This window comes from Netta rufina, assembly GCF_964035555.1.
Source record: "Netta rufina genome assembly, chromosome: 5".
NCBI lineage: Eukaryota > Metazoa > Chordata > Aves > Anseriformes > Anatidae > Netta > Netta rufina.
In genome coordinates this window covers 60,618,589-60,680,849 of record NC_140128.1, presented here as the reverse complement: position 1 = coordinate 60,680,849, position 62,261 = coordinate 60,618,589, and the positions used below count along the sequence as shown (strand labels likewise).

Here is a 62,261-nt window from a genome sequence, read left to right as displayed (position 1 = left end):
CCTCCTCTCCATTTATATGCTCTTTTTCAACAGTGTTAATTACTTTGGCCAATTGGCAATGAGTAAACACTGAAAGAACAAAGCATCTACTTGTTCACGCTAGCCTAGAAATCTGCCACACTTTGTCCTATTTGTACAAGCCCTGCTGACTTTCAGGTCATAGCACAGCTTGTGAGCAAGCCCGTGTTTGTCCTTCATTACATTTGCCTTTTCCTTCATCACCACCTACCTCTACCCTCGTTCTCTCATCCTCTTCCTTTAGAAAAGACCCATTCCCCTGGGCAGCCTTGTCTCTGACTTACTGCCTAGAGGCTCCCACTGTCATTTGGTCCTGTTACCCCTCGTCCCCATGACTGGAGTTCTCTGAGCTTTATTTTACTGTCGCTATTTCCCACAAAGAGTTTTGTGGATCCCAGTCTGGGAAGCAGCAGGGGTAGCTGCTGTAGCACTGTATGGCTGTCAGTGGGAATACCACAGAGGCACCTTGGGTTGTTCCTAAGCTCTGTTCCCATCGTGCCACCCCCAAGTTATTCAGGCGCAGAAAACATTTTTAACTCTCAGTCTGACGCCCACTGATGTCAATGCTAAAAATTCCTTGGGCACGAATAAGACACTGTATGGACCCAGCGTGGGCTACTTGGCTAGGTGCATCTCCGGGATTATCTAGGATTTTTGCCCTAAGATGCTCCAACCCACCAATTTTTGCAGAAATGGAAAGATGATTCATGCAGGGGAGGAGGATCTGAGAGGAATAAATAAATAAATAAGCTTTGTTGTCCTAAAAATGTGAATTCTCTAACTTGTGAACAAACAGGAAGGAAAGCAACTGGCACTCTGCCCCCACACCTAGGCCCAGAGGATCAAGAGTTCATGGCCTACTGCTGCCTTTCCAGGAGATAGGACACAGCAGCGTGTCCCCCAGAGGCTTTCAGGAGAAACCAGCATCCTTGGAGCTTAAATACTGGTCCCTAAGGAGCTGCAGCATGTGTGGGATGCCTGGAGGGATTTGCAAACAAGTTGGTGGGGCCATGGAAAAGCTGGAAAACAGAGGAGCTGCGCTCCTCTGGGGCAGGGGTGGCCTGCTGTCCCCTAGACCTTGCCTTGCCACCCCCAGAGGGGCTCCTGTGGCTCTCCCAAAGGTTTTCTCTCCAAGCTGCACCTGTCAGCATAGATGGCTCATCCCATATGAATCGAGCCATATGATGATATGATGATGGGCTGAACCCACATGGAGTTTTTTTCAGGGACTCAGATCCCGCAAAGCAACTAAAAACCCATATTTTAGGGCAAAGGCCTGCTCCTTTCCCTTTCCTGCCTTCATGGAGCATCTTAGACACCTGGCTGAGCTCTAGATAATTTTTAGTAGAGACATGTAACAGCAGAGAACTAAACCCAGCCTATTTTCTCCCCATTGAGATCAGCTGGCCGCGATGCTTTTGATTTTCTCTAGAAACCTATCTCTTCAGGATCTTTTTTTTTTTTTTTTTTTGAAGTCAAAGTCTGTTTCCCGTTTGGTAGGTGACCTGTTTAATGTTTTCCCTGTGTCTGGGAACTCCTTAGTGTAATTAGCGACCTTTGAACTCCACAACTAATCCCGAGCTATTTTGTATTCCTTACTCATCTTTAAGGCTGGACCTTTCTTTTCTTTTGAGTCCGCTGCCACAATTAAAGAAGAAACAGCTGCATTTCAAAGGGATTCCAATTCCAGAAGCTTAATCGTGATTGACATGTTCTTATTCTAAGCTATAAGAAACTCTAAGAGTCCTTTCTTGGGTTAAAACTTCAATCATTTTCTAAAAAATTATCTCAATATGGATTTTATTCATTTTCTTTGATAACCATTCTTTGCAATTTTTTTAACTTGAAAGATGCTTTGAGTTTGCTGTGAATATGAACTGCGCCCACTGAAAGAATGAATGGTGTCAGCCACATTCTAGATGCAGAAGTGGCTAAATTCCATTTATTGTCAAAATCTGATTATGAAATCTGACGTCCACCATGTAGCTTGTCATCCTTCCATATGCCCAAAAGGTAGGAGAGGTGGAAAAGCTTGCAAATGAACCCCAGGGAGGGCTGGAGAGAAAGCACCTTCCAGAAACAAATATTTTTAAGTGTTTCCCCCAATTTTTATAGTGCAGATTAAAAAGCCATTGCTTTACAGCCATGGAAGAGCCCTTTGTCTCCCTTCCACTGCAAATGATATTTCCACAAAAAGTTCCAATAAAATAGAGGTAATTCATTTCGTTTATAAACATTGATGCAATTGTACAACAAAACTGAACAAGGCTGTGGCAGCTGAATCTCTTCTGAGGATTGATCTTAGAAAATCATGGAAGACTTTGGTCCACTTATTTAGTTATACCCATCTCACTTACGTTTGAATTCATTGTGACCTCAGAAAGGCAGGCTTGAATAAAAGAAGGCCTGAAAACTGTTTGTGTGTGTTTGTGCAGATACGTAGATGCAATGGGCACACAGATACGTGGGCTTCACTTATAGCCCCGTGCATAAACCTATACCAAATTATCAGGGAAAGCCCCGAGGAGGGCAGCAGGCAAGACACGTTGTTTCTAAGACAAAGGTCAAATAAAAAAAGGATGTTAATAAACAGCCCTCTGGTTTAAGGGACTTTTTTTAAGGATTACATCTTAAATTCCAACAAATCAGATTTAGGAGTTACTGAAAGTGAAATTGATCCATCCCTCATCCAAACTTTGCAATACTTTCCTGTTCTGACATCATTTAGATAGTTAGCTGCATTATCAGATTAAAAACCATTGTACAGGGCCGCTGAAAGGCAAAGGAGCCAAAAAGCTAAACACTGGATGAATTCCGAACCTTTTAACCTGGCTGAAGTACGCGGGTCCCTGTTATGCAAATACCTTCAATCCTCTGCTAAGTTCAGTGGAAATAATTTTCTTGAATGACAGGTTTATTCAGCAAGGATTCAGTTGGCGATTAATCCCCCTTTGATCTAAGGTATTTCACTTAACGACCAGTTACCTCGTTCTGACAAAGTGCAACTGAGATTAGCGAGATCACTAGAACACGACCAGGGTGTGCGCTTATTCTCCCCAACCTTTCAAAGCAAAGGGCCAAGAATGCAATCTATTTTCAGTATTTGAAGATGTGAAGTCCTGTCTCCCGAGTTAGAAAGTCAATTGAATGCCGAATGGGGTTTGTTTCTTACATAACGGGACAAGCGGCTCCTCTCACTCTTCGGCAATAAGGCTCCAGGACATTGTTTTCAGAAAGGCGATATTCCAGCTAGCCAAAATTTTTTGCTACTTGACCTGTCCAGGGCCTTGATTCGCAACCAGTTTTTTCCTTGCTCTTACAAAGCTGCCGTTTTATTTCAGATTAGTGCGTGGCGCATGTAAATGATCTTTCCTTTTTGAAAATCCGATAAGGCACAACATTTCCCTGTTTAATCTGGTCAAATATTGTTCCTTAGGATTCACCTTGTGTTTTGCTAAAAATCCTTTTTCTCCTTCTCCAGCTGCAACCCTATGAATACAAAGAAAATATATGACAACAGATTACAAAAGTCATACACTACAATCAAATATTTCAAGCCATCTGACATCTGAAGCTAGATTTGTTCTTATTTTTTCTTTTCCATTCACCAATATGCTGTCTTTTGCTGAATTGTTGCATTATTTTGTACATGCATAAGCTAAAAAATATTGCACAGAGCCAGACTTGGATCAAAGTCTTGAGCCTCTGTCTGGGTCAGCCAGGATCGGGCACAAAGTTATATTTTCTTATGGCAAGCGGAAGAACAGAACAATATAATTTGTGGGATTTTTTTATTATTATTATTTTTATTTTTGTTAAAGCAACTGCCAGGATTTTCACTCTGAGCTGCCTTATTTGAAGAAAATTGTTTGTATGTAAATGCTGATTATGTGCTTAAGAGGGGAAGAAAAAATATTTATTTCCACTTTTTATACTTTACACATCCTGAGATATTAGATAGTTTCTTAAATTAATTTCCTGTCAGCAAGATCTGTTAAAATCAGCCTCCTAAAGCTAAACTATGTACATATATTACTGCAGAACTGAGGCTGTATTTGGGGTTTCTGTGTTCTGCAGGCAACCTGTAAACCATTCTCTAGATACATCGTGTGTATGTTTATTCCATTATATTAAATAGGCTGAGCTTTTAAAAAGACACTCTGCACTAGGTTCCCTCTACCTGGATTTTTTCCTCTCTTAATTTTCCTCCAATTTCTAAGCATTTCCAAGTGAGACTCCTTGCTCACAACAGCCTCAAAATCTCCCCCAAGGCTCATCGGCAGCCCCCATTGCACTTGATCAGGTCAATAATACACAAACTAAGAAGGATTTACACTCTAGACAGTAACAGCTTCTTAAGAGCCATTACAGTGTAGTGGGTTTAGGAAAGAAATCCCTTTTAAGAAATGCCAAAATCTGGAGTAACATGATAGTTTGTAAGACTGCCAAGGGAACATTTAGGGCGTTTCTGGTAAATATAATGTTGCATCTCCTCTTAATTCAGTGAAAATAAAAAGGGAGGGTTTTAAAAGGTTGTATATATTTACCAAAATGACTATATGTACTCCACAAAAAGCCAGAGAGGGAGAGAAAATGAGCTTTGAAAATAAGCCAAAATGTTGCCTGCCCAATGTTATAGCATAGCAAACACAACACAGTGACCACAAACAAACAAACCAAAAACCCACAAGCCCCATGCTGATCCCTGTACTGCCCCAATGAGGATTGATAATTGATGACTCGATTTAGCTAACGACTGGGTTAAATTATTTAGGAAGATTGGGTTGGGTATATACAAGATATAGAAAATGCCTTGACTGCATCACTCGTGGTTAAGCAAAAAGAAAAATGTGGAGAGGATGAGCTTTCTTTGCAGTTGTTGTGTGTGTCTGTGTTCTTGTAAATACAATATTTATGTACATAAGTATGTAATATACACATATAAGTATATAGCAAAAATAAGATGAGAAATATCTAAGACAAAATATCTGAAAGGCATTGATCAGTTTCATTTGTTTTTTTCCCCAAGTCAAGCATAACAAATTTTCATCATATGGTATAGGATGTATGATACAGAATCTGTGCCAATTACATTAAAATCTATTTCCTAATTTATCACAATAATCTATTGCTTAATTTCCTAATAAATATAACTCCTTCACAAAACAGAAATTATCTTCACCATCCCTACTGTGCAGCTATGCTCTCTTAAGGGTATTTCTAGAGGACAAAGGCCTTAAACTCCCTTCCACTGCACAGACTACTGCTTTATGAGCCATGTGCACAATAGGTCAACCTCCTAATTTCAATAAAGGGTACAAAACACGAGAAAAAAAAGGAAGAACTTTCGTTACTTGAGAAACGCTGCAGTTTTGATGGGCAAGGCTCCTATTCTTCAAAGGCCTTTTCTGCCCCCCGGTGGTGATGCCAAACCACTGCTACAGCTGAAAAAAAAAAAAAAAAAAAAAAAAAAAAAAAAGTCTTGCAAGAAGGGATTGGTTCTTAGCTGTTATTTATTCGTGTTGCTTGTGCCTGTTGTGCTGGTTAGCCAGTGGGTCACTGGTTTGCAGGCACTTTTTTGCATGAGCATTGCAAAATCCATCTCTCTATTGCCTTGGGTCCAGCCTTCCCTTTTTATTTTATATTTTCATGTATTGCTCCTCTAGCTAGATGTTCCGTGGAGTCTGGCTATAAGGTAGAATACTTTGGGGGATGGAGAAGGGTTGGGAATGACTTTTTGACTGAAGCTTGGTCATTGCAAAGAATGCTGCAGCAGCTCCAGTCCCCTCTGAGCCCAGAGCAGAGGTGTCCTCACCTGGGGACACAGCAGCTCTCTGCCATGGTCCAGGTGAGCAGAGGTGCATTGTGCTGATAAGTCTCTGATGACTATGACAAGGTGTGCAAAAGGCTCTTTTGAAATGGACTCAGGGTTATATTCTCAAATCGCCATGAAATCATTTTACCACTTGCAGGGTTTTTCCAAGGTTTCTCCCAGATTTTGGGCGCTACACCAGCAAGACTCAGGATGTGCCTTTCACCACTAAACCCCATTAAAAATGCAACAGCATCCACAAACTATGATTTTGTTTCTATTTATCTATTTTCTATGGAAGCATGTCTGTAATTAACCCTGAGCTTAACTGGAAGTCGGCAGGCTTTGCAGCAGCAGCAGGCACAAGGTCAGAATCCAGTTGGTATCCCTGTATTTCCTGATGTTGGTGGGTGAGCTGAGACTGCAGACCGAACAACTAGAAAAATAACACCTCATTTTGCTAAAACAGGCACATTGGCCCTCAAATCCGAGAGAGACAAGCCACATGAAGCGACATGAACCCATTTGTACAGAATCACCTCTCAAATCACCATGGTTTCAATCCTTCCCCCAACTCAGTGCTTGTGCTCCTCAATCTCTCTCGTGTTCACCTGAAGGACAGGCTGGAGGATGACTGCTGCATCCCAGTGTCCCAGCTTAAGGGAGTTTCATTGTCAGACCAATCTGAGAAGCGAATCGGGGGCTATCATCGGGGGAATAAGTCATCCCCAAACATTTCTTCACCTTCTCACCAGGTGCACGTATCTGTTTCTGCAGCCGAAGGGAGCTGGTTTTCTACATGAAACTGTAGATCAGCAGGCAAGCTCCTGGTGGCACTTCTTAATTCAATTAACTTACTCATTGGAACTACCGGGGAAACTAAATATGAGGAGAACAAGAGGAGAGGCTGGGCCAAATTAATAGAGCGAGATCCTTTTACAGGCTTGCCCGCAATCCTGATCAGCAGCCCTGAAAAGCAAATTGGAACAAGCAAATTGCTGTTGAAAAATTCTTTCAGCACTCTGCCGTTGCCACTCAGCCGGTCATTGCTGGGAGTCAGAGGTTGAAAAATCCCAGTTCGGTGCTGACAATAGGGGCATTATTATGACAAACATTTACATTTTATTTATTGAAGTGCTGGAGATTGATTAGCCTCATCTTCAACTGCTCTGGCTAGAGTGCCCCGTTCGGACTAGCGGAAACAAGCAGTTTATTGTGGGGGAAAAAAATAATCATTTCCCACTCCCAGCCTAATGAAAGGAAATTCGTTTTTTGAAGATTACACTCAGGAGAAAGCTTTCTTCCCCCAGGACTCATTCTTTTTAGGAAAAGTGCAGCGCGGGGGATTTTTCCTGATTCCAAATCAAGTTCCCTTGAAAATAATGTCATTTTATGTATATGGCTGACTTTGACGTGTGCTGTATGCAACAGTCCCGCTGATTTCCTACATGGAGTCCAGGGTACACAGCAAACAATCAGTTCAAAGTGTCCAATCAAAGCTTTATACAGATGCAAACTAGTGTGTGGGTATTGTTTAAGTGGTTGTGTAATTGAATATAGTGATCAAATATGCATGGGATATTCGTTAGCTTGTAAAAAGAATAATTGCATGTTCATAGCTGCAATTTCCACTGAACCTTTTGACTTTAAATAAGCAGTGGAGAGGGAGAGGGAGGGGAAGCTGAGCTAGGGGAGCAAAGACACGTAGTAAATTTTATGCACATCATCAAGCATCCTGCTTCAGATCTACGTCCCAGATTTTACTTTATAGATAATAAAGCACAAATGTGTCTGCAGATTAAAATGTTGGGGGGAAAAAAATAGGGAAACTTGCCCAGTTAAAGCCCAACTGAATGGTTTCAACTGGAAGAATAATTACAGCGATTAAGCGCAGTAGTTTCTCTCCCTGGTGGCAGTGCTGGCTCTGGTGCAGCGGTGCCCACGCCAGGGCTCACGTTTCTGGGTAGGGCTCTGGCTTCAGATGTCCAAACGGGGGGCACCACCACTCAACTAGCCTGGGCACTGCTGCTTGAGAGGTACAAGACCCTTTGCCACCCTCTTTTTTGGTTTTCGTTTGACGGGGCTCACAGCAGAAGGCTGTAATGGTTTTCGCAGTAAGAGCTTGAAAGCTGTCTCTGTCCTTGTCAATTATTTGGGAAAGCTAAGCCCCAAATCCTCTTCTGCTCTTCTGCAGCTCATGCCTGCTGGCCCACAGACAGGAGCCAAGGGAGCGCTTATTCACAGAAAGAGACAGTTTTCCATTGTGCTGTGGTTATTGTCACTTCTCCTTGACATCTGGGGGCAGAAGGAAAGTCCAGCGAGGGCAGCACCCATTCCCTGCTCCTTGCGTCAGGTGCCTACAAGGTGGTGTTGCTTCATCTTCCTTCTGAAGGCCCCAAACGGGCACACAGCACCCTTTCTGTGGCTGCCCTCCAGTGTTCCCTAATTCTCTCTTGTGTCTGGGCAATGCCCTTGCCCCAAGGCAAGGACCATCTTTGTTTTCTTGTCTTGCACAGTGCTAGCGGCAGGTTCCACACAAGCACAACCAAAACAACTCGTTCAAGCTGAAAATCCACAGGTGTTCTTGCCAGTGTGCACCTCAATTCTATCCTACACGGAAACTTGGAGCACCATCATACAACAACGAAGGGTGCAAAGGAAAGGCACCCATTGCATTTCTTTTGCAAAAGCATGACCAGATGTGGAAGGGATTGTTTCATCCTTTTTATCTGGGAATAGCAATAAATCTGTATTTGTCCCTGGAGAATGGGTGCCGGATACCTTAATGCACCCTCGTAATGTGAGTGGTTGGACTACTGGCACCTGGTCCAGAGAGCAAGATCGCTGTATTAAATTCTTTGCACACTTGTAATTCCAGTGCCTTTATTTAAAGACTTCAATATTTTCTATCATTTTTGTTTCAACTTATTTTTAGCCTTTCTTTCACCCTCAAATGTATTGAAGCTGACATAATTATCGCCCTGACTTCCCCAAAGGCATGTATTTACCTACTTGTTAAAAGGCTTTTTCCATGCTGCCACGCTGTTGCTGTGACAAGATGACTTTGAAGGCACAGTAGGTAAAATAATATTGTATATTGCACAGCAACCCCAACAACGAAATGTTAATTTAACCAATAAAGTAACCACATCGTAATTATAATAATCATTATTCCTTATCTCTTAACAGGGCTAAAAGTGGAGTTTGCATGTGCCATGTAGCGCTTGTCAGCTCTGAAATTACTACACAAATCACTCAGAGCAGGGAAGGTTTTAGCCCTACCATTTCTAACTCATTGAAACTGAAGAAAGGGTTCTCCTGAGGAGACCAACGTGGTCTCATGGCCATCATCTTCCTCCTCCAGCTCCCTCCAGCTCCAGCTTCCCGTCCTGGTATCATTTTCCTTGTCAACGAATAGGATCTTCTTGGGTAGAAGGGTGGATATTGGAGATTTTCCCGCTTTAGCACTTCTCCAACTGCTGTTCATTCTCCACAGTAATGGAGTTCAAGCAAAAGAGCCATCTCTAAAGCAACCAGCTTCAAAGCATTAGCCCTGAGGAGCAGATGAAGGGCAACACCACTGCCTACAGAGCAAGAGGAGCTCTCAGTGTGGCCAAGCCTGGTTTTAAAGGCTGGACCTACACTTCCCTGAGTGCTGGGCTGTGCTGGGCACGGCCATCCACATCATCCAGATGGGGCCAAATGTGGGCAACACGTGGCTCCCATGTCTTTTACATGTTTGCATCTTCTTTCCATCAAAACTGAGGCTCGAAAGCAGCCGTGCCCATGCAGGTCTCACTCTGGCAGCAGGGAATCCAGGAGCCGTGCCACGACATGCTCTCTGATCAGGTAATTTGAAATCAGCCATGGGATTTGGCTATCGTTCGTTTGCGCTCCTAAACCTCTCTGCTGGCTTTGGATGTCCTGTCCAAAGGCTCATTCCCAGCGTCTCACACATGCATGGATGCCAAGCTATAGAAAATATAGGGAGTCTGTAGGAAAGATGGACATTTAGGAAGGCAGGGAGCATACAGGAAGGGGGAGAGATGGAGAGACTCGTGTCTGTAGGCATGGCAAAGAGATATGATAATGCTGCAAAAACTGTGCTTGCCCTTTGGCTTAGCAGCAAGTTAGAAAAACTGTGGTTCAGTGTCGCTTGAGGGAGGATGATCTAAAGCTGTGCAAGGAAATTAGCATGTCCTAATCCATGGCTGCTCCCCAAACCAGCGAGGCAGGAGCCATCTCAGGGTGGTTATCTCAGCCTCAGCACGGGGGAGTCTGGCACTGCTGGTCCCACCGCGCTGAGGTCCCACCACCAGGGTGGCTGCTGTCCCCCCAGGGACCCGTAGGTGCTCCCAGGAAGGTCCTTGCTTCACCTGTGTCCTCGGCAGAGGGGTTTATGGGGACTGTTATGTTATGGGATGAGCGGCAGGGAGATACGGCAGCACCACAAGCCCGTGTGAGGCCCCAAAAGAGATTTTTCCCTTCTCACATTTTATGGGGTGTGGAAATAAAGCCAGCCCGCATTACAGGACAAATCCCCCTGCCAGATGCCAATCTGGCTCCCAGCTGTGATCCTCAAGCCAACATTAACTTGTCACAGAGGCAACAACAGAAATGAAAAACGGAGCCGGGTTCACCTTCGCTGTGAAGAGAGGGCCTGAGTCCACACGAGTGTGGGTTTTGAGTTTTGCTGCAGGATTTCTGAAGTGAAAACTGATCTGTGACTTCACAACCCTCCTTAGGAGTCACCACTAAAAGTATCTGTTATAAACCAGGGCTCAGGCTGTCCTTTAGCACTAACAGCCTGTGTGAATCCAGCAAGCTGTCTCCTATATTTCCTGTGGCTACTTCCAATGGTATTTCTTCTTTCTTCTCCTCTGGGGATATCGCAGGGGCTGGACACCAGGAGATTGTCCACATCCCCTGCTCCAGCTAATGAGGCAACGTACCAGTAACTCCATCCTCTGTGTTAAAAGCGAGGGGGTTAAGCCATCTCCACACGCCTTCTCATCACCCCAGCGCTCCCAAGAGCATTTAACACCAGATCCCCAACACGCACGGCATTTCGCAGGTCCCAGTGGTGAGAAACGTTCATTGTCACCAGCAAATGCCACGTTGCACATTCTGGGAGCTAATGGTGAGAAAATCGAAGTGTGCCTCTTTTTAATTTTCTCATCGGGTTGGAGGCACGTACATCGTAGGGGTTAATTGTCAGAAACTTTAATTGTTACCCTATGACTCCTGCTTCCCTTGTGTGTTAGTGGCACGCAGTCGGGGCTAATAGTGAGAAAATTTGACTGTAGCTCTACCACACTCTCTTCATTAGGCTAATGGAACATTTTCCACTCATTTTCTCCCTAGGGTAGCTGTAGGAGTGCTACCTTATAATTGTTGCTCTTACTGTAATTGGCAGTAGTAGGAGTATGTATAATCTCATTGTCTTTCCCGTGCGGCGGTAGATTTATTTATGCCCTATTGACAATTCCCACCCAGCAGCTGCAGCGCAGTGAGTGTTGCATTAGCCTTTCCCCCCAGCAAAGCGAGGACTACGCCAAGGCTGTTATTATCCGGAAAGAACATGAACCAAAGATGTCCCACGGGACCAAAGATCAACTTCAGTAACTGCAGACAAAGGTGCTGCTGGCCCCAAAGAGGCATAGGTGCCATTGCTGGGATGGGCATGGTTTCTGGCATGCCTCTCCTCACCAGGGATGCACAAATGCTTATATCCACCTCCAGGGTTGTGCCAGAAGGTTAGCACCAAAGAAGGACCATGGCTGGGTGAGACGAGCGAGCAGAGTGTGTAAGTGAGGGGTATGTTGTAGCCCCGTGCAGCAAAACACAGAAAGAAGGGCTTTGTTTTCAGTTCCTGCTTTGGGATTTTGGTCCAAGCCCTGGACCACAACGTTGCACTGTGTTACAGCAGCCTCTGTTTTATAGGACTGTGTTACAGGTACTACAGTGGAGCAAATAAATAGAGGTAAGTAGCGGTGTAAGTCAATACAGGAGCAGGGCATGAGGCTCATGCAGAGCTCTTTCAGCACCTGTTTTTCAGTGGGTGCAGCTCTTTTTTGCATCTCTCACCGTCAAGGCTAAGGCAATCAAAGCAATGTCCGGAAAATCCCTGTGTCGCCAAAATAAAATGGAAAAAAAAAAAAAAAAAAGAGAGAGAAGAAAGAAAGAAAGAAAGAAAGAAAGAAAGAAAGAAAGAAAGAAAGAAAGAAAGAAAGAAAGAAAGAAAGAAAGAAAGAAAGAAAGAAAGAAAGAAAGAAAGAAAGAAAGAAAGGAAGGAAGGAAGGAAGGAAGGAAGGAAGGAAGGAAGGAAGGAAGGAAGGAAGAAAGGAAGGAAGGAAGGAAGAAGGAAGGAAGGAAGGAAGGAAGGAAGGAAGGAAGGAAGGAAGGAAGGAAGGAAGGAAGGAAGGAAGGAAGGAAGGAAGGAAGGAAGGAAGGAAGGAAGGAAGGAAGGAAGGAAGGAAGAGAAAGAAAAGAAAAATGCTGACCCAGATTCATTAGCAAATGAACAATAAAAGAAAGGGGGAAATATGAAATAATTGCACCCTACTTCTGCATTTACCCTTATGGCAAGAGCCCTGCTCACCTTCACACTGCCCAGCTGGTCTATCTTTGTTCCTAGCTCTTCCCAGCCTGGGAAAAGCAGGTCTAGAGCTGGTCCAAGGCATCTCTTATCAGGCAGGATGCTCTCTCATGCAGGCATTTGCCAGCTACGCCCCAGAACTTGACCAGGTAATGAGCTCTGCCATTTGCCACACTGCATGTAGGAGCTATTCTGGGAGCCAAACCAGCTTTTCCCTGCCACTGAAATGCTCTGAGCTCAGAGGGGCTGTCTTGTGGATGGGAGCCACAACACCAGCCATGGCATTTTCAGCACAGTTCCTCTGCAGCAACAGCGGAGGAGGAAAAAGGAGAAATCAGAAAGGGGACAGACACTCAGCCACCCCAACCACGCACCGAGCTTGCCAAGCATGGGATTTTCAATGGCAGCCTCATAAATTTGGGGTGCCTTTGGAAGAAAGAGAGGCTGCCCCTCTGCAGGCAGAGCTGCAGGAGATGGCAGGGGGCTCAGCTCCAGCCTGGCATTAACACATTGGGAAACCAAAGCATGCAGGAGCTTTGCAGGAGCGAGAGCCTGGGCTGTCCCATGTGAAAGTGAGCCCTGGGGGCCCTGTGGAGTCGTACCCTGAAAATGAGGTTTGTAAAGAGCAACTGGCACATGGCTCTAGGAGGATCCTTTGCTTGCACAGGAGAGAAAAACTGCCCTTATCGACACAGGATCAGCCCCCACAAACACCAGCACATAGGTATTGATGGACAGAATGGATTTTCAGAGTCAGAAGAGTGTTTTTTCTTATCTTTCACTGCACACAGAAGAGTTTATTAAGGTGAAGTGGGTTAGACACAAGCTATAAGAGCACAGTCTATGTAAAAGACCTTGGGAGGTGTTCATTGTGCTCCCCGCTCCTGAGAGATTAATTCCTCTTTATACAAAACTCTTGACCAGAGCCAAATCTTCCCAACAGATGCAGCAGCAAACTCCCCACTAACTTCAACGAGATTCAGTGCCAAGATTTCAGCATCATGCACTGGTTTGTACAGGGACTATTGCAGTGGGTCCATACAAGGAAATACTCTGGAAAGTGTGGAGGAAGGAAAAGAAAGAAAACGAAAAGAAGGAACAAAAAAGAAAGAGAAATGAAGAAATGAAGAAATGAAGAAATGAAGAAATGAAGAAATGAAGAAATGAAGAAATGAAGAAATGAAGAAATGAAGAAATGAAGAAATGAAGAAATGAAGAAAGAAAGAAAGAAAGAAAGAAAGAAAGAAAGAAAGAAAGAAAGAAAGAAAGAAAGAAAGAAAGAAAGAAAGAAAGAAAGAAAGAAAGAAAGAAAGAAAGAAAGAAAGAAAGAAAGAAAGAAAGAAAGAAAGAAAGAAAGAAAAGTAAGAGAGAGAGACTCAAAGACTTTTACAGGCTCCTGAACCCAGGAAAACGTTTTGCAGCTCATGAGGAGCATTTGCATTGAACTGGGCTCCTTCCTTCCCAGTACACCCACGTCTGATCCCTGGTCCAGCTGACATCAATGAGGTCTTTTCCTGCTTCCTTCTCAACCGCTTCCTCTCCCTGACCCAGCTGGACACAGCACAGATGCCGACACAAGCCTGCAGGCTGAACACAACTCAGGACTTCACCTCCTAGACAGCAGATTGTTCTCATTTAGTTGTTAGCTAACCCTGACTTCTCACCGGTGGGCATCTGGAAGCAGCAGTACCACCTTCAGCTGGTGGCAGAGCCAGCAGAAGATGCCTGCCTCTGGACAGGGAGATAATCTCTGCTTCGTGTGCTCCCCAGCGATGTGCGCCATCCAGCGTTATCAGACCCAGCTGGTTAGCATGGCTGGCTCAATCAGCAGCTTATTTAGAAAAGTCAGTTTGCTAATTGAGAAAAGTTTAATGAATTTTTGTTGTATGGAAAAAAAAAAAAAAAAAAACACAAACCCTATGATTACTTTTTATTACCTATGTGCTCATTTGAAAAATTCATTACATTTATGTATTGTGTTTTCATGTAAATACATCTTCCAAAATGTATTAGCAAAGAATACAATATTATGGTTCATGGTTCATGTGGTATCTGAAAGGAATAATTGTATAACTAATCAGTGAAAACAAAGTAAATGTTCCTCTTGAGCTTGTACAATAAAAAACTGAATTAAAACTATTCAGGCTCAAAAATGCAAATACGCCATGTTTCCCATCAGCAAGAAAATAAAAAAATAATATTTAGAAACCTTATAGGAGATGCAGGTTGTCTGCAATTTTCTGGCAGTATCACTGCAAGGTGATGTGTTAGTGCTCAAAACACTTGTCCTTGACCAGATATCTCGGACTACACTGGGTGGGGTGGTTTTGGTGGGTGGCCTTTAATTGCAGTTTTGGCACTGCTGCATCTCAGCCCAGCTCCAAAAGCAGCTCCTGGGACAAGGGGGACTTGGTGGTTCTCCTCTCCATGTCATGGCAAGGATGGGGGACAGGTAGAAAGGAACAGCCAGGACAGGGAAAATTTTCCATTCCTCCTACTGCTGGAGATATGGTGCAGGATCCTTTCGTCTGATCATCGCCATCGATTGCTGTGAGCTGTGTATGGCTGGCAGCAGGAGCCAGGCAGAAAGGCAGCACAAGCAAAGGAAAAGCAGGTCAGGAAATTAGGGCTGTCAGCAGATGCAGGGTGAGAGACAGACGCTTTGATAAAAAACGTGAAGGTGTTTGGTGAGATGAGGTTAGCCGGTGTGTGTGTGTGTGCGTGTGTGTGCTGAGAGCTGTTCATTTCGCTGCTTGGAGAGGCAGCAGCAGATGAGGTGGAGGAGGATGGATGAGGCTGTTGAGGCAGCAGGAGGTAAATACTCTGTGTGCACATGTTGGGGCTGGTGTGCACGAAAAACCCAGAAGGGGGTTGGCTGCACACAGCAAGGTCACAGACCTGCCTGCTCCCCGTACATCATCCCATCCAAACCCACCGGCTGCAAAAAGCAGGGGCTACCTTTAAAATACAGGTAGGAAGCAAAGAGCAATTCCACCGGGTAGGAATATCCATGAATTAAAGTCATTTCCTCCAGGCCCTGGGCACTTCCAAAATGTAGGGGAAAAGGAAGCTTTGCTCAGACTACAGAAAACTCAACATGGCCCCCGATGCTGTGTCTCTGATGGGCCCCAGGCAATGCAGAGCACTGGAGCAACCCAGATGGGATCTGTGTGCCCTGGCAGCAAAGAGAAAACAAAACCACCAAAGCAGCATGAAGCAAAGAAAATCCACTTTCAGCACCACTTCAGGGCTTTCTGCTTTTCACAGCCAAGTGCCAACACCTTTCTTATTAATCAGGTGCCAGCAGGTCTGAGGGGCTTTGCCCAGGCTGCCTACAAAGAGACAGCCTCCTTCAAGCAAAACCACAATAAGCAGGGGTGGAGGAGGTTCAGCTGCTGAGGCTGCAGGGCACAAGGTGAAGAGCATCCTAGGCCACTCACCTGGGAAGGATGTGTGGGCAGATCTGCCTGTTCCCAAGACAAGTAAAGCTATCCAGGATGCCCCTTGCAAGGTGACACGAATCCCACCCCTCTTCGTTGAGCTCACAGAATCAGAGTGGTTGAGGTTGGAAGGGACCTGTGGAGGTATCTGGTGCAAACCCCAGCCCCAGCAGGGCCACCTGGAGCACGGTCCCTGAATCACATCCAGGCAGCTTTTGAAGATCTCCAAGGAGGGGACTTCACAACCTTTGGGCAGCCTGTGACAGGGCTCCGGCACCCACACCACACCAAAGTGCTGCCTGATGTTCAGATGGAACCTCCTGTGCTCCAGTTTGTGCCCAGTGCTTGTTATCTTGTCTCTGAACAGAGCCCGACTCCTCTTTATACCCTCCCATCAGGTATTTATGGATATTGATAGGATCCCCAAGCCTCCTCCTCTCCAGGCTGAGCAGCCCCAGCTCCCTCAGCCTCTCCTCACAGCAGAGCAGCTCCAGGCCCTTCGTTGGGCTCTCTCCAGCATGCCCAGGTCTCTCCTGTACTGGGGGGCCCAGAACTGGACCCAGGTGCAGCCTCACCAGTGTTGACCAGAGGGGAAGGATCGCCTCTCCTGACCTGGTGGTGATACTTTGCCAAATGCAGCCAAGAATACCATCAGCCTTCTTGGCAGGGAGGGCAATTTGCTGAGCTGGGACCCCAAAACCTCACCCCATGGTACAGCAGCTGAGGTGTCCCTTTTCCCAGAAGCAGGCGTGTTCCTTCAGACCAGTTAATAGCTGCAGTGCTAAATTATTAACCACCTCTGGGCACACACTGCTGCTCTGAGCTAGGAATGATAAAAGCTCTCACGCAGGTTTTTAAACCGTGTTGGGTGCTACCACAACAGCTCGGATCATTACGGATGCGCTGGCTGAAGTGTGTGAGCTGGTGCCAGCCTATGTCCTGAGCAAGCAGGACAAGCCCTGTGGTCACCCCTGCTCCTCTCTGCAGCTGTGTATGGAGACAGCCTCGTCCAAATGTGCACTAGCTGTCTTCAACCACAAGAGTGTGCCTGGATCACAGTTTTGGGAAAATGTTAGCATTTTGCTAAGGCTGTTAAAACTTCTCCTTTCATCCAAGGACCAACCATGATGTACATGTAGGCTTGGAGAGAAGAAGCAAGAGTTTGAAGCAGAGACTGTTGTTATGTGTCAAAATAGGGGCTTTCTGTCCCATGGATGTTTCTATTTCCAGATATATAACACTGGGCATCAGTAATGTTCCTTAAAGCTGTAAGCTCTGCCGATAAGTCCCTGCAGCTGCAAGGTGGAATTCTTCTCGCCAACCTTTCTAACCTGGTTACCCACGTATCCCAAGTTGGAAGGGACCTACAAGGATCATCAAGTCTAAGCCCTGGCTCCACCCAGGACCACCCAAAAACCGGACCATGTGGCTGAAAGCGGTGTCCAAACGCTTCTTGAACTCTGGCAGGCTTGGTGTCATGCTCACATCCCTGGAGAACCTGTCCCAGTGCCTGACCACCCTCTGGGTGCAGAACCTGTCCCTAACCCCCAGCCTGACCCTCCCCTGTCCCAGCTCCATGCTGTCCCCTCGGGTCCTGTCGCTGTCCCCAGAGAACAGAGCTCAGCGCCTGCCCCTCCGCTCCCCTCGTGAGGGAGCTGCAGGCCGCCATGAGGCCTCCCCTCAGCCTGCTCTGCTCGGGGCTGAACAAACCAAGGGACCTCAGCTGCTCCTCATACGTCTTGTCCTCCAGACCCTTCCCCATCTTCATAGGTCTCCTTTGGACACTCTGATAGCTTTACGTCCCTCTTACACTGTGCCACCCGAAACTGCACACAGTGCTGGAGATGAGGCTGCACCAGCAGAGAGCAGAGCGGGACAGTCACTTCCCTCTACTGGCCAGCAGCAAAGCCTATCTGGACTGCTTCAGCTGGTGGCTGCAGGATGAGAATGGATGGTGGGGTTAAAAAACATTTCAACCCACATAAAGGGAGCCAAGAGAGTCTAGTTCAGTTGTAGGTGTCTGCGCCTGTAGACACTGTGCATGGTCAGCAAATCTCACCTCCAGTTTCTGGATGTGGAATGTGTTTGTATAATATTTGGGGGTAAGATGTCCCCTGGGGGATTTTTTCAGGGAAAACCAAACTGATTTGGAAATTTCCTCCTGCAGTTTGATACTTTCTTTCCATGAAAGACTGGTCACATGTATCACTCACATAGCTGAGAATGACCGCTCTGAGCACGGCTTGATCTCAAATCATTTGAGCATCGAACCTGACCCTTTTCTGCAAGCACTCTGTTTTTTTCCAGGTGCTCTGAATCAGCCCATGCTGGTTGTTGCCAGAAGTAGGAGGTGGTGGAGCAGTGAGTCAGTGCTGCATGGCTTCACCTTCTGCACAGATGGGCAGCCTTCTGCAGGCAACACCAGCTGCAAGGCCCAACAAAAAGACAAGATTTTTTTGTCTACAGAGAGAAAATGTGCCTCAGAATAAAACTCTGTGCCCATATATCCACAGTGACACATGTACCAGACTGCTAAAAGTGATTGCTGACCTGTGTAGGGCTGAAAGTTTTCATAACACACAGCTCCATACGGTGGGCTCATGCTGGGGATCTGAGGTCTGAGCTGAACACTCGCACATCCATGGGTATTTGGATGGAGCTGTTCTGGGAGACACTGCGGGAATCAAGTCAAGCTGCCAAGCCTTGGGCTTGGTGCAAAGCTGAGCTCCCTCAAAGCAAAGGTGATGGGTAAGATGGGTTCAGGCTGGCAGTAGTTCCTTGTCATTTTCCATTTGCGAATGAAGACCAAACTCCGCCGGCAATTGCCATCTGTATCGGTCTACGTGGAGACAGCCATGTCTCTGCATGGGATCCAGGCAAAATAAGAATGACAAGATAAACATTTGGTTCAAAAAGTGCTCACAGGCTACCAGGAGCAAAATGACACATTGCTCATCTGAAGGCCAAGGCTCCTACTTGGCCACTGTTTAATTCTTCCAAAATGGGACCGATGGCCTGGACTATCTGTTCATTGGTCTTGATGTCATCTTTTCTTATGCATAGAGGTGGGAGGATTGAGCGGAGTATCTGTGCTATAGAAACCTTTGAGCAGAGATATTTTGGAAACTACCAGGCTATTTCATCAGCAGTGGCTTCCTGGCTCTACATCTACATGGTTTCTCAAGCATACTCATTTTGAACAGCTTTTATTGTATTAATTCAGCAGAGGTGTTTTGATTTTTTTTCTTTCCATTAACATTTATTTTTATATTATCTTTCTTCTCTTTGAACAATTAGTAATTTCTGAGAGGGTCTACATTCTTGCCCTATGTTAATGTCTTTTCTTTAGTAATTTACTCTGATAAAATTGCTAAAAAGCTTTCTGTAGTGACTGACCTTCCCAAGTCAGCACACTAACTATCCTAGTACAGAAATTAGATGATACATCTTACTGGGTTGCCTGCTAGAAATAAGATGTGCCAGTCCATGGTTTCCAGGGTATCCCTTACAACACCTAGCATTGCAACACACTGAATCAGACTAATTCAACCAACGCTTGTTTTTTTTTATCTCATCTCCAGCATTGGCCAAAGTAAACATCTAGGAAAACTACATGAAAAGGATAAGCATAAAGTGGGGTTTCCTCCGGTGCTATCTTCATCTCCAATTATTTGCCTATCAGGACCTTGGTGAGCCAAAGATGTCTGCAGATATTTAGTAATCCTCAGTGGATATTTCTCTCTGGCCTCTTGAGCCTAAGCTGTTATCCACAATTTCACTTTATCTGTAGCCTTTTGCTATTCCCCTTTATATACATAGATCTAGATCTATCTATCTACAAATATATATACCTTCTATATCCATTGAGTGACCAGAACACAGGTCAGATGGAAGGAGACATGGATGTATGCCATGACATATCAATATTTTTAAAAATTGTGTCACATTTACCACTGTTCATTCCTCTGTTAAGTGTCATTGTATTCATATTATCTTTATGTTACATTTCTGATGTGTTTTTATTTTTTCTTTCTTTTCTGATTTTAAAACTCAGATTTGGAAAGTTTCACATTTTTTCTACTCAGATTTGGAAAGTTTCACATTTTTTGTACCCTGAGTGTTTCAGAGAATGGTGGAAAACATCCAGTACTCATTTCCTCACTTTACTTTTTGGACAGATTTCAGTGCAGCTTTTTTTTTTTTTTTATTTCATGCAGAATTAGAAGATCATAAAACAGGTTAGTTTTTCATTAAAAAGAAAAATAAATTAGCTTAATTTAGGCTTCTTTTGTGTTCATTTTTCACAGACTTTGTAATCAATATGTTTACTACCAACTGAAGACATCATGAATATATGTGTATATTAGAGGATAGATGCAGAAATTACATTTTGAATTCACTGACATTCACATTCACCCCCACAACATGGTTTTTGAGAGTTTAATCAAGAAACAAAAACTTGTGAGCCCAAACAAAACATCTTGACTTTCTCATTTTAATTGCTAAATACTCACCCAGGCTGCATATGAATGAATTACAGACCAGAAATTATGTGCATACATTATTTGGCAAACAAGGCTGAGTAATGAACAAATGTGGGTGAATTGCTGTGTTGGGGAAGAGAAAGCAAGGCGTGATTCATTCAATCACTGACTCGTTATGGCTGATTCCCGAGGCTCAAATTAGGCGATAATCAAGGATCCGCAAGCACAGCGGCTGTGAGCCTGCTGACACAGGATCTGAGAGCGCCTGTGCAGCTGGGGCTGGTGCCTCCAGCATCCGAATCTCATTCACAGCACCAATGTGCCTGGCCACTCGGACACCCAACGTGAAGTCAGGGAATTACCATTCCTGATCTCACTTCAAAATATCCTCAGGTGTCTCTATCTCCATGCCAAATAGGAGTCAATGCTCGTCTAATCCAGACAGGCTGCTATCTTGTAGTGTGAGAAGGGTTATCATGTATGCACAGGTAAAATGTGTTGTGTGTTGTATCTGAGTCCAAGAGCTTACACTGGATATACAACATGCCCTGAAGCCTAATAAGGATGGCTCCTGCAAACTCTGCTTCCAGCCTATCCCACAGGCTAAGCTCCAGCAAGGTTTCAATTGCAGGAAGCTCTTTATTCCAGCCAGAAACATCCATTCTTTATTCCAGCCAGAAACACCCATGTCTGTCCATAATCCTTGTCTTTGCAGAGTGGCGTGGCAGGGAGAGTACAGGCTGTCTGCAGCTTCTAGAACATGAGCCTTGTCCTCCTGAAGCCTTGATCCAGTGAACCCAGCTGGGAGAACCAAATCCCTTGTTCTGAAGCAGTCACACCACCCTGCCACCATTCTGCTGCCTGCAAAGCTCTCTGCCACACTCTCCCAAAGGCTCTACAGGACGTTGACAATGGGCTTCCAAGTGGGTTGTGCTACAGGATATATTACCCCTTGTTCTGCTGTCTGCTGTGGGATGAGTTCCTCCTGCGAGGAGCACAAGATAATGTTATCATAACGCACATCTGCAGAGCAGAACGGCCATTATATGAAACTGGGAAGATGATACATGGACCAAATCAGACCCCAATTTGTATTCTCAGATATTATTACAGAAGATGTTTAAGAGTGATTTAGGAGTTCTCTCTCTCAAGAATAAGCCTGTCATCTAACCATTTTTTCAAATGCACATTCTTCTTTTTCCATGTAGAAATATCAGCCACTTGGATTATGAGCTTTGCGTGGGATTTCTGAAAAGCTTGTTGTTGATGAAGGACCATGACCAGCCTGTACACAGCTTACACACTGAGTGTGACCTCTCACCGACAGCTGCTCTCCATCCGGACTTGCTCTCAGCCCCACCTCCTGCCTGTTGGAACTGCACCACACATCAAGGACAGCTCCCCAGCTTCCTAACTGCCCTTCGGCCTCGCCATGCATGTGTTTCATAAGTCTGATGTTTTGGGATAAGCATTGCACTAGCTGTGCTGCATGGGTACTGTGTGCGTGCACGTAACAGAGCCTGCATCCAGCAAACATCCAGGAAGCCAGAGATCAGCAGAACATCCCCTGTCCTGAAGCCTTTTATTTAAACACTTCTCCGATCTGATTTTTGGCTACTTAGTCTTTTGCTGGATTACAGGACACAATGCACGCTGTAGTGGAGAGCAGCAGGTGGATGTTTTCTATGCAAACACAGGGCTAGATAGATAACTAACAGTAGCCAAAATGAGCTATGTTTCCTCTTTGTGTGCCCCCATCCTGATTGCAGGTATGTCCTTGAAATACCCATAGCCTTGGTTTAGTTCGCAAAGCTCACTTAGTGCTTAGGCAACATGGAATGTGTTTAAAATTCCTTAAGAATGTAGATACTACCATCCCCATTTTAAAGGAGGGGAGATGTAAAATGAGGAAAGAGAGTTAAAACAGCAGTCACGTAGTGGAGAAAGAGGTTTCCACTGTACAAGTCCATTGTTATGGCAATAGCTTTACAATTAAATATTTTCTGTTGTAAAGGCAGTAGCAGTTGGTCTTTTTTTGTTCTTTTTCCCACTGCATGGACTTTAAATCAAGTCTGTAATTGTAACAGTTTTGTTCAGAGTCATGAAAGGGTATCAGCGAAAGAACAGGCTAATAGTATTCAGAGTACCAAGGGCCCTGTTATTTTCCTTTCAGGGAAAATACACAGCCAAACAAGACTGAACATTCAGCTAACTCTGAATTTTGGTTGTGCTGAGCATCACAACAAGTCTATAGGTGAGGTCCCTGGGCAAGCTTTACTCCAGTCATTCTCCTCCAGCCACTCCTGATTTCCTGAGTGTCAGTAACAGGAGGTGACAGAGACACTGCCAAGGATCTCTTGGAGGATATTTCTGAAAGCATTAAAAAAATTCCCTTGTACTCTTCTGAGCTCTGCAGGCAGCACTCTTCTGCCTCAGAAAGGAATCTGGAAACTTGTATTTCCTCACTAAAAGCAAAATACCGCTGCGTATCCTTGCCCCTGCATGAGCCAACTAAGCCTCAGTATAGAATAGGCAGTAACAGTTGAATTCTTGCCCTGGGAAAATCAGAGCTGAGTTATTGTTCATCAGCATCAGGATTTGATTCAGCGTGAAAGGGAGAAAAATCAAGGCAAAACTGTGAGATCCCAGCCAGCAATATGCTTAAACCCACATCTAAGCTTAAGGTCATGAGTAGACCCAAATCACACACAAGTACTGGATGTACTGGTCTTAAGGGAATAAAAATGGGGTTATGCGTTCACAGTAATAAATTTTAAGAAGGATGATGCTTTAAGTTGCCTAATTCCCTGCAGCGTTTTGGAGTTTCTGTTTCTAGTTATCTTAAATATCTACACCATGACTAAGAGAGAGTGACAAGATCGGCGTTGCCACAGTGTGGTGTGGAGCACGTGGGAGTTTCACTTCTCAGGCCAGCTCTTTTCCCTCTCTGCTCCCCGAGGGAGTCCCACTGAAGGGGAAACTTGCCACTGTAGTGTCATATAAGAGAACCAAATCATAAGTTTCATATGTGATTTTCCACTGAAAATTTGTTGAATACTTTCTGTAATATAATCTTGATATAATTAGATTAGCATTCACAAAATACTTTTCTAGTTCTGTCCTCAATGCCCTGCCAGCGAAGTCAATAAATCGAGTGATGTGGTGTTTGCTTCCTGTCTGTCACATGCATCTGCGATGCAAAATCCACTTCTGACAATACCAAAAAAATCCACTTCTGACAATAGCAAAAATGCTGGAATTTGAATAAAAGCAGTGTAGGAGGAGACCTCAAGAACCTTTTCTAAATTATTCATCCAACACAAGGCAGGACCATTTATATGTTTTTTTGTTGTTGTTCTTAAAAGTTTTTCACGATAAACTTCTCAGGAGCTTATTGCAAGACTTCACTGTCTTCACAGTTAACGTATTTTTCAACTACTTAACCAGAATTCTCTTGGTCAGTACTTCCTGTCCTGCTACCACGTACGCAAACAAGAACCTGATTCTGGGCTGCAGGTCATGCGTTATGATGGTCATGGAGAGAGAAAGCACACCTTTTTATGCTCTTTTCCAAAGAAGTCCATCCAGCACAGCTGTTCTCCAGCTTTTATTTGTGTAGCTGTTTGCTCTTTCCGAAGCGTAGCATCTTTGTGCTCACCCTTATCAAATATTGTCCTTCCCTTTACAGACTCATTTCTGTTTTCTCAATATTTTGCAATTTTGGCCCTGTCTCTGCAATCCATCCCTGCATGCTTTTGCCTCCAAATGTAAGAAATGGCATTTCTAGCCCATTGAAAATATTGAATAAAGTACAAGCTCCCATACAATTTATCATACACTTTACTAATGAGCTACTGAGAACTATTCTTTGAAATCCCTTGCATGTGGCCAATATATAATTTCATATTTACCACATCTCCTTGGCTTTCTTATGAGAATGTTCCCTCAGAAGTCTAACTAATGTCAAGAGTTGTGAGTTGAACTGTTTCTCCTCTGTCTCAGAGCCTGTTACCCTGTCATGTAAGGAAATGAGATTCGTTTGACATGACTTGTTCTTGACAAATCCATATTGACTGTCACTAATCTCCTTGTTTTCTCTTAAATGCTTACAAATTGTTTGATTATTTGTTCCAGGGTGTTTTAGGAAATTGAAGAAAAGCTGATGTCTCTATAATTCCCTAACTCCTCCTTTCCAACCCTCCCCCTTTTAAGTAAGTTTCCATTTCAATATTCATCCTCCAGAGTTTCTAAAGGTACTGACTCCCCTAAATATTTCATAGTATAGGGAACCTATCAGCAAAAGAAAACAGCAGTTGGCAGAGGACCTTCTAAAAAGATTACTGTACTTTAATGACTAAATATGCCACATCATATTTTAAACTATTTTTGTTAGATTATTATATATGATATTTTGTTAGATTATTTTCAAAGGACTGTAGTGTTGGTCTGCCTCTGTTCCTGCTGAAGTAAGAACAAATTTCTCAATGGCTCCATTGAGAAATCCAGTGAGGAATCTAACGTGGAAGCTCACAGGTTTTGAAAACTTATTTTCCTAAGTTCAGAGATGTTAAGTATGCATTGACATGGAAAAAATTAGGAATATCTTGCCTATTGTACAAGTTTCAGCAGGCTCTCTTAAAAATTTACAGTCACATAATTTTTGAATATAGAGTATCTACATTTTCTTTTTGCTTGACAGGTGTAAAATGAACCCAGCTGAAGCAGTTAAAATGAACCTAAATCCGTTGACTGCTGTTATTGTAAGAAGGTGTGCCTGAATTTCCTGCCTGTGAGCTCCTTTCACCCAATGAAGCAGGATGGGTCAGAGCCTGTGGGTAAGCAGTCCATGCAATAAGACCAAAATAAAGACTTGCCCAAGTTAAAATGTCTCCTTGTGCAATACTGGGAGCACCAAACAATGATGGAACAAGCAACCAGCTGGATGAGAATACCAAAGATGCATACTTCTCAGAACACTTTCTCTTCTGTGCCAGCTGGGCCTACATACACCAGACGAGATCTCAGCTACTGGCTTTAGCTCTGCAGAATATATTGAGTTTTCTCGTACATCACATCTGCAGCTTCCTCCAAACCCTTCCTTCTGTGCCTTTTTGAAAAAGAGTCTGGAAAAGGAGAGCTGTCTCGGACTATTCCCAATGAAGCAAATCATTTTAAATCAATCAGTTCTCATCAGCTCCATGGGCAAGGTGCCAGGCATTGTGGAATCAATCCTCTTTTATGAAATAATCTCTAAATAAGCATCTCTACTCTTATATACATTTTCAGTGGGTTTCTAAGTACACATAGAGCCCCGGTGTAACAGAAAGGCAGGGAGATTCCCTCTGCTCTCTCCGTTATTTCTCCAAGTACAAGTAAAGACTGCTGTGTCCCCACAAGGCTGGGAAAAGTAAGCAGAGTCATGACAGGGTAGCAAAGACAGAAAATCATCCCAAAAAGGATCCAGAACTTCCTCATTAGAAGAAGCTTGAGTGAGGCTACCAAGACACCTTTTCTACTCCTGCAAAACCATGATTTTTTCCTCCCATAGAGAGAACAGGCTCTGTTAAGAGAAACCAGCTTCAGCAAGTTATCAGGGACTCGTGTGATTTCACCTGTAGTAGGGAAAAAAAAAAAAAAAAAAAAAAAAAAAAAAAAAAGACTAAGAAATTGAATAAATATTGTCATGGTTGACTCATCTTTCACAGACCTCTGCTTTGTTTATTTTATTTTTCATTTCTGCACCTGTCAGGTCTCTCACTGTCATTTCACACTTGGTTTCAGTGTAGCTGCAAAGGTGGAGATGGTAATTTCACTGGTGTATTGATCTTGACACTACAAGTCCCAGTCTTGCACAGAGACAAATGTCATCCTCCCAGGACTGCTGTCAGAAGCGATGCAGACAATGACTTCTGTATCTTCCAGTAAAACGAACTTGGTTTATGGCACAGGGCCACTGCTGTGGGAATTGCAGAGGCTGGAGTGCTGTACAACACTACCCCCTTGCGATTTCTATCGTTAACAACACTTTTTAAAGTACATTTTTTTTTCGGACTGCTCATTTTATATGGAATATTCTCTTTCTGAGCAGCATGAAACCTACCACTACGCAGCCAGTTTCCTCAGTGGGAACTGAAGAACACTATTCGATAGGAACACATATTTTTTGTTTTTACTGAATTCCTCTTTCCTTGTGCCTTTAACTTTGTATAATTTTTATGATTCTGTATTTGCTGTTTAAGGAACTTGGGCAGGCCTGATATTCCCACCTCTGCCTGCACACGTTGCACTTCCCCTCTGAAGGCAGAGTACGGTGCAGAAATTCCAGACTTGCTTGTACACCTTTGCTATCATCTTGCACGTATTTGAGGTGCAGAGGACCAAAGCCAAGATGATTGAGGTGGCCTCACTGACACAGGCACAATCCATTAATACCTGAACAAAGCAGGTGATGGTAACCAGGCTCAGCCGAGTCCAGATTGCCAGGCAAGTCCATGGCAATGGGGCAAGTGCCAGGTCACGCAGGCATGGATATGCCAGCCAGCCACCAACTATCTTAAATCTGCCCCTGAGCCCAAACAGTCAGACCCCCAGGAAGGGCGAAGTGCTCAGGGCTCTAACGCTATCAAGGCCCATGGAAAACTTTAATGTGCCTATCTGAAACATCAGACTCCAAAATGTCTTGTCTATGTTCGACTTTGACAAGTGGAAAGGAAAAAGAGACATCATTTCATTATTGTTTTTCTGATGAGCTAAGAGTTTGAGTAACACAATCACTGTTACATGCAGGGTAACTGTTTTAAAGAATCACTGTTGTGATTCTGTTTCACAGTGAAGAAAAATGGAGAACATTTTATTTGGAAGGAATTCTACTTCCACGTCAAACGCTCATGCCAAACTACTTCCCCTTCTTTGAGAAGAAATAAATAAATAAAAATGCTTCTTTGCGAAGCATTGACCCATTCCTGCGGTTTATTGCCTAAAGTACAGCTCAGTACTCTGTCTGTGACATCCTCATTTCTGGTGCATCTGGGATTTCAACTTTATTACAACAGGGAACGCGGCATGTTTAGATGTCAATTTTCCTTGAGTGCAGATCTATTGCAGAGAAACTGTGAAGCTCAGTCAGTGGATAGACACTTCCCTTAAATGCTTTAGAGAAAAAGAGGAAGGACATTGACAGCTCTGTTTCTTCTCCTAAAGAACAGAACTCCACAGGGAGAGTTTCCTAAGTGTGTGCTGTTTTGTTAACAAATAAATTAGCCATAGAAACCCCCACGGTCACAGAGTTATTGAAAAATGAACAAGAAACAATGAGACTTGTGTTCTAGCTCCATCCCTCCTTCAGAAGAAGGAGCAGCTTGCAACAGTATGAGGGTGCTCAGAGTTGCTGGAGGTTCAAAAAGCAGTGAGAGAAGTCTATGGAATAAAATACACTTGAAGGTATTTTTAAAAATAAATGTCACCTGGTTAGAAAGACCATTTTAAAAGAAGTTATCATAATACATACGAGAAAAAAAGACAAATAGAAGGCCAAGTAGGCACTCAGACCAAGAACATATCAGCAGTGGCCATACGACACCTTTTACCTAACTTCAGATAGTGATAGCAGGGGTATCTGAGATGAACCAGTTATGCTGAGATCCTTTTATTTAATGGGATGATGACACCTCCAAAGCACAACTCACTTAGCCTGCTTTAGAAATCGACTTTAGGATGACCCAAATCCCACCACAGGAGTGCCTCTTCCTCTCTGTTGGCAATAAGGGAAATCAAAGGCACTAGCTCAGAGGAGTCTGCCCTATCCATGCCTATCTTTGGTCATATCCTAGCTGTGGGCAAAGAACTGTTAATATCAACAGAAAATGGGTAACTTTCCAAGTCTGGAGGTGGTTCAAGAGGTAATGGAAGTGGAACAAAGGATGTTACCAGCAGGTTAGAGCACAAACAAGAGGCTTTTTTCCACAATACCTGCAGATAACACGGTATGTATCCATGATAACAATTAGATTAGATCCTCTTCACCCTATCTGACAACTTCTTCAGGTGCTGGATCATCTTCCTAACATGAACACCATCACAGCATGTAGCTCTGATGCTTTCAATCACACTGCTCTAACATGGCAAATGAGGACTGAATTTAGGCCACTACTACACTGACATTTGTTTGCTCTTTTTGTTTGAACTACTGGAGGACAGTGAACTTAGCTGCACTGCTGGTGTGCCAGAGCAGTTCAGAGCAGGTCCACAAAGACACTTTGGTGCCTGAAAACATACACACACAAAAAAATCATTAGACCCTTAAATAAAATTGTGTACATGAACACCTTTCTGAAGCAGATAGAAAGGTCTAAAATCTGGTAGGCAAAGCAACTGCAGAACACATAAAGCAACCTGAACAGAGATAATATGCATCAGGAGTCTCAGAAAAGAAGAAATAAATCTAAAAGGATACAGAGACCAATTTCATTCTCAAAATCTAAGTGTTTCCATCATTAATTACTTTGGATAAAAGCTTTATAATTCTCACTTTCAGTCAGATATTTTTTTTTCCTGGTTTACTTCAGAACTGAGCAATTCATAAACAGAAGCCTGAAACTCCTCAGCCTATTTTCTTCCTCATTAAAGAGCTCTGTTAGGACATGTACAGAAATTGCTGGATTTTCCTTGTAAGTCCAGACCTGTCACTTCCTTGAAGAATAACTGTAGCAAAGGAAAACGTGCAAGTCTTACAACAGCCCTGCAAAGCTTCCTCATGAAAAAAGGGCGAATTGTCTGTGTTTTGAGGGGCTATGGGTGTGTTTTAATAGAAAACTTCCCATTTAAAGGACTTGTCTGTTGCTGTGAGATCTGGCAGTGTGTTCTTAAAATGTGGATTATGTAATGGAAAAGAGTAATAGAGAAATGGGATCACTTGAGATTGTTATCTGTAGGTTCATGCCCAGTGCTCCCTACCAATAAGTACACAGAGCCGGAATTCATACAATGGTCTTTTATTATTTTTTTAACTTTAACAAGGTTTTCTTTTTCTTTTCTTTTTTTTTTTTTCTTTCTCTTTTTTCTTTTCCCAGTTTAGGACTACAAGATTACTTCTGTCATCTTTCCAGTTTCCACTGTTACCAGCTGAACAACTTCCTTGCAGTCCCAAGGCCTGCCTTTGCCTGCCCTGGCTGAGAAATGACACCCCTCATGCTGCCTTTGAAAGGCAGAGCAGCACCTCCTGCGCTCTGATCTACACAAAAATCACCCAAACACCCGAAATCTCCCTCCAGGCCCAGGCCCGCGGCCCTAACCCCGTTGCTAGGGCTGGCCCGCCCCGCCGTCGCTAGGCCGCGCCGTCAAGGGAGGAAGTGTCGCAAAGGCTGACAGGAAACTCGGCCGCGGGTTACGGCAGCGGCGGCCGCGCTTGGCGGCCGCTGGATGAGCGGCGAGTGGGAGCCGCGGCGCTGAGGGGAGCGGCGGTGAGCGGCGGCGGGCGGGGGGGGCCTCGGAGGCCGCCCCGGGGCCCTTAAGGGACCGGGGAAGGGCCCCGGAGGAGGCAGGGGGGTGTGGGGTAACGGGAAAAGGCGGCGGCGGGGCGGTGAGGCGGGGCCCGGGCACCGGCTGTGCCTTTGTTCGCGCCCCCCCCCCCTCCTCCCCCCTTCACCTCACCTCCCCCCCCCACGCCTCAGGCCCGTGAGGCCGCCGCCTGTCGCCCCGTGTCGCCTGACGCCCTCCTCCCCGCGGGGTTTGTGTCGGTCTCTCCCGTAGGATATGGCCGAGGTACCGCCGGGGCCTAGCAGCGTCCTCTCCCCGCAGGGGGACACGCTCTCCCCCTTCCCCGGAGGAGGAGGAGGAGGGGGGGCTGCTTCCTCCTCCTCCTCCTCCTCTTCTTCTTCCACCTCCGCCGCTGCCGCCGCCTCCGCCTGCGCCGGGGCCCAGGACGAGGAGGCCGAAGAGGAGGAGGAAGAGGAGGGACCCGCGGGCGGACGGGAGCAGCAGCGAGGAGGAGGAGGAGGAGGCAGCAGCGACGGCGGCAAGGGGGGGCCGCAGCAGCACCGCCTCCACCACCACCACCACCACCCCCCGCACCACAACCACCAGCTCAACGGCCTCATCAGCCCCGAGCTGCGGCACCTGCGGGCCTCCCTCAAGAGCAAGATCCTCGGCTCGGAGGCAGGGGCAGCCCCCGAGGGGCAGGAGAACAAGCGAGCCAGCAAAACAATGGGCTCCGGACAGCAGCAGCAGGCATCGCCTCCGGCCACAGCACCGTGCTCGTCCCCCCTTAGCAACCACCTCCCTCCCCAGGGAAGGACTGCACCCTCTCCTCCTCCTTCTCCCCCAGCAGCAGCACCAGGGGACAGGAGCCAGCCTGCTGCCACAACTCCGACTGCTGCTAAGACTGCAGCCCGCAACGGACTGGCAGGAGGGACTGGCTTGGAGGAGGAAGAGCAGGAGGAGGGGGATGAAGGAGGGGAGGAGGAGGAGTCCCTGCTGCTACTCTCTAGGTCCTTAGCAGCAGCCTGCAGTTTGAAAGGCTCGGGAACGGACTCTCAGCCCGAGGAGGACCTAACGATACGATACGTCCGATACGAGTCAGAGCTGCAGATGCCCGATATCATGAGACTGATCACCAAAGATCTGTCTGAACCCTACTCCATTTACACGTATAGGTATTTTATCCACAACTGGCCGCAGCTTTGCTTTTTGGTAAGTGCTGGGGAGGGAGGGCAGGAATTGGGAGTGGTTTGGGACAGGGGTGGGGAGAGGATTAAAGGGCTGACATTTGTGGGAATGCTCCTGCTATTCTTTTTAGGGCTGAGGGGAAAAACCAAGCTCTTTTGGAAGTATCTATCCCTGCTGAACCCTTCTTCTCACCTATGCCTGTATAAGTAAAGCGTATGTCTAAAAGTCCTGTAGTCATTAAGACACGTTTTAAGTGGTGGGGAAAGGCTTTGAACACAGGGCTAGGATCCAGGAATTCAAGGCTTCTAATCTTGGTTTTGACATTGACTTTTGTGACCTTTGGTAGCTCATTTTATCATTCTGTCTCAGTTCCTAGGTTCCTATTTAAAAAAGAAAGTACTTAGTCCACGAGTGTCTTATGAGTGCTTCGTAGTTCTTGCACAATGGCTTTAAAACTGCCCTCAGCATGACTGGCATATAAACGTTGACATGTGGGGAGACGCTGCTAGAGGTTTTGTAGACTTTTTGATCTATTTGCTTATTTTAAAAAGATCAAGTACTACTGTACTGCTCCTTGCAAGTGTGATAGTGTGTGCAGAAATTCGGATTTTACTTAGGTTGTCTTGCTGTACTAACAACACATTTATCCCTCCTACTGCACAACCAAAGAGATTGCTTTACTTGTTTCCTAGTCTTTCTAAACGTTTAGAGCACTTCTTATGACTAAACAACAGCCAGACAGTTTTAGAACCCGAGTCTCGGTAGGGAAGCATGCTTTCAGCGCAGTAATTCCTGCACAGGTATATGAAAGTGAGCTTAAATTGGCCTGGGGGGTATTTGTGCACAGTGGGAGCTTAGCTGGGTTTGATTTCCTCATAGGAAAATTTGTCTGTAGAACAGAACATTTGTGGGAGTGTATGGCACTTCCTTGCTAAGGTAAACGATGAATTCTTCTCCCTTGATCTTTTAATCAGGGTTGGACACCTCTCTGGAAGGGATGGCTTAGCCAGAGCCGAGGCGCCCTTCAATTCAGACTTTCTCTGTAAAATTTTAATAGGATATGAGTACAGGAGGTGAAGCTAATGGAATCCATCTGGCCTTAAACTTCCTGAATGTTCTTGTTTTAGGGTCCGGTGTAATTTATAGCGGGATTTATATGATTTATGGGAGGGTTTTCAGAAATGTGCCTCTTGCAGACCTGAAGAGGGAATACAGTAGGATTATAGGAAGTTGAGCAAAGCATTCCCATCTGGAACAAAATAAAAATATGAAAATATTTGAAATCAGTCTTCAACCCAAAGTCATGTTTGCTATTACACGGTGAGTTAAAAGGATGCTGATCACTGCAAAACTGTAATTTTTCAGGCACTGAGCGTACACCTAGCTGTGCGTGACTGATTTGCCTCGCACTGAAAAGAAATGCTTGTGAGCTCCAAGTGTCTGTACTTTCAGCATCAAGTGTATCGTCGGTGATGCCAAGGCAGTGTTGGATACTATTAGCTCACCGTGCATCTGTTCAGACTTTAGGTCTTTGTTTTTTGTCAGGGAGTAATTTGAGAATTTTGTTAGGGAAAGAGCAGTGGCAAATTAGCTTGACAGAGCACTAAACCTGATTATTTCTAATATTTATTTCTAACAAATGCATTCAGAGAACAAGGTTTCACTCAAGGAAAATAAAACATCCTAAGCTTATTTTTTAGGGCCAGCTTCTTTTAGTAGTCTTGAAGAATCAACAAAACTTTATTTGAACTCCAATTCTATTCAGATTTGCCACTTTTATGAAGGGTGGAACAGTGTGAAGCACGTAAAACAGTAGAGAAGAATATGTGGCTGCAAATGTCTGCAGCTCTTAGCAAATTGTTTTACATACATAATAATCTGAAGCTCTTCCAGGATCTTGAGTCAATTTCAATGGGTTTTTGTGAGTGATTTTAGTGTTTTTAAGGCTTGTTTTTTAGCGGTTGTCTTGAAGACTTTTTCTGTTCTATAAAATTAAATTTGTTCCTGCAGTTAATGGATTCCTGAACTACTTCTATCTAATAACTCTTTAAAATATTTATCTTCAGCTGGAACTGCATATTCCAATTAGCTAGAACAGTGTCAGGATGGTGAGCAGAAGCACAGTGCCTGATCCCGCAGAATCATTTGTCTTTAATGCCTTAAGGCCTCACAGCCTTCTGGCTCCAGGTTTGTCTTGGGGACAGGGGTTAGACTGTAATTTGTTCATATTGGAGAAAAATAGCTGCAGGGTGTCTGTCAGTTCAGTTACTGAATTTCACCACCACCACTTTTTAAAAGGGTGATGAGGGGAAAAGACTAACTCCATTTAAATTTGAAGACAGGATGCCTATTTTCCTGAAGGGATCAGCAATTGTCTGGCGCTGATGTATTTAATGAGCAACCTTAAATGTTATAATGCTGCTATCAAGCATCTGGGATACCTGACAGCAAAGTTTTCCAGGGGCATTATGAACATTGTCGCTGTGGTGATGATCTCGTGGGTTTGAAGCTTGCTGAGTTTCGGCTTCGTCTTCCCAAGCTGGGCTGTCACTACCAGCTAGCGCCGATCCAAGGCTGCTGCTGCTCCTTTCTCTTCAGCTACCTCTGCCCTGCCTGTGAATTTATCTGCTTTGGGAAGCTAAGCTAGCCCTCACCCCCAGCCATACGTGTGTGTGTGTGTGCTTGCGTGTTGTGTCTTAGGGTCAGGTTTCTGTTGGTTTAGGTCTCCAAATATATTCATGACACGGGATGACACGAGCACTGGTGTTGGCACAAGGAAAGAGGTGAGAATGCACAGCTGGAGGGAAGGCATGGGACCAATCCTAACTAGTCACTGGAGTGGTTTTGCTTTGTCAAACCACTTCCGAACTATACACTGAAAAACAAGTTCACGCTCCACTTTAAAAGGAACTGGAGATAGTAAGAATAGTCTTCAAAACCCATTCATTTTAACGTCAAATGAGTCTGTGCAAGCATCTCCTGACTTTTGAGTTAGAAAGTTGGAAATACTTGATAAATAGCTCAGGTATGGCTGCATTATCTGACCGAGCTGTAGCAAGGCAACAACCTTCTCCTCCCCCAGCTGCAGCTGTCTGCTGAAGCTTGGATTTCTCCTGTCTCCCGAAGAGCAGGTTGGCAGCACGTGCTAGGTGTGGGGGCCCTGGAAATACTTAGGGTTTATCTATTCCCAGGAATTCTGTCAGCCCAATTTCTCTTCAATTGACCAATGATAATCATTTCCCCATCAAAGGTGGGAGAGGACAGGGGTATTCACGTCAAGTGCCTTTAAGCATTGCTAGAGCTTTGTTCCTGCATTGGTTGTAAGTGCATTTTTGAACTTGTAGCTCCATTTTGAAGTGGTTTTGCAGATCCTGGTCCTAGCAGTGTGAAAGTTCTAAAACTCCTTCCATTTAAAGCTGGTAAATTGGCTATTGCAGAAAATTGTTTTCAAAATACTGCAGCGTGGGAGAGGTGAGCTTGGGAAACCTTGCCCTGTTCCAAAGTTTGGATAAGACAGGACGTAATAAAAGCAGGGTTCTGAGTGTTGTAACCTCTCCTGTAATTCACCGCTGCAGACTCGCTGCACTGCTCAGCTGCCTTTTAAGAAAAATCTGGAAAATGCATGCTTTTATTGGGTTCTTAACTTTGCCAGTAGCTATAGCAGCAATTATAATTTAAACTTCCACAATTTTAGAAATAACTGATTAATTCCATGTATGTGGTTTTAGATGTGCTATAAATCCTAAATGGCTGCAGTTAAGATCCTGTTTTCTAATAATACTTTGCCTTTTTTTTTTTTAGTTGGATTTTATTTAAGAGGCTCCGTGCTTCACGTTGAAACTAATGACTTGTGAGACATCATCGCTGTTTTTCTGTTGCAGAGAGCTTGGGGGATAAAGGAAGAACCAGGAAAGTTAGGAAACAGCGTGGGAAGTCTTACCGGCCTCATGGCAGACCTGGGAAGACATCCTGTAATATTCATTCCCAATTTGCAAGCTGCAAACTCCGCTGTATGCCAGTTTCCTCTTAAGAATCGTGGTTTGAGACATGGCTGGCTGTGCTTCTTGGTCTCACAGGCTTTGTGAAAACCTCAGTCCTTGTAGCATATGGGTATTTAACGACAGCCAGTGAGTGCAGTTATTCTGGCAGCGGCCCTGCACAGGAAGGAATTGCTCGGGTCCAGTTTCATAGAGTGGAAGCAGGGAGAGTGACTTAGTGATTTGCCCGGTGTTGTAAAGAGCTCTGACCGAACTGGCGGACTTTAGGTTAAAACCATTAGGCTAAATGCATCCCTTAATGGCATTCGGTAACACGATCGCTAGATGTAAGCCAAAGGATTCGTGCAGAGCTGTGGCTGTGATCCTCTGAGGTGGATTTGGGTGCGTGTGTGAAAGGAACCTGCAGTCGTGCAGGTTCTGCTGCATTTGAATCGCAAAGTGTTTTCTCTTTTAGGGGCTAGCTGGTTGGTTTAATCTTTAAATGGGAACAAATATCGCGGGCTCTGGGTGTGAAAGGCATGCTCAGGCTGTGCCTGACAGAGCTAATGCCACCTTTGCCAAGGAATTAATGGCAATTGTTTAATTTTCAGAGAGGTAATGTTCTTGCTGTTTTATAGACACTTCTGTGCTAGCTCTAGCAATAAAGGGTTGCAATACAAAGATATTAACATCTAGTTTGTTTTAAACATTCAGTCTTACAAGAACAAAGCTGATGCAAATATGGGATTTGAATGCATGGATGTTAATCTTCCTAAGAATTTAGGATTGAAGTAAATCCTATAGTACTCCGTGGGGCTTATACTATAGTAACTTGGGCTGAATTCTGTTTGTAGAAACCTGTGTGCTTCGAATTACTCTCATTTGGCCCATGATTATTTCCTTATAAAGGATGTTGTATGGGAACTAGTTTTCTTCTTGCCCCCCTCCCTATTTCAATCTTTTTTTTTTTTTTTTCATTTACACAGTTTTAACCTTCCCCAGGAAGTTAAATTGCAGTTTTACATCACGTTTTAGGTTCGTTTCCAGCTTTAGATAAGGTTGAAAAGAAGGAGAAAGGAGAGGAAAGGCAACGAGAACTCCATTTGAGGTAGAAATGCAGCACTCACCCCAGTCATAGCTTAACTGGCAGATTTATCTGCTTAAAGACAAGAGAAGGAGATTTAAGTGTTCTGGGAACTGGCAACACCGTGATAGTTCATGCAACTTTGTGGCAACGGTGGTGAAATCAGTGGGTATTTCCTTCTTTGATCACTGAAAATGATTTTAAAATGCATGTTACTGAACATAGCTCTTAAGAAAAGTGCCCCTAACAAGAAAGAAGACAAGGCTGCAATGTGTCACTACCCTTGAAGTGCAGGGGGGGGAAAAAAATCTAAAAATTCTCCGTAGGGCTGTTACGATCAACACTTTGCACGTGTTCGCTTCAGGGCAAAGCATAACTATAACATGCTAGTTTGTGGTGTCTTTTTTTTAGCTAGGTATAAGATTACATCTAGGTACTCTGCATAATTATAGCAATGTTATGAACAGGCTGTCTGATGATACTCTTTATTTAACTCCCTGGTTTTCTCAGGTCTGAGCCGAGATACAAAACTTGCCTTGAGCTGACACTTTGCATACACAGTTTTAGTATAAGTACAGCTTTTCTTTTCTATGAAATAAACTTGTGTTTTAGAACAAACAAAAGACTGCTTAGAGGCTGTGTATTTCAGTCCACTTAGCTCATGTTTCGGTTTTTGTTTGTTGTTTTAAAAACCACTTGTTTAGATTGTTCAGGGTTGTTCTTGGATACTGTTAGAAAAATGTATTTTCCTGCCAAATAAAAACTTAGAAATAATTACGTTTGCGTGACAAGCTGAAACTATATTAGAAATGGTGTTAGGCTCGTGCTGCATCACAGTGCTTCGGAACTGCAGCCCGGTCGTTTGGGGCTGCTTCATTTTACCTTTGGTAGGGGCTTGTGGCTGGCAGCTGGCTTGGTTAGTAACCCACCGCTCAAATGGAGATGCAAGAAGACTTTGGGCACAAACTCCCTGTGGATTGGTGCCTGCAGTATGATCTCTGTAAGAATTTTCTCCCTGTAGATCCTTGTCCTACAAGCTGCAGAAATGCTCAGGCTATGCAGTCCGTACCATGGCCTTCAGAGGAGCTGGGTTCACAGGAGGTCTGGTAATACTGGCTCGGGCAGGTCCTTTTTGTTTGACTTAGTGGAGTGTTGTGAATTTGGATTATCCAGGGGCTCTTGTGCCAGCACATGCTTGTGCCAATCACGTGCTGTAGTCCTGGTTTGGGAGCTGGAGCTGAAGGCTGCTTCCCCCTGCAGATACAGGTCTCAAACTTCTGTGGCTCAGTTTATACACCCATGCACACAGTTCTGAGCTGCTTTTTTTCTCTCTGTCAATCTTTCCCTGAATATATAGTAACTCATACTCCCTTTGGATGCTACCCTACTCTGCAGCATTATTCACTTTACTGCTGCAGGTTATAATGTCATTAATATCTAATGCTGCCTAATCCTTCGGTTAACATATGACTTAGTTATTCTTTTTCTCTTTCTCAATGTATTTCATGGTAAATTTCTTTGTGAACACAGTGGCTGTGCAAGTGGCTTGATAAGTGTTTGGGGAGGGGTTAGGTATTTTTTTTTCTTTTCTTGATATTTCAGGATAATTGTGTCTCCTTGACCACATTTTTTGTCACAATACCATTGGGATTAACTGTCAGCTCTTAATGAATGAAACCTCTGAACGGTTAAAATGTGTGAAATTAACTGTATGCTTTTTGGTTTGTTTGTTCCTTGGATGCCATATGACTGAAATTGATGGTTTCTAAAGATCAAATGCGAAAACATTTTTTCTCTGATGCATTATGGCCTTGACATCAACACCAGATAAAAATTAAGCACGTTATCTGCCCAGCTCTTGCACATGAAAATTTGGATCGCTGTAAAACAGGAAAGGACTTCTTTTCCCTCTGTGGCAACCCACGTTAAAGGATGATTTATGCTTCAACCTGGTCTTTTTCTTTTTTTTTTCTACCCTTTTCTATCACATACGATCTTGCTGGTAGAATTGATGGAATAATATTATGATTCTTTCCCAGACAATTCATTGGCTGTTACTAGACTGTGACTTTATCTGAGTGTAATATAGAAATAAGAGACTTTTAATCTTATTTGTACTTCTGGAGATGGTGTTTATTTTCTTTATACCTTTGTACAAGCAAATTTAGTGTGGCTGTCTCATTTTAAATGCACTGGTTTACTTTTTCTGGGAGCACTGCAGATCACAAACTGAGAATGCATACCTATATGTTTGTCTTTAAGGCCATGGTAGGGGAAGAGTGTGTAGGTGCCATCGTCTGCAAGCTGGATATGCACAAAAAGATGTTCCGCAGAGGTTATATAGCCATGTTAGCAGTGGATTCCAAATACAGAAGAAAAGGAATTGGTAAGAATAGCCTTTTTTGTTGTTTTCTACTTAAATCCTATAGTTTGTTGGGGTAAACGTAGGCGCTGTAAAGATTTAAGCAGAACTGAGCCTCTAGATGTGGTGGTTTGTTGTCATCCCTGCTTTACTCATCCACACAAGCTCCCTGCTCTCTTTTTTCATTCTGCTGAAGTAACCTGAAATGCCCGTGCCCTGTGAGATTAGCATCTGGGACTTGAAGCTAAAAAAGAAACTCAGTCAGCAACCCCTTACCTCTGCAAATTACCATTATCAAATAACAACCGCAGAAATTGCTTTGCGTTTTTATGTGCTCTCATCATTGTATGTCTTTATTGTGTTCAGGTGTGGGGTGTTTTTTTCAGTGAATTTATCCCCTGGCTTTCCCATATCTATTACATATATATTTGCCCACTGGGGATAATGTACATAGCTAATGCTTGAAATATGTGCTAATACTCGAAAAAAAATAGTTATGCATTACTACCTGCGTGACCAAAATGAAGATCTGTTTTGTTGGCAATTGCATGATGAAAGAAAGCTCTCTTGGCAGGGAGCTTGCCCTCCCCCGTGGGTCAGTTTTGCCCTAATGGAAGGGACTTTCCTTCAAACACTAGTTATCCTAGCTTGGTTGATTAAAGAACTGTTCTTATGGAACTCCATTCTTTTTAGTTTGGTATTGTGAAATTACACCTTGTAACAGATTTCTAATTTAAAATGTAGATGTCAGCTTTAAAGGCCAGAAATGTGCTTTACCACCCATTCTCACTAACAGCTTATACTCTGATTAAAGACAGAAAATTACTTGCTATGGAGAAATATGGGAACAAGTTACAGATTAATACCATTGTGTTTGTTCTCCTCTTTAAAAAACAAACAAACAAAACAAAAACAACAACAAAAAAAAACATTTAAAAACCTTGAAACGTTAAGTATTATCATGACTGTTTTAGCATATGTGATTTCTTTGTTATTTCAGTGCAGTTCAGAAGCTGTTGGTGGTTTCTTTAGTGGAGCAGAGGGAAGAGGATACAGAGAAATCATTCTCTCCTTTCTTTTTAGCTGAGTCATGAAGGAGCCTGCCATAATTTCATTGCAGGTGCTAGGATTCATAAGTAAATAAGAACTAATGCTGTTCTTAGGAAGATCTCTGCAAGATTTTTCCCCTGCTTTAGTCAGATCATTACTTTACAGTTACATAAATAGAATTTGTATTTAACGTTTTGCTTACTTTAGCATTATATAAATGTTAACTTTTTCCCTACATTTGTCATGTTGCTGTTTCTCATAAATTATGCTGTTAAACTGAAGATGTTTTATATGCAGTAAAGTTTTGTCGTATGTTCAGTGAAAATCTTAATTGATTAAAGCTTTGAGAAAACTTTAAAGCAATCTCTAGATTCCTTGGGTTTTTGTTTTTCCTTTTCCTTAGCTTTCTTATGGAAGTGAGATTTATACAATTTCATTGAACAGCAGTTTTTTCCACTAATAACTTTGAAATCAACTTTCAATTTCACCCCAATTCTACAGACAGGTAGGGATATTACAGTTGTAGAACTGTTGTGAAATAGATGAAAAATAATGATACAGAATTAAATTAATGCTTGACTGAAGGGAAGGGATGGGCTTCAACCATATTATTAGATACTAGCAAATCCAAATGGGAGTGAGCCACAAAAAAAGTGGTTTCATAAGTTCTGTTGCTAATAGAAGTATTTGTTTTAGTAAGAGGAAATTCCCTTGGAAGATGAATGTCCTTCAAGTACGTGCCAGAAGATTTTGACTTTAAATGCAGCAAAAGGGAATGAATCACATCTTGGAAGGCTATATATAACACTACGTTAAACATTGAAGCCTGTTTCTAATATCCTTGTGCTAAAAGACTTTTGCACTCAAGCTGGGTCTCTGGTTAACTTTAGGGATAATTTTAATGTTAGAACTTGAGACTGCAACTTGACTGCAACTTTTTGTTGCATTCTTTCCTCCCTGATTTCCCCAGGTGTCATGCCATGTAGGTAGCACACAGTAGTTGTATATAAGCTGGCATCTTTTGCATTGCAACTCTGACACTTATTGAAATCTGTATTTCAGGTACAAACTTGGTTAAGAAAGCTATTTATGCTATGGTTGAAGGAGATTGTGATGAGGTAAGACTTTATAATCAAAAACTTTCATAATGTAAACGGCTTGTATTCTCCCATATGTGGATTCATTTCTTTTTTTTTGTTTTGTTTGAGTTTTGTTTTTAGGTGGGAGGTGGGTTAGCAAGAAGCTCTTTCATAATAGAAGGAAAAACAACCTCCAAAAACATATGGCACAAATAGAAGGGCTTTCTAAATTTGTCGTAAGTTCTCAAATACAGAGTTTTGGGTTCTGTTTTACTCAGCCTTTAGTTGCAGGCACGTTTTCCTCTAAAGATTCTAGTTCAAGGTGCTGTTGACCAGTGTAACTTGTATGTTGTCGTAACACTTCCAAGCTTTCAGAATATACAAAGATACTGGAACAGTACGTGCTGTGATATTGCAGAATGCAGTTTTATCCCAGCAAGTCATTGTTATCCTGACAATGCTTAAACCATATAACAAAGCACTAACAGCTCGAGTGATTCAGCACGTCGGTGAACGCTTCAAGGAAAGTGACTGAATCACTGTCAAACTTTCTCTGGCCTATGTACTACTAGGCTTTCCTTTTACCAGATTACAATCCCTCTGTCCCTCTCTGTCTCTCTCTTTTGCATAAATGAAGCAGCTATCTTTATGTGCCCTGTTTAATTTGTGAGGAACTCTCCCTGCATCCATTCTCCTTAATCCAGTTATCTGTCCCTTTAACTTTCATCTGCTTGCTACAATGCAATTGTTAGCTTGTTCCTGATACCTGAACACCGTGTCATTTCAGCGTCTCACAGTTAATGATCCTTTGATCTCTCTGTTATCTCCTTTCAACTGCTCCCCTGATTTTCCTGATGAAGTTTTTTATGCAAAATTACAGTTTTTCTTACAAGACTTCTGGCACGTACTCTGTTAACTTTTCCACATGTTGTGTTATGCCTTTTGTGGTACCCTTTTATGTGTTCTGCTTTCATTCAACAACTTGTTTGAGCTATTTATTCCTCCCTTCAGATCCTTCTATACCTCTGTTTTCTGGTGTCATTTTTCTACAATTCCTGTTGTATACAAGCATTGTAGTGCAGTTTGATAGTTCTGCAGTAGTTTAAGTTCTTTTTGTCTTGATGCTTGTATCATATGTAATATGCTTTGGTCTAATCTGTTCTGCTGTTTGCGACCTTGAACTATTCAAGGAAAGTTTTTTGTTTGTGTCTTCTTTTCCATCGCTTTCCCCGGTGGTCATCTGTTCATTTGCCATTGTGAAGTACCCAAGATTTAAAAAATAAAGAAGTACAATATCAGTGTTTTCACATCACATTGGGAGAATTGAGAGGCAGAGACATGAAGTGAATTGCCTACTGCTGTTAGAGTCATTAACAGAGCTGTGTATTTCTACTCAGGCCACCAGAGCTTCAATACTCCCCATATTATTTAGGAGTTTGTGTACTACTTCTCCTGTAACTTCATTTCTAACTTGGGCTATGTTACACGTATACATTCAGTGATCTCTCCCGTGTCTTTTGTCCTCCCATGCTCTAATATTAATCCCAGAGCCCTTCTTACTGCTTTTTGTCATTGTAAAAATGAAATAAATGTGATAGGGATTGCAGGCTGCTCTGCAGTAAGACCTCATTAAGTCTTAGTCACAGATTTTCATCTATGGTGCTGCATAAATGCTTTGTACTAAATTTGTAGGTCATTTTTCAGAGGCCAGTGCTGTCCCTCTTTAATCGAATGCACAGTTCCAGCTCCTTGAAGTGTGTGCTGGACGGGTGCAGGCAAGTTTCAGTTCCAGTTTGGAAACTGCGTGACAGTGTTTGGGGGGGTGATGGTTCAGAACCAATTATGCCCTGCTTCTTGGGGGCTTTTGTGTCAGCTTACTTTTAAGCTGGCACAAAACTTTGAAACGGGAACTCATGTCCAGGCAGCAGGGAGCACAAGCAGAGTGTATTTCTGACTTCCTACTACACCAGTCTGCAGAGGCGTGCCCGAAGTAATACGAGATGTTTATGCTGTTCTTTTTCATGTATAGGTTATCTACAGCCAGAGAGCAAATGTCTTCATGGTCTCTTCTTTTCTTTGGCAGCAAGTGTAGGTTTCTTCCAGGTACATGTGGTACACCAATAACGATGTTTACTTCTCCTATGTGGTGGATTGCTGAGAAATTTTCAGTCTTGACCAAGGTTTGAAAGACCTAATTAGCCACCTGTTATTTAAAGCTCTCTGACAGAGCTGAGAAACTTCCCTCGCCGCTTTCTGCAGCAGTTGCTGTGGAGAGCAGTTTCTGGCCATCCGATTGATGCCTGGCTGATCAAACCTGAAGCATCGCAGTGGCTTGTCTTTGTGAAGTGTGTAAATAGTTTAATTATCTCTGCTGCTCTTAGGATATTTTTCTACATCCCTTAGTAAAATCAGAAGCATGATGAAAATCCAAAGATTCTGCTACTTGATGTAAGATGCAATTCAAAAAGACTCTTTTCTGAAACTTGCTTGGAAAACAATTAAAAACAGGAGCATGCACCCATGGATGTCATTGAAAAATTCCAAATTATGTTGTATAATATGATGATAATATGTGGCATGTAATTTGATAAATTTTTAGTTCAAATATAATACTTTTCAAAGTACCACAATTTGATACCCCAACAGCCTGTAATGCTGAATCTTGAAAAGTAAAGGATTTTTACAACACCAGAGATGAAAATCTTAAAAAATCACTAGCGCTCTCCTGGCATTTCAAAGTTTGTCACAATATTGTAGTGATTAAGGACTTCTTTTTTTTATTTTTATTTTTTCCCCTTGTAAGCTAATTCAGTGGGAATAAAACTAAGGCAGGCCTATGGAGCAAGTGATTCACAGTGCCAGCAGGTAGTTGGTGCTATGTTGCATGCTTCAAAGTTGAGAGGCAATATCCTTCCAGCCAGTGGCTGTTTCCTGGCTTGAGGAGGTTGTAGGGTAAGTGAAGAGGTGAATTGGCTGGGATGGAATCTGTGTGGAGAGGCGGAGGTGGTTATGGCCTAATGCAACAGAAAAAGAGGGAAGTGGTCTGATGTTGGGGTGGGTGGTTCCACCAGAAATGGCCTTCAAGCCTGAAGAGAGTACTGAACAGCATGCTTTGGGCTGGGGTGTCTGGATATAATATTACAATACTTAGGGATCTTTTGTTGTTTGTTTGTTTGGGTTTGGTTCTGTTTGTTGTAGTGTTGGTTGATTTTTGGGTTTTCTTCTCTCCTTTTGGTGGTGGTTGATTTTGGGGTTTTCTTTTCCCTTTATTTATTTATTTTACCTTGGTGACCTTCTCAAACATTTTCTGTTAAAGAATTCTAATATTCGGAGTAGTGAGCTAAAGATTTTCAGGTGTATAATGGGCTGAGTTTCCATTAAGTCACAATGATTTAGAATAATTTGATGGGCTCATTACATAGAAAATGGGAACTACTAATATAAATTGAGTGAAGGTGAATAGTTTTCTCCCACCTCAGGTCTTTTGAAGAGATTTTTCTTCTAGTGTAAAAGGGAAAGTGCGTGCAAACTCCAGCAAGCTGAGCATCTGGCTGCCTTTTGTACATTTGCTTGGCCTTTACTGACAGGCAACTTTCAAAAGTTGTGCTACTTAAGACTGTTGCATGGAACTGCTGCATCCCCTAATCAAAATTAGGAAAGGGAGAGTTGTATGCAGATTTTCCATCTGTAACAAATGACTAAGTAATCTGCAGATGATTCATTCACCTCATATTGCATTATTTCAGCACCACGTAACTGCTAAATAATCAAAGTAAGACTCTGGTAAGTGGAACTCTCAAGAACTTTTTCAGCAAGATGTGGAATTTAAAAAGGAATTGTGACTTATTTTGAGAATTTCCATGAAACTTTAAAGTGTTTTTAAGTGAGATTTTTCTGACTTCATCGCTAGGAGTGTCATTTTAATTCAGTACCATGCTTCTAAAATTAACAATGTATTTTTATATAACCCTATTTGAAATTATCAAACCATTGACAACTTAAATTTTTCTTCATCTACAGATCATTCAGCAAATTATAACACATTCTACAGTTATATTTTGGGTTCTACTTCTCTTTAAATGTTAAAACAGTTAAACTGATGAAGGGCACTGGACAAGCACCTATAGCTTGAATCTTAAAATATGCCAAACTTACTTGTAAGAATAGCAGCAGCTTCTCTGAGTGATGAAAGGATATTCATTTGTTTATTCGATTTGACTGTATTCCGAGTGCACGTGGTTTCTAAGCCAGTGCACTCAAAGTTTGACCTGAAAAAGCAAAAAAGCTCCTTTTTACTTCAGTTTAGAAATAACCTAGGTATGAGAACACAGTAACAAGAAACGCAGTATTCCACTCGCACTACATTAAAAGATTCCTTGCTTCTAAAATGAGTTGAAAGTAAAGAGAGTTGAGATAAAATTGTAGGTTTATGAAATTCTGGAAATAAGTGAAAGTAAGGGCAACTTGTGCAGAAGATCTTGTTAAACCCAATCAGATCTTTGCTGGTTGACAGGAGCAGATGATGATGTGTTATAAGGTTTAACAGACACATTTTTATGACAAAATAGACCAGAAATAAAGGTAATTACTGAAGATTTGGAGCTTGATTGAAAATCTCACATGGGAAGAAAAGGATCCTTCACAGAATCAAGCTAATGAAACCTGGATAAAATACAATCATGTTTCCTTATTAGATACAGGATCATGTCCATAGCCCTTTGTGAAATCAACACGATATGCTGAGGTCAGGGGATTATTTTTCATTGTGCTAAGTCTTTCTTAGAAATACCAGAACAAGTCTATTGCATTAGCTTGCAAGATGAGCATTCGCTCAAGTACTGGGATTCCAACAAACCTGAATTTCAACATTTAGCCACTCCCTTAAATTCAATGATCTGTGGTGGTGGAAATCATTTAGCATTGCAAGGTGTGCAAGCTTGCAGTTGAACACAGGCATGTTGTGTCACTCGGCCAGATTACTGAGCTTCTGTGCGAGTGAATGTCATTTGTAGTCAGAGTTCAAATAATGGTTTCCTGCACTGTGGATTTTAATGGGTCAGATTTCCTGTTGGCGTAATGCTTTAATTTGAAGGAAAAAATACTGCACTTTGATAATTGATTATAATTTGGAAGTTATCCTGTTTAATAAAGTTGCTAAGAGTAATTATCAAGTCACAAGATCTGACAGTACTGTTCCATCAGGTGCCAGCAAGAGAAATTTAATCCCTAATTCTTCCCATAAGACTTTAGAATTGAATTATCCTTAAGAGTGCAGGTACGACAGACTGTCCTGCTGTAACTCAAGAACTCTGGCTATTAATGTTAGACCGTGTCACTCTTCCTTTTAGAAAAAACAAACTTCTAAGTCTTATTTTTTCCAGGCATATTTTGTTCATTGGATTGTTAGCTCCAGCTTTACTATTCTTTCAACATTCATGTGTTGAGAAGCACAGAGGGAATTATCCACTGGGATGTGGTCAGAGCAGCTCGAAACTTAAGTAATGGCCAAATGTGTACGCTAAGTGGATTTTCAAACCTTACTGCAGGTGGCCAGTCTGACTGTGGTAGCCTCCCTCTCTTACATTGGCTTAGCCACTCCTCAGATTGCAGAAAGCAAACTTAGAGAGAGAAATGAATCGTTTTTCTACCAGGTCGCTTTATGAAGTAGATCAGCAAGAAACCTAGTGAGCTGGCAAAAGAGCTGAGGGAGAATGGAAATGCATGCCTGAAGGTGGGGGGGCAAGAATCTGTAAGGTAGACTGGCTTAAACTGATGTACAAGTACAGGCTTAAATATATAAATTTAATTTATTATATTTATTATATATGATATAATTTATTATACATAATTATTATATTTAATGTATATATATCCTGTTTTTTATTGGAAGAGAATGGAGGAGGTGGGGTAGTTGGGGTAGATTACTAATTTTTTGACTGTGAGATTTTTACATATGTAATTTTAACTACACAGAGCGGCAGATATTTGATGCTGGTTTGGATGTAGCTGTTAATGAGCTTACACCAACGCTGATTGCTGGCTTGCTGCATAAATTGCTTAGGCTGTAGTTTCATTACGTGGTCTTTCTACAGTATCCATCAGCCCTTGTTTAATATGTGAATGCACAGGGCCATGGGATTGCAGGTAGTCTTGTCAGCTTGTTGGTTCTTCGTGTGTTCTTGAGCAACCAGGATCCATCCTTACCAATAGAATCCTTAAATAGTTGAGTTGGACAACAGTAAAGAGGCAAGATATTTTTTTTTTTTTACTGTTTGGAATGGGTGCACAGCTTATCAGATACGTCAAAGGTCTGTTCACTGCATTTGGAGAAAAGAAAGAAAACCATTCAGAGGGACATACTTCAGCAGTTTAACTTCTTGTTAATGCTTTTGTAAGTTTTTGTTTGTTTGGTTGGTTGGTTGTTTTTTTTTTTTTTTTTTGCATGTACTTGAGGCTGCTGGGACAATTCTCAGTCTTTGCTTAACTTGGACTGCACTTGGGTTTGGTCTGAGCTATTGATGACAAGTCTTCCTGGAACTGGGGTGTTACCAACATAGAGGACAAAAAAAGAAAAAAGAAAAAAAAGGTGCTTTTTCTTCCTGCACTTTGCCAGGCTAGTTGAGAACAATAAAGGCCAAGACTTCTTAATCTTCTGAAACTGATGCAGTACTGGAAATGCAATTATATGTCCAATTATATGCCCTTTACTTGCTCACTAGAATTGATTACTTCCAGGGCAGGCCTATCTTGCACCACCTTTGCTGTCCATAACCTCTTGCATGCCCTTCAGCTGTGAGTTTTTGGTGTGAGGCACCCAAGAAGCCCTGAACAGAGCCTTGTGAGTCTGGGACCTCTGTGGTTTGTGCACTCTGGTTTGAGTCTGGGATTCTTGCGTTGAGCACAAATAGATGCTTCAAACGTCGGTGTGACAGCTTGTCACAGAAAGGAGGAGTTTGCATCTAGGTCTAAATCTCTGGAATTAGAGGTGGAAGATACTCAACAACAAAATAAAACCTAGTGTGTGCCAAGTTCAGTTGTTCATTCAATGCATGTTTTGGAGCCTTAGCTGTTCAGTAGTACTATTTTTTTTTTAACCATAGCTTTTAGGTTATGATTTGATACAGTATTTATAGCAAACAACTGCAATCTTGATATGAATGAAACTTGCTTACAACTGCTATTGTTGATTAACTGCTATTTTCTTTTAAATGTGAAGATTGAGGGGGGTTGCTTGTATAAAGACAAGAAAAAAATGATTTTGCGAATTGTGCTTAAGTGTACCTTTAAATAAAAGCTTTGAAATTTGTTCAGTAGCAACATACTGCGACTGCTTTCTAACATGATGTTTTTCTTTTTTTTTTTCTTCTTAAAGGTTGTATTGGAAACAGAAATCACAAATAAGTCTGCTTTGAAACTTTATGAAAACCTTGGTTTTGTGCGAGACAAGAGGCTGTTCAGATACTATTTAAATGGAGTTGATGCACTGCGTCTTAAACTATGGCTGCGTTAAAAGAAACCATCACATCAAGCAACTGACGTCCCAACAGCGCAGAGTTGTCCTTTGCATGCAATGCAATTTGTACAAAATTGCTTTGCAGGTGGACTTAGTAATTTCCATGCAGCTCTTATCTGTCAGTGTCTCATTTGAGTGTCGCACATATTTGTTGCACTTTGGCATGGCGCATTTGTTCAGAATTAAAGCCGATCGTTTCAAACTTCGAGTTCCTTTTGGTACCAGCAAGATGTGCCACTTGATAGCCAAGATATGTTCGTTCATTTGCAAGTCTACTGACTGTATTACATACACAGTGAACATTTTATCAAAGAACCTGTATGTGGAACACGACTTTTGGTTCCAGCAAAAAGCCAATGTAGATTGTAAAATTCTATAAGTATACTAACATTTCATACAAAAAATTGCCATAGTTTTCTGGAAAAAGGCTTCAATTTTAGGTTTTATTTTTCAATATTGAATTTTCCATTCTTAAATATTGGTACCTCAGTGATTAGTGAATGAAAAAATGTATTGTAGGGTGGGGTGTGTGTTACAATGAGTAACAGTAACAATTAAATTGCGTCTGCCAGTGCCTGTATAGATAAGTATATTTGTCTTCACCTCTAAGTTTGGAGTGCATGCTTTTATTCTTTTACTTTCTTCAATTGTCTTTGCAAGAAAAAAATCTGCTTTTATTTAAATTCTGGATTTGATAATAAATTATTTCAGATTTTTATAATTTGGATACTTCTCCCAAACGAGGGTTTGGAAGGCCCTTCTTTTCTTATAGCAAGAAGTGTAAGCTATTTTGAAAACCTTGAGTAGCTGCTAAAACAGAACCTGATGTTGCCAGTAAATCTCTGCTGGTTTTGGATGCACTTTTTTCTTTAAAAGAGTGAGGGACTTTTAAAAGAAGATATAGAAAATTAATGTAAATTGGTATGATTTTATTTAATCAAAATTATCGCTAGAAGCTCTGAAAAACATCTATTTTAAAATAGTTGGAACAATTTTTTTTTTATCCAGATTCAGTTTGCTTTGCTTCAGTGTTCTAAAATGCTTCAATCTTTGGTTCTTGGTCTTGGAAATAAATTTCAAGGTGTATTGTATCCATTTTTAGCTGCTCTCATTTTCTCTAAACTTACATGAGCTAAATTATTGGGGGATTTTTTTTTTTTTCCTTCCAAAATCAAAGCAGTGGGGAAGAGATTTCTCTTTTTCTACCTCTCCCCCCCTTCCTCCCTCTCCCCTCCTCTCTCTCTCTCTCTGGTTTTACATAGGTTTTACCAATACCCATCAATTTGTTCAGTAATTACAATGTCTAGGCTTTCTTGTTCAGCGTGGTTATATAGCCCAGTTCTATGAATCAGTTGGGTTGTTTTGTTTTGTTTTCTGTTTTTTTTTTTTTATTTTTTTATTTTTTATTTTTTTTGTGGGTTGCTTTTTTCCACTTTGAAGAAAGGAATTAGCTGGCTTGTGGAAGAACCTACGTAATCTGTGGAAAAAAGGATGAGCTCTCAGTGAACCCGCTCTTCTGTAGTTGAGCGATTTCTCTTCAGATTTGCCTTACTACATTCTTTTTTTTAAAGAGTTTGGTTTGAATCATGGTCACTTTGCTAATTATCGTACGTTTAAAAACAAAAACAACAAAACCCCTACCTCCAGTACCATTTGGAAAAGATCCCTGTGCAGGAAAACTGGATTTAAAGAGAAGCCTTATTTTGCACAGACCAATCGCACATGGTGATGGGCGTTTCTTACCATGTACAAATTATGAGTTGTATTTGAAAATAAAGACTTTTAATAGAAATTGGCCCTTCTGAGTTTTCTGCTCGTAGATGCTTTTTGTGCTTTTGAGGGGGCTTGTTCCCCTCAATAAAGAAAACTCATGATTAAAATGGTGCCTGAATCAAAGCGTTATGAACTTCTTCAGGAGGTTTCAGACGTAGTTAAGACTTCAATTGTTGGGAATGCTAAATCAATAGGAACAGGCTTCTCTCAACTGTCTTCCAGTTGTCTGGGAAATCGTGGCTGGTCTGCCGTGCTTGAACTGAGGAGACAGATAAGAGAAGCTTCGTGCCTTGCTAGCAGCTGCTGGGCTTGTATCGCAAACTGCAAACCAGGCTGTCTTGTGTGTCTGCTGATGTTTAAAAACCGAAAAGCCAGACAGGCAAGTTTCCTATAGGTTAATATTTAAGCTGTGGGTGTCTTGAGATTGAAAAGCAGGCTTGAAAGTTAGCTTCAATCACTTTTGGGGAAGGCACTGCCAAAAAAACTTGATGTCTGAGCAAACTTCAAATACAATTCTGTTTGTGTGTTGTAGGAAGTCGTTCTCGCCATGCTGTTCTTGAAAATGCTGCGCAAAATAGGTGCAGGTTTCTTTTCAAAGAGCATATTGCCTGAAAGGTTCTGGTATTGCTGCTGTGTAACACGCAGTTCACTACGGCAGATACTGAAGCTGTATGCGTTGGTTTGTATTAAAAGGAACGGATTTATTCTCTGTGTTGCTTGAAATGGGTATCAAGTGGGAAGTTATGAATTGCAAAGAGATGGAAATGGGTTTTCAAAACAGATCTAGCAATGAAAAGTTGTTTATTTCTCATGTCTGTTGCTAAATCACAGTCTTCTTCCCCCTCACCTTTTGCATTGACAAATCCTACTAAGGAGTTGATCGTTTGTGTTTGACTTTGCCCAAATATTGCTATTGGCTGACATGTCAGTATGGATGTTTGCTTTATATTGTTTTGTTTTTCTTGTTGTTTTTATTCTTTTTTTTGTTGTTGTTTTTATTTTTTAAGAAAATGATCAGGTTCATCACCTTTAAGAAAAGCAGGCATAGTCTAATTGGCATTGCGTAGTACACCGCAAACTTTTTCAGGGCACCACAAGGCATTGCTAAAACTGAGTGCTATGTTTAAAAAAGAAAACAAAACTTTCAGGTCTTGTATAACCATTACAACCTATATTGGAGTTCAGGTATCAATGGGCATCTATGGAAATATCAAGTGTATCTCAAAATACTGGACTGCTGTTTTGAGTGGATTATATTCTTCTGTCCCTTTATCCTTTTTGATGAGAACAAAAACAGTGGGGTTATGAAATGTACAAGCTGTCTAAATACAATGCAGTCAAATAAATGGTTAAGTTGTTTATCTATTTCCTTTTGAATAGAAATGTTCTGATAATTATTTTGTTTTGTCTACAAAGTATGTGCACACACTTATTCCTAACAGAGAAATGGTTTAAAAAAAAGATAAAAGTTTTACAAGAAATCTGTAAATACGCTTTTTCATATCACTATTTGATTTTTAATTTCCATGCCTCTGCTAGAAGCATCTCGAATGGTATTTCTGTGAACTTCAGTTTCATAGCTGAACTGAGTTGGAGCCTTTTTCCATGTGTATTAAGTTAGGATTAATGTAGTCAGTCTGGGCTTATCCTGGGAGATACGGGGGGGTTGTTATTATTTAGGTTGTAACAAGCAACCTAACAAGCTGAGGCAGGGGAAATTTAGGCTGGACGTCAGGAGGGGGTTCTTCACAGAGAGGGTGGTTGCACACTGGAACAGGCTCCCCAGGGAAGTGGTCACTGCACCGAGCCTGTCTGAATTTAAGAAGAGATTGGACTGTGCACTTAGGCACATGGTCTGAACTTTTGGGTAGACCTGTGCGGTGTCAAGAGTTGGACTTGATGATCCTTAAGGGTCCCTTCCAACTCAGGATATTCTATGATTCTATGATTCTATAAGCAGGAGTTGGGAACTCCTTGCAGCCCTTGCAAAGACGAGAACAAGCTCAGTTTTGAAAATCTTCTGTGCTTTATTCCCTCTGTGATTGCATTTAGGCTCCTGAAACTTCCCAGTTTCTCAGCAGCCCGTGCTGTGTGTGTTCAGCTGTGTCTTGGTCACCTGCACACCTCCTGCGACCAGCCGCAGCCAACTTCTGCTGGAAGCAGCTCCAGGTCTCTTGTTCTTGCAGCAGCCTTTCTGATTCCTTACAGCCAGGCTACCCAAATACTAGTTTGTTATGAAGTAAGCCTCCACAGGCATTTTACTGCTTGTTACATTTTTTTTCCATTTGTCCCAACAATTAGGAACTGTTTATGCAAATGAACATCAGGAATCGGATGCTGGGTTTTGCTTATAGCTTTTTACCTGGTCAGAGCTTCAACTCTTTCCTCTTACAGCTTCAACTCTTTCCTCTTCAAATTCCTCCACAGCGTAAACTCTGTGCAAGAAGCAGGTCGAATTATTTTTCTGTCTTGCACTGCAGTGTATTTATAGCGCTAGCATATCTGGTTAGTACATAGGGGCTAAAATAGATTTGGAGAGACCTAACATTTCTTTGAATGCAAAAGTTACAAGAAGTATTTTTCTCACAGCTAGCTCAGGCAAGACTGGTTTGCTGATATTTTTAGGAATGAGTGTTTTTAGTGTTGCCCAGCCATGTGCGCTTTTAAAAATCTGTGATTTCTTTAAAAATACAGCGCAGAGGGATCCTGAACTACAACTCATACAGGGAAAAGGGAAATGCTTCTAGGGGTGTGCCCAAGTTTCTGGTAAGGAAGCCGAGGTTTCTCGCCTTCTCTTGCTGTCTGGCTCTTCTATGGGGAAGGCAGAGCTGTGACTGATTATTGCTGTTCGATGGAAGGCTCAAGGGCAAGGTAAAAAAGAGCTAAAATTCAAAGGGGCTTAGAACAGACGAGGTATTGATCTCTTCAACTTGATGTCCTCCGCAGGAGGACAGTCCCCTCCACTGAAGTCTCTGAGCTCTTTTCAAAGGAGCTCATGGACTCCTGCAGTTTCTGTGGATCATGGAGAGACTTTTTTCCAAGTAGTTGTAAGAGAGATGAGGGGGGAGGTGCTGTGGAGACAAACTCTGTCAGGCTCAGGAAACTTCCAGAGCTGAAAAGCCTCGAGAGCTGGGATACCACTGAACTGTCAGCAAGTACACTTGCCCCGTTCTTCCTTTTCCCAAGACATCTCGTCATGGCGGCTGTTCCCGTGCTCCTGTTTTATATTGGTGCTGAACATGTGAGACTGGAGGGGATGTGCCCTCAGCATGAGCTGGGATGCCAGTGTAGGACCAAGTGATGCTACCACAGCAGGTCCTAGAGGGTGAAAAGGCTCTCGATATGCAGACCTTAGAGCTGGGACCCTGGAGGACGAGTGGCTTTTACACTCAGTACTAATCCTTTGCTCTAATACAGCACCAGGAAAAATGCCCTGGGGATAATTGGAGTTTTCTCTGCGTTTTCCTGCCTGCAGGTCTTTGTACCTGTGCAGTCAGAGAGATGTCAGCGATACCCCGTTACAAACGGTGTGCTTTCTAATGGGATTTCCCTAAAATGTGCCTCATTAAATGACACCAGTTCCTCCACCTTGCTAGTATTGCAGCTATTTTGATCCATTGCTGAAGTACATTTGTTTTCTGACTTTGCTGAACATCTGTTATTGTTTAGAAAACATAGCTAAGGAGAAGAAACATCCCCCCTGTCTCCCTGCCAGAAATCCTTATTGATCTTTCTTCAGCTACATAAAATAGGAAAAAGGTCAAATCTAATTCGTGATTTATGGTCTGGGCAGTCCTCTGCCAAAGCTCGAGGCAGGTCGCTGCATGCTTTTCTGTGTATGTTTGTGCTACCTACGGGCCTTAGGTTGATGATTCTGGGATTTTAGGTAACTAAGAGTAGGAAATGAGAGGTTTTTTTCTGCTCTGAAAAGATCTGAGTAGAAACAAGAATGCACTGGACAGATTTTAATAATTTTTCAGGTATTTTAAGGTTCCTAAGGTGCTGGGAGGAAACATCACAGATTCAGATTTTGTTAAGTTGGATCATTTTAAGCAGGAATGGAGAATGAATGATTCCCCAAGCTTTGCCCATCGCGGGTTGCTGGAACTCATAATTCACAGAATCGCAGGATGGTTTGGGTTAGGAGGGAAACTTAAAAGCACATCTGGTTCCAAACCCATACCTTAGGCAGGGGCACCTCCCACTGGATCAGGGTTCTCAAATTCGGAAATACAGATTTAAATACCGCCCACAAAATTCTTCAACCATCAAAATCCTGAACCCAAAAGGTGACAAACAACAAAAATCATCCCAAGTTGCTTTTGTGAACCTTCCGATAGACTTTTTTTTTTTTTTTTAACTTACTAGTCAGTGCCTTGAGGGTTTTAATATTAAAAAATGCTAAAGCAGGAAAAAAAAAAAAACACATTTTTTGCTGAAGTGAACACTTCTTTCAAGGTGCCTAGAGAGCAGGGAAAACTGGTGAAGAGGTAGTGGCTAAAGATGTAATATGGCAGCTTAATAGGAACAGCTTTCAACTTCCTTGTAGCAGTCTGCAGTAAGATACAAATAAAAACTGAAGCAGCAGATGAGCTCCATTAGGAGCTGCCAGGTGTAAAATACCAGTAAAAATGAAGTCTGAAAAAGTATGTGGCTGGGCAGCCTGGTGAAGGTAGGAGCTGTATGCAAAGCTCAAATTATTACTGGTATTATCAAGGAGGGGATGAAAACCCTCAGCCACGCAAACCCTCCCAGGTAGGTCTTTGAAAACACACCGCCTGTCCACATGACCACGCTCCTTGCCGTGAGTAATTTAGAGCAGACAACTAATTGAGTGCTCTCACGTTGCCACGGCTCCCTCCCAAGGGATGGCTGTGCTGGAAAAGACTCTTCGTCTCCACCAGAATTAGCCTTTAATAGTGGGAAGAACAAACAAACGAACCCTCAGAGTTTGATGCGTCTGATGGAAGCAGCTGGTGTGTCATTGCTGAAGTGAGCTAAGTGTGCTTCAGCCTCCTCGAGTCAAAGCACGAGGGCCTGCTGGAGGAGCTAATTATATTAAGAAGAAAGCCAGCCACTCTTCAGCCAAATTAAGGGTGGCCTTCCTCCTCCACTGTCCTCTCCACTCAGCTGCATGCTGATCTGCAAATCCTGCAGCTTTCCTGTATGCTCTCAGGTGTGCAAAGCTGCCCTTGCCAAATTAAGGGCTCACACAACCCCCGGCTGGTGCTGCTGTTTCATGACAGAATTTGCCAGAAAGTGTGACTTTCAGATTTTATTTTTTTTTGCACAGAGTTGATCCAGAAGACTTTAGGTGGCCTTAGGACCGAAGTCTGTCTTGTGGCTGGCACGGGGCGTGTTTTTGAAGCTCTTAGACTTGTTGGGAAGGAGCGAGCTGGGCCAGCCTGCAAATAAATGTAAACTGCCTCAAAAAAGTAAATAAATCGAAAAGTGGTTCAAGCCGCAAATGGCAGGCAGAGTCCTTTTCTGCAAAATGCAGAGATTTTTATCTCGCTGTCTGAAAGTGACATTCAAAGAACTGCTCTCTTGGGGTTGGAAAAGAAGTTCTTCATTACAGAAAACAGGACTGGCTATGATTAAAAAGAGAAAGTGTTCTCCTTGGGGGTTTTTTGTTTTATTGAAGTGAAAATGGAAAAGCTGGCAATCTCTGGACTATCAATGAACCAACAATGACTTGAATGGTTTCACGTATAAGTTAACAAATGGAATATGTACAGTGCATCTACATAAAGTCGTTACTATGTGCTCTGCTCCCTCGTAAGAGACCGCGTTGATGGCTGCTATATACTCAATCCTATATGCCTTACTGAAGTATACAAAAATGCATCTATGAAAATGTAAAATATCAATGTGTTGCCTTTCTCCATGTGTAAACAGCTTTTGTATCTCTTAACAGGAATTCTGCAGTTCTTAGATTGTTTTGCAGTAAGCTGTGCATTCCTGGAAAGTCCTCCGGAAGAGGTGCACTCTGAAAACTTTGCCAGCATCAAAATCCCAGTAACGTTTTGAGACCTATAGAAAGAAATCCTTCTTCCTTCACAGGTGTTGGAAAGGACTTCTGGCTTTTGCTCAGCAGCTTAGTAAGTTCTTCCAAACACTTAAATAAAACTTATGTCAAAGGTTTGGAAAAGGGTTTTAAACTATCTTTTAAAATATCTTTTGCCAGCTTCAGCCGTTTCACTGCTGTTTGAGCTTTGCAAAGTTTTACTTTTCAACCTGTCCTGGTATGGAAAGAATGGTCACTGTAACTAAGTTTTCTTTGGTAAATTATTCCTAGGGAATTTTAAATTTCTTTAAGCTGTGGGTTTCTGAAACTTGAAATTCAAAGGTTTTCTGAGGTTTCTTTCAAAATGTTTCCAGCTCCCAGGCTCTCTTCTGTTACTAAGTATAGGGTGGGTAGCTGGCAGTATTGTGTACTTATTTTGCAGGATTGCTTCTAAACCCTTCCCTGGGCATCATATGGAGGCACGAGGCTGCACCACGGGTGTGCATCCGTAGGAGACCCATGGGCTTATCCTCCTCACTCTTCTTCCCTCTGCACAGGAAAGAACAACTTCACCTGGTGCTGGCCTATTTAAGACACCAGGTCGTAAGCTGGTGGAGGAAATGCATAAAAACAGAAAGTGAGAATTTGGTTTGTGAGCTCCCCTTTTCCTGGGTTTGGTTATTTACAGGAGCACGATTTCATGGACTGGAGCCAAAGCAGGTTTTGCTGTGGACTTGATGCAGCCACAGGGATTAATCTTCAAAGCTGGTCCTGACACACAGGAGAGGGTTTCCATCTTGCAGGACTCAAGGGTTTGACTACCTCACTTTAATGAACAGAAATCAAAACCTTCTTTAAAGCTAGGACTTGAGGAAAAAATGGTGACCTGCTGGAAGCTAAGACAGACAGGCATTAAATATGCCTTTTGACCACGAAACTGCAGCCTCAGCTATACTCAAGACTTTTTGGTCATTTTTTCCTGTTTCTAACTGTTGGTCTGTCCTTCTTGCTCTCTCCAGCAAGAGGTTTTTATCTATAGTATTTAAAGGCAGCTCATGGGGTCTTATACATGGGAGAGACAAAGTTGGACAGAAACATCCACTGGAAGAAACCTCCCCCAAATGCCCGTTTGTTTGTTTGCTACAAGGGCCTTTGCTCATTTTCAAGTGCTTATGGGGTGGCCACAAAAGCACACCAGGCTTCCTACTGCTGCTGGTGGAGAGTTGGCTTGGGTATGTCACGCAGCAGGAAAACAGGAGGCAGAGGTGAATAAAAAGGAAATTCTGGTGTTTTTTTTTTTTTTTTTCACCATCCGTGCTTATATCAGGTGTAGGTAAATCTGCAGATCCTCTGAATGGGAAGTCAAATCATGTTTAGAAAGCTGCTAGTTTCCTAGCATGTTTGGCAAAGCTGAATTTCCTCCCCAAATCTGCATACCGCAGTGCTGCCCTCGCCTAGCCCAGTACATCCCTGCACAAACAGATTTAGGCAGTGAAAGAAAGCTAAAAGCACCTCTCTAAAACCTTAGGCTATGCCTGATTTAAATGGTGCCTGCAGCCCACTTTTCCCCAGACCAGCCCAACTTGCTTAGAAATTTATTTATTTATTTATTAACTTCAGAGGCTAAGGGGGAGCATCTCTCGGAAATGGTGCCCTGTGTTTGCTGCACATCAGTGAAAGTTTTGTCGCTGATCTGTGACTGCCTGGCTCACGGCAGATGTGGAAGTGAGTTTCAGACTGCTCAGTGCTGGGCTCACATGTTTAGCTAAGGGAAGGTCGGCTTGGCTGAATTCATGGAGCTCGCTCAGAAGCATCAGGGTTTGGACCCTGTGCAAAGGGTTTGTCCTTCCAAGAGAAACCTCTCTTTCAGTGTAGCATCAGTTTTTGCCCCATGTTAAATCCGGGCACCTTCTAAAGATAAAATCCACCATGGTTCAAGCTTTAGCCCTTGCAAAAGGCTCTGTAAAGCTTCAAAACTAGCCCGCAGCCTGCTAGCTCCCACGGCTGCAATCCATGCCGCTCTCCATCCAGTTGGGCAAGTATTGCCAGGCTGCTTTTGGAGGTCCTGAGCACCAACGGTGTGTCTGGCTTCTGCTGCAATCTGCTCAGAGGCTGCTGTGCAGCCGGGGAATTGTCTGCAGCAAAGGTGTTTGGGGCTTGCTGGTGTGTCTGGTGGGAGCTTTACATAGAAATGAGGGAAGCGAAGGCTGGGGAACACCAAGACCCTGCAGGGAAAACAAACAGGGTGAAAAAGCAGTCTAGGTGTGTGCCTTCACTGAGGCGACCATAACAAAGGGATAGCTGTGAAATTTGTAAACGTATTCCTAGAGACCAGTGGCCCTGGCCTTTATGGTAGCCAAAAATGACCTGCTAGGTAATATGGCCTCAAGTGAAATCACAAATGGGTCTGTGTGAGGGTTATCGTCCCTCAGTTGAGTGTGGCTGAGGAGTTGGAGGCTCCAGCAGCTCCCAAGCTGCAGGCTTTGCTTCCAGCTGCTGTTCTCCAGCTTCCTCTAGGCTTGGCTGTTACTTTTTGTCACTAAAAACAGAACTGCTCCGGGAGGTGTCCCAACACCAGCCATGCTCTGCCCCGGGAGTTTGGCAGGGGCTGACAGAAAGCAAGGAGGAGGAAAAGAAAAGGGTTGGTGGCCTGCGAGGGGTGGGAAGCTCCAGTTCTCACAACATATCCTGAAACTCCAGCCCTTCTTGTTAACCTTTTCTCTTGCAGTGAGGGCTGTCCTGGAGGCAGAGGGGCTTCCCAGGGAATTTTGGTGCCCACCGGACACGTACATGGCCAGGGAAAGGGCACCTGGTGCAGGCGTGCTCAGGTGCACTGTCCTGCCACAGCAGGCCCAGCCGAGCCTCCTCTGAGACGGTTTAAGCAGCCAGACAAATGTTATCATGTTTAAGAGCAGGGAATTAATCACAGCTGCCAAATCCTTCTTAGTAAATAGGATTAAAGCTCTAAGACTCCACCTGGAGAGCTGCATCCAGCTCTGCGGTCCCCTGTACAAGAGTGCCATGGACCTGCTGGAGCAGGACCAGAGGAGGCCACGAGGACTCTCAGAGGCTGGAGCCCCTCTGCTGTGGGGACAGGCTGAGGGAGCTGGGGGTGTTCAGCCTGGAGAAGGCTCCAGGGAGACCTCATAGTGGCCTGCCAGGGCCTAAAGGGGCTGCAGGACAGCTGGGGAGAGGCTCTGTGTCAGGGCCTGTTGGGGAGGGACACTTTGGTGTAGTGATGATGGCTTTAAACTGAAAGAGGGTAGGTATATATTGGATATAAGGGAGAAATTTTACATGGTGAGGGTGATGAGGCACTGAAATGGATTGTCAAGAGACGCTGTGGAAGCCCCATCCCTGGGAATGTTCAAAGCCAAGTTTGTGCTTTGAGAACCTGAGCAAGTGGAAGATGTCCTTGTCCACAGATGCAGTTGGGCCAGATGATCTCTAAAGCTTCCCTCTAACCCAAAACATTTTGTGCTTCTAAGTTTTACCAGGAAAAACGAAAACATGCACCCTACATTTTTATTTGAAAACCATTTGTTTCCTTTTAATAAAACTTTATGTTTTTGTCGTTGTTGTTTTTGTTTTGTTTTTTAAGAAAGTTCAGAGCTATTTTCTGGTTCTAGCCAGTCACTGGGAGAACTGCCTGAAATGGGCAAAAATCATGCAAACTTCTGCAAGAGTCAGATGCTCAGAGCCTTTGCAAATGCTTTTATTTCACCTGACCCTGTCCCAAAATACTGTGGCACTCAGGTTCCTCAGGAGTCCCCTGAAGGAAACTTGAGCAGGAGCCCACGTCCATCCCTTTTCACATCTCTGGAAAACCACCTTGGGGAGCATATTTTGGCTGCAAATGACTGAGGAACTGCAACTGCAAAACTTTTAGGAAATGTGATGCTGCAGCAAAAGATGCTACAGCTGGGAGCATGGACAGAAGCTGAATAGCCTAGGATAGTGTCTCCTGGATGGGTGGGGACAAAAAATAACCATCCCAGCCTGTGGTTCCTCAAACCAGGCTCCACTCCTGATCCTCCAGCACATTTAGCCCAAGATCTGTATCTGCAAGGAGAGGCTGGGTTTCACTTTAACAGGCTTTAATTGTGTGGGTAATGTGCTTGCTTCTCCAGGTGTTGGGTCACTGTCTGTCCTCTGAACGCAAAGACTTTTCTCCTCAAGGTTAGAAGCTTCGTGTGTATTTATTTGTCTGATCACTGAAGTAAAACCCTTCTTCTCACTAAAGCAGGAAGGTGGTGCTGCTTTCTGCGCTGTGAAAAAAAAAAAAAAAAAAAAAAAAAGGAACCAGCAGAAAACATTGTTCGCGGTTGTTTGCTTTACATTTCTCTCCAGGCTCGTTTTGTTTGTCTTTCAAAGAAAACGTCATCTTTCTTGGTCAGCCCTCCGCTCTTTGAAATGCACCACATGGATGATTAAGCGCAGGAAGCATCCAGCCCCTGAGCGTGATTTGTGTGCTAATCAAGGAGAGTGGCGCTGCTGAATCATATTACACTCGGACATCAAAGCAGGCCATTAGGCCGCGGCTGGCAGAGATCTGATTATAACCGCGGGCTGGCGGCGGGCACCGGAGGCACGGCGAGGCGAGGCGAGGCTCTGCGCAGGCTTCGCCAGGCCGGCTCGTGGAGTTGGGTGTCTGGCTGGCAAAATCCACCGCTGAAGGGAAGTAACTTGAGGGAAAATGTTGCCCTAAAAGCATTTCATTATTTTGCCCTGCGACAGAAGCTGTCTGAATTGGAGCGCTTGGGTACGGTGCAGTGAATTTTGTTAAGGCCCTGCTCCCCCAGTTTGTCAAAGCTTTGCAAAAGCTCCCAGGTTTCAAAAACAGCTTCTAATGGCCACCAGCCCCACAAACCCCAAGGGCAAAGGCCTTCATTTAAAGGCTGAAGAAGCAAACACAACAAGCAGGTAGGGTTGCCAAAGGGGGGTGTTATTTTCTCAATACAGGGCCTGAAGCTGAACGCATCTGTGTTAAGAGCAACGATTTTCATCGGAGGAGTTTGTTATCTCGGATTCAGGCCCTGCTCCAGATCTTGGTGCCCCTCTCCAGTTCCTTGCATGAGCACAAAGGCAGGGCTTGCTGTGCTTAACTGGAACATCAGCTACAAACTCTGAGTGCTGGAAAGCCGGGAAGTGAAGAGGTAAGACCATATTCACTTTAAGCATTTCCACATCATAACCACGTAAGTGACTTTTTTGGACAATAAATAAAAGCCTTTTCCATCTCTGCAGTTTACTAATTCCAACTCAGACGGATGCTTAGCAGTCTTCTCTATTTTTAAAAGTTTTTGCTGTTTGTCATTATTTTTCTTCTTCTTACCCAGCTGAAGATCAGAAAACTTATCGCTGGATTGAGTCAAAGGAGTGTCGCTATCCTTGTGTTATGTGCAGCTGGACATCCATTTTCCCCTGGTAAATGAAGATGCATTGTGCTGGCTGTGCCCACATCCATCAAGTCCCCTGTCCAGACGTGACACCATCCTATGGAGGACACAGTCCTACAGAGAGGAGGCCAGCACTGGATCCTACAGCTGCAACATCACAGGCTCTGCCACCTTGCTTTAAGGGCAGCCCTTTGACACCTTCGTGGACCGACATACCATCAGGTTTGCCATCAACCCATACAGCCATGTGCTCCCCCGAGGCCACAAAGCTCATTCCTGATCCTGCACATCATTAATAACCACTCATCAACACATGCTGGTGCACGTGTTCACCCGAGACCTTTCCTTACAGAGCACTGTAAGAGGGATGGAATTTGTCACGAGGCCACTGATGAAGCAGCATTTCAATGTCACTGCCTTAGAGTAGAACCCCAAAGAGGTTGAAGCATTCCTCTCAGCTCCACAGAACCACTCTCCTGTACCTCCAGAGCAACTGTGGAGTTGCTCTGCCAGCGGTTTTCCCATCTGTTGTTAGCTAAGATGGAGGAAAACCTCACTTTTGCTGCTCCAAAGACGTGGGTCTCTTGCCATGGAAAGGTGGAAAAAAAAAAACCAAAACACAAAAAACACAAACGAGTGTTCTGTCCAGTCAGAGCACTCAGCACCTGGCTGTCAGTGACTTCTGTGTGCAGGGAAGCACAAGCTGCTGCTGCCTCCAGCCCATGTAGCCCGGTCTGAGCACCAGCTGACGGTCACTTGAGGATGGAAAAAGGGCCTGTGTTGGCCTGGAGTCCATGCAGTGAAGGATGTTGAAGACACCCTGGCAGGATGGGGCCCTGTGAGGGTGCTGGGATCAGCCAGGAAGGCGGCAGCCCCCCCGTTAGCATCCCTGCAAGGCTACGCCTCTGCAAAGTGCCTTCACAGCGTTAACCCTGCTGCACAAGGTCCCTGCAGGTAGCTCATTAAGTTGCGTCTTCTTCTGAGAGATGAAGCTGGAGAGGAA

General features: G+C 43.2%; 1 protein-coding gene across 1 annotated transcript; it reads left to right on the top strand.

Annotated features, from left to right (window-relative positions):
- Nucleotides 1-29,788: 29,788 nt before the first annotated feature.
- NAA30 (N-alpha-acetyltransferase 30, NatC catalytic subunit) lies at nucleotides 29,789-48,653 on the top strand. The gene is made up of 5 exons (XM_084287099.1): nucleotides 29,789-29,810; nucleotides 30,100-31,038; nucleotides 38,338-38,461; nucleotides 40,550-40,605; nucleotides 47,939-48,653. The coding sequence occupies exons 2-5, from the start codon at nucleotides 30,103-30,105 to the stop codon at nucleotides 48,074-48,076; spliced, it is 1,254 nt and encodes a 417-aa protein (XP_084143225.1). The 5' UTR covers nucleotides 29,789-29,810; nucleotides 30,100-30,102; the 3' UTR covers nucleotides 48,077-48,653.
- The last annotated feature ends 13,608 nt before the right edge of the window (nucleotides 48,654-62,261 follow it).

Coding starts and splice junctions, on each gene's coding strand:
- NAA30 (XM_084287099.1), top strand. CDS start 30,103: ATGGCCGAGGTACCGCCGGGGCCTAGCAGCGTCCTCTCCCCGCAGGGG. Junction 31,039..38,337: donor GGCCGCAGCTTTGCTTTTTG/GTAAGTGCTGGG, acceptor TTTGTCTTTAAG/GCCATGGTAGGGGAAGAGTG. Junction 38,462..40,549: donor ATACAGAAGAAAAGGAATTG/GTAAGAATAGCC, acceptor TCTGTATTTCAG/GTACAAACTTGGTTAAGAAA.